The sequence below is a fragment of the Xenopus laevis genome, chromosome 2S (genome assembly GCF_017654675.1).
Source record: "Xenopus laevis strain J_2021 chromosome 2S, Xenopus_laevis_v10.1, whole genome shotgun sequence".
In the NCBI taxonomy this organism is placed as follows: domain Eukaryota; kingdom Metazoa; phylum Chordata; class Amphibia; order Anura; family Pipidae; genus Xenopus; species Xenopus laevis.
Window position 1 is genome coordinate 163,877,320 of NC_054374.1, and position 72,089 is coordinate 163,949,408.

General features: G+C 42.8%; 1 protein-coding gene across 5 annotated transcripts; it reads right to left on the bottom strand.

Annotated features, from left to right (window-relative positions):
• Positions 1-8,461: 8,461 nt before the first annotated feature.
• Positions 8,462-52,683, bottom strand: emsy.S (EMSY, BRCA2-interacting transcriptional repressor S homeolog). Of its 5 annotated transcripts, XM_018250401.2 has the most exons (20): positions 52,412-52,681; positions 52,148-52,246; positions 41,452-41,551; positions 41,291-41,365; positions 39,444-39,619; positions 39,206-39,358; positions 37,351-37,610; positions 36,997-37,261; positions 35,484-35,741; positions 28,035-28,184; positions 26,103-26,273; positions 25,879-26,015; positions 24,431-24,604; positions 22,394-22,580; positions 20,495-20,659; positions 19,375-19,527; positions 17,528-17,751; positions 12,538-13,062; positions 10,373-10,906; positions 8,462-9,520 (listed from the first exon to the last, which is right to left on the bottom strand). In XM_018250401.2, exons 2-20 carry the CDS (start codon positions 52,215-52,217, stop codon positions 9,341-9,343), a joined length of 3,957 nt encoding a protein of 1,318 aa, XP_018105890.1. In that variant the 5' UTR covers positions 52,218-52,246; positions 52,412-52,681; the 3' UTR covers positions 8,462-9,340. The 5 variants fall into 5 exon arrangements, with proteins under 5 accessions (XP_018105890.1, XP_018105891.1, XP_018105889.1 ...); XM_018250402.2 differs by having other exon boundaries at positions 12,538-13,038; positions 52,148-52,681; XM_018250400.2 differs by having other exon boundaries at positions 52,148-52,680.
• Between the last annotated feature and the right edge of the window lie 19,406 nt (positions 52,684-72,089).

Below are 72,089 nucleotides of genomic sequence, written 5' to 3' on the forward strand. Positions count from 1 at the left end.
TCCACCATCAGTTTCTGCTGCCCTCCTTCTTCATATTGCTGCAAAAGTAATTATAGGCACAAGTAGGAGAAAGAGACTGCTCTCATGTTCTTCTGCTTAGGAATAAAATTAGAAACCTTTCTCACATCTTTCCTAAGCAGAAGAACATCAGCCTCTTTCTTTCTCCTGACAACTTCCTTGACTACTTGCTGGTCAGACTGGTGGGAAACTGACCAGCAGGTGGCGCTGTTGTAACACAATTCATTCATATTAACACTACATGTATCCCTTAATATCTTGGAATAAAAAGAAGTTGGGGTATAGCAGGAGGAGGAGGGACTAGTTTCTTTGTATTTTATTGTGTCCTGCCTCCTAGTGGAGAAAGCTACACCCATTGTTCCTGTGTCCCCCAAATAAATAATGAATGTACATTGCAAAAGTGCTAAGAATAGCCCCCTCATCAATTTTACATTCACTTATTTTAAAGGTTTACTTATCCTTGAAGAGCACAACTGGGAGTTTTAGTTGTACAACAGCTGGAGGGATACAAGAGGGTCAGCTCATCTTACAGCTACATGTCTGTCTCTGGCCCTGGCATGAATAATGAATGAAGGAGATGAGATTCTTCACTATTACAATAGGTTTATACAAATAAATCACTTGCCCCAGAGTCCGATCTAAAGCACAGAACCACAATTTAGGCCAATAAATAAAGGTTAAATTAAATAGAAATGTAGCAACACGTAACTAATGGAAATAAAAAATCCTATACAGGGATAGAATTGATAGACTGCAAGCTCTGTGGGACAGGGACCTCCTTCGTCTCTCAAAGGAGAAGCTAACCAATATGATCTAAGTAATTTCCCCAGTATATATTAATACAAGATTTGCAATACTTACTGTATAGTTATATGTAACTAGAATTCCTGTTGAATGTCTGTCTGTCCCTTCACTTCCCATAATGCCTTGCATGTGATTAACAGACTCGCAAATAAGTGTACAAGACATTGAGGGGATTGAGAGCTGACAACGGATACATTCATTCAGTGGAACACGCAGTATGGACCAGCAGTGCAGAGAAGAGAATAGCAACGATCAAGACACATTACTTCCATCTAATTGGGCAGAGCTGAGTTCATTTGGAGCAAGGAGAGGTGCATAGGTGCAACCAGGCTGGGGGACCCATTATGTATTTGAAAAATATTTGGACTTTCTTTTATTGCGATGAAACAAGGATCTGTGCATGAAAGTGCAGTTTTTTTTGGATAAGATAGAGACAAAGCAATTCTGGGAGCAACAACAGCACCACCCAGTGGTGGGAAATGTAACTGCCGTTTGGGCGCATGGACCATGCGGCTGCAGATGAATTAAAGGATCAGCAAGATCAAAAAATAATTTTTTAGAATTCGTTAGTATACATCAGTGATCCCCAACCAGTATCTCGTGAGTAACATGTTGCTTTCCAACCCCTTGGATGTTGCTCCCAGTGACCTCAGAGCAGATGCTCATTTTTGAATTCCAGGCTTGGAGGCAAGTTTTGGCTGCATAAAAAAACAGGTTTATGGCCAGCAGAGTCTCCTGAAGGTTGCCAGTCCAGATAGGGGCTACCAAATAACCAATCACAGCACTTATTTGTCACCCAGAGACTTTTGTTTTATGCTTGTGTTGCTCACCAACTCTTTGTAGATCTGAATGTTGCTCACGGGTAAAAAAGGTTGGGGGCCCCTGGTATACATCAAAAATAAACACCAACACAAAAAAAAAACTTTAAAATTGCAAAGCCTTTATTAAGAAATAACTTACCAAAACTCCACTTAGGCTCCTGTTCAGAAAAGGCGACAGGGCGACCATCCATTGCGCGGCGCTGGATTCCTCCTCATTGGCTGTCGCTCATGTACTGACAGCAAGTGAAGCGGCTGCCGCATCAGGGCGCGCGATGTCCATGACTGCGGATTGCTGGCTCATTGGCGCTCCAAGGCCCCCTGATTGATAATTATCTCCTCCTTTACCAGATCGTTATAGGGGTCGCCCCGCTTGTAGGGTCTCCAAAAGCTTGTGTAGAAGGTAATGATCTCCTGCCTTTTACTGTATTACGGATCAGCCTTATTATTTGGGAACCCGGTCAGGGAGATTATTGGCTGCACCTGGGCCAGTTGAACTGTAGGATTATCCGGAAATTCAAGATTAAAATGATATTATTAATTTGCTCTAATGAAAAAAAAGTGTTTGGAAGGTGAATGACCCCTTTAAATCAAAGGCTTCTGCTGCATTGTTTCAACCACAGAAAGAGGTTCACGTTTAAGTTAATTTTTAGCATGTGGATAATTTTGAACATATTTTACATTGGCCATCATTTTTTAAATTTCTCGCAGTTTTCCTTCTTCGGACTCTTTCTAACTTGAAAATGGAGGTCACTGACCCCATCTAAAAAAAAAACCCAAATGCTCTGTAAGGCTATTGATTTTTCTATTCAGGCCTCTCCTATTCATATTCCAGTCTCTTATTCAAAACCAGCAACTGGAGGGTTGGAATTGCAAACGGGAGAGCTGCCGAATAAAAAGCTAAATAACTCAAAAACCAGAAATAAAAACCAATTACAAATTGAGAGAGAGAGTTCAGATATCAATTGCTCTGATCAGAATGTTGTCAGTAGGGGAAGGTGCTGCCTGTGAGTAGTTATTACTACTAGTAGTAGTAATACGAGGGTGGCTCTGCTACAGGGTTAATAAGTAAGTGCCAGAGCCCGGTGGTACAGACCAAAGCTTCTTTCATAGTGAAAGTAAAAACAAGAGATGACTGAACACAGGTGGCGGCTGTTACCAAGCATGAGATATTTCGGGAGGAGAGAACAGCCATAGAGCTAAGGTTAGAAATTAAACGATGACGTTAAACCACATTGAGAGAAGTTTAGAAATGGAAATTCCCTTCTGATCTCTTTTCCCCCCTCTGCTTTATCTTCACTCCCCCTTACTTTGCTCCATAGTATCATTTAAAGACACAGTGCATAATGTTTGACCCCTGAAAGGCTCAAGTGGTTGACTCCTTGCCCCTAACCCTGTAAGCGGCCATCATAGATTTCTGGTCCCACCCACTACACGAGTTTGTCTCCCTGACCCTCCCTCTGTAAGTTTCAATCAGTATTCTAGTCCCACCCACTGCTTGAATGGCTCAACTCCTATAAGCTGCCAGCAGTGCTCTTGTCCCACCCATTGCTTGAGTTACTGTCTCCTCCCCCTGGAAATGGGCAGAGTTTAGGTCAGATCAGGACCATGTTGGCCCCACTCCCAATGTTGGGAGGTCTCACAAGCCAAGTCAAATCCCAAGGACAACTCCAGGGGCACAATTTCTAGCCTGGAAATATTGTAGCAAACTCAGGTTTTTGGTTGTCATAGATTGTTTGGTAGTCATGGTGCCCAGTACAGTCAGTCCTTTCTGCTCAATTTTGGACAATTCCCCCCGTGTGAAATCAAATACATGTACCCAACTGGATCACAACGATATGGCAGTCCTAGGGTGTTTGTGGCCATTTTGGGGTGAAACTAAATAGAGTATATTGGAATACAATGATCATCCATGTAAAAGAATGACTACGACAAGGTGAGGTTCCGATACAAAAAGGTACAGGTGTATTGAGTGCCACCATCCCTCAACTTACCTTCTCTAGATTTGTCTTATATGGTCTCTACTCCCATCTTGTCTTGGCATCATACAGTATAATCTTGTGTCACATCAGCATCAGGTTAGTGTAGTTGTGGCTGAAGAACATGCACTGGTGGTGGTCCTCTTCTACTTCTCCTCCTGTTCATCCCACCATTTGCTTGCTTCTGCCCCCAGCCCATGTTCTGAGCTTCTAGTCATTAACCTCATCCTTAACTCCATCCAATGAATTTGGCTACAGATCTACTAGTGCTTGGTGCTCCTTCTCTTGTTTGGGTTTGACTCCCATAAAAAGCCTCTTCATCACTTAAGCGAAACCTAAGTGGGCAGATGTAGCCAGTGGGAACCTCTGCTCCCCAAGGACTTGGGTGGAATTCACCAATGAGAATGATGCTTAGCAGGGATTTAAAAGATGTAACCAATAAGAAAGACCAGTCAAAAATGACCCACCAGCACCCATTGTAACTGTATCTCAGCAGCCGCACAATAACCATCAATGAGCCTCCAACAGACAGAAAGGATCATTGTGCAGCGTAAGGGGTCGGTAATATAGCCAGTGTTCTGCTGGGCAGAGTCAGGGGCATGTTTTGGGCCAAGAACTGTTCATTTCTAGGTTTAAATGCCCTTTAATAAACATATATACTGTATAACATTTTCTCCTGGAGACAATGGCAATGGAACGCTTCTGCCCAGTTCAGATACCAGTTGCCAGAATGGGAGGCCAATAAAAACCATCTCAAGCAGGGTTGCTGTTTCCGACTTGGCGGAATGCTGTGGGAACGAGACATATCAATCCATAAAGCAGTGTTACCTTGTCACATCTCACTTGTGGACATGGGAAGCAGGGCACCGAGCCCAACACAAAAATAACATGAAATGACCACAACCTTCTAATTCTCAGAGGCGCTAGTAAACTGGACAATCCAAACCCGCAGTATCAAAAGCAGTGAATAAAAATACATATTCTAACTTATCTGCTGACCAAGTCAAAAACTAATGGAACCAGTATCTTTGGCCATGTGAGAGGATGGCCACAATAGATGGCATTAAGGCAAATCTCTGCTAACTGCCACCCTCTCAGGCAGCCCTGTAAATAGATGGCAGTTATACATTTACATGAGGGGTCATTGCTACAATGTTGAGGTCTGCTCCTTCTTCGTAGACATGACCGCCAGAATGTACCAGTGGGGACACCCAGATCAATCAAGTAGGACTTATTTGCATTGTTGTTTATATTTTATGGCCTACTCTTTGTTTCGGAGAGTTGGAGACATTATAGTGAGGTTAATTTATGAGTACCGAGCAAAGAGTAAGATGGAGACCAGCCCATAGGTTCAAGGTGTGTCTTACATTCTCCACCAGAACTTTTCAGTCAAATTTGTCTGAAACAAAGTGCCTGGCAACGTAATCCTTAAACTCACGTGACCCACATGCTGTTTCGACAGTCCCTATTCTGGCTGGCTCCTTCGCGAAGGTTTCGCCCCCCCCCGCTCCATCGCAAAGGTTTCGTGCCCCCCCCAAGCTCCATCGCAAAGGTTTGGCCCCCCGGCTCCATCACAAAGGTTCCATCCCCCACCCCCCCGCTCCATCGCAAAGGTTTCCCCCGGCTCCATCGCAAAGGTTTTGTGCCCCCGGCTCCATCGCAAAGGTTTCGCCCCTGGCTCCTTTGCAAACTGCTTCTTCGCTTCAACCACCGGCTCCTTCATATAACCCTTCACAAAGGTTTCGCCCCCGGCTGCTTCACAAAAAGATTCGCCTCCGGCTGCTTCGCAAAGCGCTACACCCCAGGCTGCTTCGCCACCTTCCCAAAACCCTTCGCCCCCGGCTCCATCGCAAAGGTTTCACCCCCGGCTCCTTCGCAAAATGCTTCGCCCCCCGGCTCCTTCGCAAAACGCTTCGGCCCTCGGCTACTTCGCAAAACAATTTGCCCCCGGCTGCTTCGTAAAACGCTTCACCCCGGCTGCTTCGCCCCCGGCTCCTTCCCAAAACGCTTCGCCCCCGGCTCCTTCCCAAAACGCTTCGCCCCGGCTCCTTCCCAAAGCCCTTCGCCCCCGGCTCCTTCCCAAAGCCCTTCGCCCCCGGCTCTTTCCCAAAACGCTTTGCCCCCGGCTCCATCGCAAAGGTTTCACCCTGGCTCCTTCGCAAAAAGCTTCGCCCTGGCTCCATCGCAAAACGATTTGCCCCCGGCTCCTTCGCAAACACGTCGCCCCCGGCTCCTTCGCAAACACGTCCCCCCCGGCTCCTTTCCAAACGATTCACCGCCGGCTACAAAAATAATGGATTTGGCGCATACCTGCATACAGCGGATGGAGAATATGTGTTCAGTTTCACATTCTACTGATTTCGCTCTGAGCAGGGAATGATGACGTCCAACGCTCTGAAATGACTGAGGCTGTTGGCGTTTCAAAACTGCCACAATTCCACCCATTGAATACACAAGACTTTTTTTTTTTTTTAATGGTTTTTATTAGGGCTACGCGTGTGGTTTAAAATGGAAATAAAAAAAAAGAAACAAAAAATATCTACATGTCGGAGCTTAAAGGTACAGAGCTGTTAATACTTTCCTATCAAGTGCCATTTGGGGAAACAAAAACAGTTCAACGCTATTTACAGCGCAGGTAGTAACGTCGCAGGTCTTACAGAGCAACACTACGGCTGAACAGGTAACGACAGGTAACACCACTGCCAAATGATCATGCAACAAACACGGTCATTGCACTTTAACTGAAAAAAAAAAAAAATCTTATTGAACAGCCTTAAAGGATAAGTAAACGTTTAAAATAAGTGAATGTAAAATTGATGAGGGGCCTATTCTAAGCACTTTTGTAATTTACATTCATTATTTATTTTGTTTTAATTCCAAGATATTAAGGGATACATGTACTGTTAATATGAATGAATTTTGTTCCAACAGCACCACCTGCTGGTCAGTTTCCCACCAGTCTAAGTTGTCAGGAGAAAGAAAGAGGCTGATGTTCTTCTGCTTAGGAATAAAATTAGAAACCTTTCTCACATCTTTCCTAAGCAGAAGAACATCAGCCTCTTTCTTTCTCCTGACAACTTCCTTGACTACTTGCTGGTCAGACTGGTGGGAAACTGACCAGCAGGTGGAGCTGTTGGAACAAAATTCATTCATATTAACAGTACATGTATCCCTTAATATCTTGGAATTAAAACAAAATAAATAATGAATGTATATTGCAAAAGTGTTATAAAAGCCCCCTCATCGGTTTTACGTTCTGTTATTTTAACTGTTTACTTATCCTTTAAATGGCAAGTTAGATATATACATGTTATGATGATGGCACATGGAGGGTTTAACCTCGGCTATAACCAGGCTGAATACACAGAACTGTTACTGCACCCTTTAATAATTGTAAGAAATGAGGTGCCTAAGGGGTAAAAGGCGCCACACGGGCTTTAGCCAAAACAAATGCTTAATGACTTCTATGGGAAGTGGTTACAGGCAGATTGTGGCCCTGCTGCTTTAATGCTATAATATATCCCTGTGCCTACAATTAGCTTCACTCAGTAGGGCAGCTGCCTATTAACAGAGTTAACATCAAAGCCCCCAGCTTTAGGGAGCAATATGGCAACGGTATGAAGAAGAAGCAGGGCCAACCGGCCTTTTTCTTCGGACTCTTTCCAGCTTTCAAATAGGGGTCACTGACCCCATCTAAAAAAACAAATGCTCTGTAAGGCTACAAACGTATTGTTATTGCTACTTTTTATTCCTCATCTTTCTATTCAGGCCTCTCCTATTCCAGTCTCTTATATTCAAATCCATGCATGGTTGCTATGATGATTTGGACCATAGCACCCAGATGGCCAAAATTGCAAACTGGAGAGCTGCTGAATAAAAACCTAAATAAGTCAAAAAACAGCAATAATAAAAAAAGAAAACCAATTGCAAATTGTCTCAGAATAGCACTCTCTACATCATACTAACAGTTCATTTAAAGGTGAACAACCCCTTTAAAAAGGTGCGAAAACACGAACAGTCAGAAAACCACAAAAATCCAACAATGTGAACTTGAAATGCGGGACTGACGGAGGGCTACTTACATTTATATACAGGCATCTGTGTTCTTCTTTAAACTACTATATATACAGGAACTGGTGTGACCCCCCTTCCCCGTATATCCGACCCATAGCTTTTCTTTCCCTTTAAATATCTTTTAAAAAAAAAAGACAATGATATAAAAGTAAAATAAATGCTGGAAGTGAGATCCAGATTAATGTGTAAAACAACAACGAATTCATTTTTAGGGATGCAACAAATCCAGGATTCAGCCTTTTACAGCAGGATTCAGATTCGGCCGAATCCTTCTGCCTGGCCGAACTGAATCCAAATTTACATATGCAAATTAGAGGGGGAGGGGGATCATAGACTTTTTGTCCCAAAACTAGGAAGTATTTTTTTGTTTGCACTTGTTTACTGTTAATATGAATGAATTTTGTTACAACAGCGCCACCTGCTGGTCAGTTTCCCACCAGTCTGACCAGCAAGTAGTCAAGGAAGTTGTCAGGAGAAAGAAAGAGGCTGATGTTCTTCTGCTTAGGAAAGATGTGAGAAAGGTTTCTAATTTTATTCCTAAGCAGAAGAACATCAGCCTCTTTCTTTCTCCTGACAACTTCCTTGACTACTTGCTGGTCAGACTGGTGGGAAACTGACCAGCAGGTGGCGCTGTTGTAACACAATTCATTCATATTAACAGTACATGAATCCTTTTATATCTTGGAATAAAAACAAAATAAATATTGAATGCACATTGCAAAAATGCTTAGAATAGCCCCCTCATCAATTTGACTTTCACTTATTTTAAAGGTTTTACTTATCCTTTAATGCTCCACCACATCCTGCACTGGATCCAGAGCAATTACAAGGATTGGTGACACACAAGGGCAGTTCTAAGGCTGCTTCATTCCAGATTTGAACATTAAAAATTAAAGTAACTCCTAAACAGATCTCCCAAAACTCACCTCCAGTAAAAAAAAAAATAAAGTCCAAGTCCACTTTTATGACCAATAGATGTAGACATTGCTACATTTTACAGGTTTTTATGGGCCTGTGGGGAAATAAAGACGGGCTTAATGGAATTAATCTAGGCTGAAGAAGGGCGAGTCCTTTTCTTATTAGGGAGGTGACAAACTGTTCCAAATTAAGGGGATTTTGTGGCAAATGAGCATTTAATATTTGTAAATTCATTGGAAATGTAAAAATTCTTCCACTTCAATGGTAGAAATTCAAGGCCAAGTTATTCAACACATTCAGAAGTATAAATGGTCTCTCATGATTTGCAGAATATCAGTGTGGCTTGAGTAAGAAGCAAAGACTATGTTATGTAAATTCCACTGATCAGATATGAACGTCCGCTCCACCCAGTGTGCTTCAAAATCTTACAAACAAATGGGAAATGTCCCTTTAAAATTGTAAAACATGTCAGCACCAGTGAAAGGACTGCACCAATAAGACGATCATCCTCCTCTTCGTGACCTCTGATTTCCCATTTAGGTCTGATAGGGTCACACCACCAGCTTCTCAAGCCCACAGAACATCTTCACTTGTTAAAAAGGGAACGAGGCGTCCATATTGTACAGGAGTCATGTGACGTAAGCGTAGGTCATGTGACACAAGCGTAGGAGGTCACGTGACAAAAGCGTTGGAGGTCACTCCAGCATACGTTTGTTCGTTGAGGTGCTGCTATACGTCCTCAATGTGGATAGGAGCTTGGGTTTTGCTGCTTTCTCCGTGGTGAAGCAACATGGCGTCCTCCTCTCTGAGCCTCTGGCTGGTGAAGTTACTCATCTCCACAAGTCCACTGGGTTCCACTACCACATTGGAGCTGGAGTGACAAGGGATGGGATGATACTGAGGGATGGTCTGAAATTTTGAAGGAAAACAAAGACTCTATGTACCCAGAATGGCATCACACAGCTTACATCACTAACATTCACCCAGCTCTACGGCTCTAGACTCGGTAAGTTCTAGGTTACCCAATGAAATGCCAAGCAATGCATAAAAGATAAAGGGATAGTCACTCTCTGTGTAACTTCTTCTACTCAGCCCTCAGTTACTAACCTGCGTCAGTGAGAAGTTACTCAGCTTCAATTCAGAGCTGACCTACAAGTGCCTCTGGCTATGGGGAAATAAGCTAAATATATAAGTATATATAAGTAAACCATGGGCCAGACTACTCGAATGTTGCTACAACCTCAATAGAAACATCACTTGCCAGACTGATCTCCTTGAAGCGGTGTACCTGGAACTGAAGGTGAACAGTCTCCCAATAAGGCTACACACAAACTTCCTTACCCCATCCCTTTGTATTATGTGTCTAAAAACAGCAGGAACAGTCCCCTAAGTTTGCTCATAGTCTGTACAGAGAGATCCCATAAAACTATGGCAGCATAGGTATTCCCTGTACTAAGCACAATTCAGCAGGAACAGTCCCTAAGTTTGCTCATAGTCTGTACAGAGAGATCCCATAAAACTATGGCAGCATAGGTATCCCCTGTACTAAGCACAATTCAGCAGGAACAGTCCCCTAAGTTTGCTCATAGTCTGTACAGAGAGATCCCATAAAAGTATGGCAGCATAGGTATTCCCTGTACTAAGCACAATTCAGCAGGGACAGTCTCCTAATTTGTAGGATCATAATAAAGAAATCCCAGGCACTTGAGTACAAGGTATCTGACTGGCACTTTGTGTGAGAGCTGCTATTGGCTGGCTTACCTGGATAATAATTTCAGAGGGAACTTCTTCAGGTTTCTTTTGTGGCACATTCTGTATCTGGATGATCTGACTGGCGACAGGAACATCAACTTTCCTGGTGAGAGGAGGAGGTGGTGGGAGAGGACCGGGAAGTGCAGTGGGAGGGGCAGATGTTAGAATTGGGGCTGGGAAACATTTTGGGGGTGGTGGGACAGAAGCAGTCACTGTGCTGGGAACAGAGAATCTTGGTACCTGGGTAACAATAGCTTCGGTAAGCATGGGCATGGGTTTAATAATGGGGGCAACTTTGGCGGGGGCATCGACAATCATGGGTTCTGTGTTCGTATCAATGTCTGCCTCCATCATAGACATCTTCAATATATCTCCTACAGACGCCTTGTCTGTGCTCTGGGAGGAAGGTAGGATGCTAGCAAGAGCCGGAGTCAGTTTGGGCAGGCAGTCACTAACCGTTGCCTTGGAAACAGTAGGAGGCTGGTGGCCCTCAAAGGTGATCTTTGTAACAGCGGATCCCGGGGACATGATTGGTTGTGTAACCTAGCAAATAAATAGATATATATATAAGATATACCATACACTCATAATATACAGCATTTGATACAATCAGGAGCACATAGAGATAGACTACTAACATTGGAGAGAAATAACTGGAGATGTTGCCCATAGCAACCAATCAGATCTTGGCTTTTGTTTTCTAAGTTATCGGTGGCTGTTTGAATCTAATTGCTGATTGGTTGCCATGGGCAACATCTCCAGAAATCTCTCCAGTTATTTATGTCCAATGTAAGTAAACTTGCCCCATAGAGATTTGACTTTAGTCAAAGTTCGGCTTTTCACTCTACTGCGCACGCGAAATTTGAAGAAAGAAGAAGCCGGTAGAGGATCACTCCGTGGTGTCACTGGTATAACACCGGGCCAGTGCAGTTTTCTGCTGATAGGAGCACCAGCCCGGGGTTTCAGGTAAATCAATACAATCACTTGGGGTGCCTGACATTTGCACCCCCAAGTGCTAAACGACTTTCCTTCTCCTTTAAAGGGGTGGTTCATCTTTAATCTAACTTTTAGTAAAATGGCTATTTATAAGCAACTTTTCAGCTGGCCTTCATTATTTATTTGTAATAGTTTATGAATTATTTATTAATGACTCTTTGCAGCTTTCAAATGGGGGTCACTGCTATTCTAAGCACTTTTGTAATGTACATTCATTATTTATTTATTTTTAATTCCAAGATATTAAAGGGGTGGTTCATCTTTCAGGTAATTCTTAGTATGTTATAGAATGTCCAATTTTTAGCAACTTTGCAATCGGTCTTCATTATTTATACTTTATAGTTTTTGAGTTATCTGCCTTGCTCTTTTGCATTGTTGTAGCTTTCAGATAGGGGTCACTGACCCCTTCTAAACAAATGCTCTGTAAGGCTACACATTTATTGTTATTGCTACTTTTTTATCACTCATCTTTCTAGTCAGGTCTCTCCGATTCATATTCCAGTCTCTTATTCAGATAAGTGCACGGTTTGTGGGGTAATTTGGCCCCTAGCAACCAGATTGTTGAAACTACAAACTGGAGAGCTGCTGAATAAAAAGCTAAATAACATCAATAATAACAAATAAAAACCAACTGCACATTGTCTCAGAATATCACTCTCTACATCACACTTAAAGTTAATTTAAAGGTGGACAACCCCTTTAAGGGATACATGTACTGTTAATATGAATGAATTTTGTTACAACAGCGCCACCTGCTGGTCAGTTTCCCACCAGTCTGACCAGCAAGTAGTCAAGGAAGTTGTCAGGAGAAAGAAAGAGGCTGATGTTCTTCTGCTTAGGAATAAAATAAGAAACCTTTCTCACATCTTTCCTAAGCAGAAGAACATCAGCCTCTTTCTTTCTCCTGACAACTTCCTTGACTACTTGCTGGTCGGACTGGTGGGAAACTGACCAGCAGGTGGCGCTGTTGTAACAAAATTCATTCATATTAACACTACATGTATCCCTTAATATCTTGGAATTAAAACAAAATAAATAATGAATGTAAATCATAAAATTGCTTAGAATAACCCCCTCATCAATTTTACATTCACTTATTTTAAAGGTTTACTTATCCTTTAACGTGTCAGCTATCACAAATAAAAATAAGTAAAGCTACGGGGTATATTTTCCCTTACCTGAGAAGCAAGCTGTTTCTCAGAGGAGACTGGCACTTGTATAGGGGTCTGCATGTAGATCTTCTGTTGACCTTGAACCTGCTGCAGTTTGGGCAGCTGCTGAGTGGTTTTAACTGCCAGAACTTGCACGACAGTCTGCTGGGGCTGAGACACGATGTTAGGGATGTGCCGCTCTTTCACCAGCAGGTGGCGCTCTTGCTGCATAGGAGTGATCTTCTGCTGCCTGATGGATAGCTGAGCCGTCTGTTGGAGTTTGTGCTGCATTTGATCCGGCTGGAGCTGAATGAGCTGCTTCTGTTTGGTCTGCAGAGACTGTAAGGTCCTCACTTGGAGCTGAGCTCCCTCCTGCTGAACATGGATCTGTTTCTGCTGCTTCTGGGCCATGGCAGCTCGGTACAAAATGCCAGTTTGGGGATCCAAAGTGTCCATTTCCTCCACTTCCCCCTCTTCGGCCACAGTCTCCTCACTTCTCTTGCTGAAGGCCGTGTGGCTGCTCAGTGCCTGTGAGACAAAGTTAGTAAAATGCTGCAAATAAATAAAAAAAAAAGGAAACAATCAATTTTCCCCAATGAAAGCAGTGAGAGCAAAGCAATAAGATGGACAAACATTGTCACGGTACTGTTATTCCTACGCTTGGGTGAGACTGCAACGTTCAACTGCATTTCCACATGGGTTTATAAATGGTCAGCTTAAAGGAACAGGAACACCAAAAAAAAATTGTGTTTTAAAGTTATGGAAATATCATGAACTGCACTGGTAAAACTGACCTGTTTGCTTCAGAAACACTACTATAATTTATATAAACAAGCTGCTGCGTATCCATGGGGGCAGCCATTCAAGCACAGGATACACAGTAGATAACAGATAAGTACTACTATAGTTTATATAAACAAGCTGCTGTGTAGCCATGGGGGCAGCCATTCAAGCACAGGATACACAGTAGATAACAGATAAGTACTACTATAGTTTATATAAACAAGCTGTTGTGTAGCCATGGGGGCAGCCATTCAAGCACAGGATACACAGTAGATAACAGATAAGTACTACTATAGTTTATATAAACAAGCTGCTGTGTAGCCATGGGGGCAGCCATTCAAGCACAGGATACACAGTAGATAACAGATAAGTACTACTATAATTTATATAAACAAGCTGCTGCTTATCCATGGGGGCAGCCATTCAAGCACAGGATACACAGTAGATAACAGATAAGTACTACTATAGTTTATATAAACAAGCTGCTGTGTAGCCATGGGGCAGCCATTCAAGCACAGGATACACAGTAGATAACAGATAAGTACTACTATAGTTTATATAAACAAGCTGCTGCGTATCCATGGGGGCAGCCATTCAAGCACAGGATACACAGTAGATAACAGATAAGTACTACTATAGTTTATATAAATAAGCTGCTGCGTAGCCATGGGGGCAGCCATTCAAGCACAGGATACACAGTAGATAACAGATAAGTACTACTATAGTTTATATAAACAAGCTGCTGTGTAGCCATGGGGGCAGCCATTCAAGCACAGGATACACAGTAGATAACAGATAAGTACTACTATAATTTATATAAACAAGCTGCTGTGTAGGCATGGGGACAGCCATTCAAGCACAGGATACACAGTAGATAACAGATAAGTACTACTATAGTTTATATAAACAAGCTGCTGTGTAGTCATGGGGGCAGCCATTCAAGCACAGGATACACAGTAGATAACAGATAAGTACTACTATAGTTTATATAAACAAGCTGCTGTGTAGCCATGGGGGCAGCCATTCAAGCACAGGATACACAGTAGATAACAGATAAGTACTACTATAATTTATATAAACAAGCTGCTGCTTATCCATGGGGGCAGCCATTCAAGCACAGGATACACAGTAGATAACAGATAAGTACTACTATAGTTTATATAAACAAGCTGCTGTGTAGCCATGGGGGCAGCCATTCAAGCACAGGATACACAGTAGATAACAGATAAGTACTACTATAGTTTATATAAACAAGCTGCTGCGTATCCATGGGGGCAGCCATTCAAGCACAGGATACACAGTAGATAACAGATAAGTACTACTATAGTTTATATAAATAAGCTGCTGCGTAGCCATGGGGGCAGCCATTCAAGCACAGGATACACAGTAGATAACAGATAAGTACTACTTTAGTTTATATAAACAAGCTGCTGTGTAGCCATGGGGGCAGCCATTCAAGCACAGGATACACAGTAGATAACAGATAAGTACTACTATAATTTATATAAACAAGCTGCTGCGTATCCATGGGGGCAGCCATTCAAGCACAGGATACACAGTAGATAACAGATAAGTACTACTATAGTTTATATAAACAAGCTGCTGTGTAGCCATGGGGCAGCCATTCAAGCACAGGATACACAGTAGATAACAGATAAGTACTACTATAGTTTATATAAACAAGCTGTTGTGTAGCCATGGGGGCAGCCATTCAAGCACAGGATACACAGTAGATAACAGATAAGTACTACTATAGTTTATATAAACAAGCTGCTGTGTAGCCATGGGGGCAGCCATTCAAGCACAGGATACACAGTAGATAACAGATAAGTACTACTATAATTTATATAAACAAGCTGCTGCTTATCCATGGGGGCAGCCATTCAAGCACAGGATACACAGTAGATAACAGATAAGTACTACTATAGTTTATATAAACAAGCTGCTGTGTAGCCATGGGGGCAGCCATTCAAGCACAGGATACACAGTAGATAACAGATAAGTACTACTATAGTTTATATAAACAAGCTGCTGCGTATCCATGGGGGCAGCCATTCAAGCACAGGATACACAGTAGATAACAGATAAGTACTACTATAGTTTATATAAATAAGCTGCTGCGTAGCCATGGGGGCAGCCATTCAAGCACAGGATACACAGTAGATAACAGATAAGTACTACTATAGTTTATATAAACAAGCTGCTGTGTAGCCATGGGGGCAGCCATTCAAGCACAGGATACACAGTAGATAACAGATAAGTACTACTATAATTTATATAAACAAGCTGCTGTGTAGGCATGGGGACAGCCATTCAAGCACAGGATACACAGTAGATAACAGATAAGTACTACTATAGTTTATATAAACAAGCTGCTGTGTAGTCATGGGGGCAGCCATTCAAGCACAGGATACACAGTAGATAACAGATAAGTACTACTATAGTTTATATAAACAAGCTGCTGTGTAGCCATGGGGGCAGCCATTCAAGCACAGGATACACAGTAGATAACAGATAAGTACTACTATAATTTATATAAACAAGCTGCTGCTTATCCATGGGGGCAGCCATTCAAGCACAGGATACACAGTAGATAACAGATAAGTACTACTATAGTTTATATAAACAAGCTGCTGTGTAGCCATGGGGGCAGCCATTCAAGCACAGGATACACAGTAGATAACAGATAAGTACTACTATAGTTTATATAAACAAGCTGCTGCGTATCCATGGGGGCAGCCATTCAAGCACAGGATACACAGTAGATAACAGATAAGTACTACTATAGTTTATATAAATAAGCTGCTGCGTAGCCATGGGGGCAGCCATTCAAGCACAGGATACACAGTAGATAACAGATAAGTACTACTTTAGTTTATATAAACAAGCTGCTGTGTAGCCATGGGGGCAGCCATTCAAGCACAGGATACACAGTAGATAACAGATAAGTACTACTATAATTTATATAAACAAGCTGCTGTGTAGGCATGGGGACAGCCATTCAAGCACAGGATACACAGTAGATAACAGATAAGTACTACTATAGTTTATATAAACAAGCTGCTGTGTAGCCATGGGGCAGACATTCAAGCACAGGATACACAGTAGATAACAGATAAGTACTACTATAGTTTATATAAACAAGCTGCTGTGTAGCCATGGGGGCAGACCATTCAAGCACAGGATACACAGTAGATAACAGATAAGTACTACTATAGTTTATATAAATAAGCTGCTGTGTAGCCGTGGGGGCAGCCATTCAAGCACAGGATACACAGTAGATAACCAGATTAGTAACTTTACTATAAGTTTTATATAAACAAGCTGCTGTTTTGGCGTAAGGCATGGGGGCCAGCCATTCAAGCACTAAGGATTACACAGTAGATAAACAGATAGTACTCTATAGTTTTATATAACAGGCTGCTTGTGTAGCCATGGGGGGCAGCCATTCAGCACAGGATACCACGTCGATAACAGATAAGTACTACTATAGTTTATATAAAGCAAGGCTGCATGTGTAGCCATGGGGGCAGCCCATTTCAAGCACAGGGATACACAGTAGATAACCGATAAGTACTAGCTCTGATTTATATCAAACAAGCTGCTGCTGTAGCCCATGGCGGCAGCCATTCAAGCACAGGATACACAGTAGTACCTAGATTAAGTACTACTCATAATTTCTATAAACAATGCATGCTGCTTTATGTCCCATGGGGGCAGCCATTCTAACGCAGCAGGATCCACAGTCGTATAACAGTAACTACTATATATTTTATAAACAAGCTGCTGTTAGCCATGGGGGCAGCCATTCAAGCACAGGATACACAGTAGATAACAGATAAGTACTACTATAGTTTATATAAAAAAGCCATTCAGCACAGGCAGAATAAGGGGGCAGCCATTCAAGCACAGGATACACAGTAGATAACAGATATACAAGCTGCTGTGTAGAGCACAGGATACACAGTAGATAACAGATAAGTACTACTATAGTTTATATAAACAAGCTGCTGTGTAGCCATGGGGCAGACATTCAAGCACACAGCATCTGAAGCAAACACACCAGTTGCACCAATGCAGATCAACGCTGCATTATATTTTTATTACATTAAAACATTCATTTTTTGACATTACTGTTCCTTTAACTGGCAATTAATTGGTCCTCTTGTGGCTTTAGGTCTGATTTTGGCAACTTCTGGTTCCTGGGAGGGGCAAAAGAGAGAAAGGAGCTTACCTGTTGCATGATATGAGTGATGGCTCCACTGGAGGAGGTAGGGATGGATTTCACCACTACAGATGCCTGTGCTGCAGTCTGGGACTGGCTAACGTGCTGCAATAGGGTGCGTGTGGGTTGCAGTTGCTGCAGCTGCTGAGTTGGATGGCTCACTTGTAGGAGGGAAGGAAGAGGCACATCCCCAGAGCTCACTGTGTTACTAGAAGTCACTTGTCTTGATTTGCCTGTGGGTAAGAGACAATTGGGATTAGTTAGCAGGTTACCTCTACTGCAGGGCATGAATATCAACACATACACATGCAAAGCAACAATCTGCAGTGGATAAATCAGCCGTATCCTGACAAAGGTCATCGGTGAGAACTCATCCACTGCATTCCAATTCATCCAGTCTACAGACAGAGAAGCAGAAAATAGAAACTGTACAATCCAACGTTTATGGTTCAATTACAAACAGGAAAAGCTCCAAGACCTGACTATGTACAGCTCAGAAGAGAAGCAACACGACGGGAATATTTTATAATATGAAGGGAATTTAGAGAAAGCGTTCAGGTGGAGGGCAAGTCCTGGCACAAGTAAACGGCTAGTAACAGGGAAACATAAAGCAAACACTTTTGATTGGACTGAAAGGATGAAAGAGACAATTTAAAGGACGTTATTTATTAAAGGGGAAGGAAAGGCTAAAATTAAGTAAACGTTATCAGAAAGTTCTATAAATACACCAGTAAACCCTCAAAGTAATGCTGCTCCGAGTCCTCTGTCAAAAGAAACAGCACATTTCTTTCCTTCTATTGTGTACTCATGGGCTTCTGTATCAGACTAACTGTTTTCATCTTAAACCTCCAGGGCTAGGGCTTGAGCATGCTCAGTTTGCTCCTCTTCCTCCCCCCTTCTCTGCTATTATTGGGCCCAGAGCTATAAGTGAGCAGGGAGAGTCTCAGGCAGGAAGTGATGTCACACCAAGCTAATATGGCAGCTGCTATCCTAAACAAACATCTTCTAGAGAGGTTTACTCAGGTATGGTAAAGCATTCTGCAGAATACATATAGTGTTATAGCTTGCACTATTGTGGTTAATCTATTGGCAATAAATTGCTTCGGGTAGCTTTCCTTCTCCTTTAAAGGGCATGTAAAGGCAAAAAAAATAAAATCCCATTTTTACTTTCTTTAATGATAAAGAAACCTATCTCCAATATACTTTAATTAAATAATGTGTACCGTTTCTATAAGAAGCCTGACTGTATGCAGTGAAATACTCCCTTCATTTACTGCTGTGGATAGAAAGATATCCTGATCTGCGCTGGGTTTCATGCAATAATGTGAAAATTTCATGTTTTTCGGGTAATAACGCGAGTTTTCAGACGATAAATGCAAAAAAAATCCGCACTATTCAAATTTAGTCACGATTTTGAGATTTTTCAGGAAAATGTATTGCTGAATAAGAGGAAAAAATCAGTGCGGATTTTTTTTCCATAGGACCTTTAAAATAAGTGAATATAAAATTGATGAGGGGACTATTCTAAGCACTTTTGTAATTTACATTCATTATTTATTTTCTTTTAATTCCAAGATATTAAGGGATACATGTGCTGTTAATATGAATGAATTGTGTTACAACAGCGCCACCTGCTGGTCAGTTTCCCACCAGTCTGACCAGCAAGTAGTCAAGGAAGTTGTCAGGAGAAAGAAAGAGGCTGCTCTGATGTTCTTCTGCTTAGGAAAGATGTGAGAAAGGTTTCTAATTTTATTCCTAAGCAGAAGAACATCAGCCTCTTTCTTTCTCCTGATAAAACCCAAACTTTATATAGCAATATGGAGACACGAGTTACTTACAAGGGTTTTTTCCCTTACCTGTACTTAGGTATTCTGCCACCAGCTCTGACTCCACCACAGCAATAGAGCCACCTTCAGCGTGACGTTTATCTGCAGCCATCTGAATGGGAACAGCCATCTGACTAAGATCAATGGTCGGCTGCCGTGGTTTATTTTCCACTCTCTCTTTCACTGCATGACAAGCAGAAGAGCAAGCGGGGGAAGTTTAATTGTGGGGAAGAGATTGACTATGCTTTTAAAAAATATATACTAAAAGCTGTACCATTTGCAGAGCAAAAAAAAAAAAGCTTTAAAGGGATACTGTCATGGGAAAACAATTGTTTTCATCAGTTAATAGTGCTGCTCCAGCAGAATTCTGCACTGAAATCCATTTCTCAAAAGAGAAAACTGATTTTTTTATATTCAATTTTGAAATCTGACATGGGGCTAGACATTTTGTCAGTTTCCCAGCTGCCCCCAGTCATGTGGCTCTGATAAACTTCAGTCACTCTTTACTGCAAGTTAGATTGATATCACCCCCTCCCTTCCCCCCCCCCAGCAGCCTAACAACAGAACAATTGGAAGGTAACCAGATAACAGCTCCCTAACACAAGATAACAGCTGCCTGGTAGATCTAAGAACAACACTCAATAGTAAAATCCAGGTCCCACTGAGACACATTCAGTTACATTGAGTAGGAGAAACAACAGCCTGCCAGAAAGCAGTTCCATCCTAAAGTGCTGGCTCTTTCTGAAAGTACATGACCAGGCAAAATGACCTGAGATGCACCTACACACCAATATTTCAATTTAAAAAAATACACTTGTTGGATCAGGAATTAAATTTTATATTGTAGAGTGAATTATTTCCAGTGTAAACAGTGTCATTTGGAAATAAAAACTACATCATAAAAACCATGACAGAATAACTGTTATTTATTGACTCCAGGGACAGAGGGGCCTGATCCAGCTGCAGAGCTGCAGTTTAGAGGGAGTGGATGGAAACATCGTCAGAGCAATCAACACTGCTCACAGTATAAACAAATATGAAAATAAAGCTACTTGCAAGAAAGAATTGGGTGCACCAAGCTCCTTGTGGCAGGGCTTCTTCTATACAAAAAAAAGCCCTGCCATGGATTTCTTCACCAGTCTTCACTCACCTGCAGTCTGCTGGAGCTCCATAAGGGCCTTAATGGTGGATGTAGCAGACTGGGATTCCCCAGCAATGTCCTGGTAGATGATGGTAGGAGTGGTATCCATGGCTATTTCATGTTCTGCCCAATCCTGGCTTCGAGAAGCAATAACATGAACAACAGGCTGGAAATCTAAGAAAAAGAGCACATCGTCATTTCATGATGCCCCTTTAAACAATCCGTATCATAAGCTTTACATTTAAGGGCAACTACATCTGCTCTGGCTTCTTAGAAGAGTTTACTTGCAATATAAATAGCAAGACAAGTCCCCAAAGTTTATAGTACAGTAAACTATAGGCCAGTTAGTCTGATGTCAGTGGTAGGAAAGCTTTTTGAAGGGTTAATAAAGGATAAGATACTGAACTTTATAGCAAATCATAATACTATGAGTGTGTGCCAGCATGGTTTTATGTGTAATAGATCTTGCCAGACTAACTTAATTTCTTTTTATGAGAAGGTAAGTAGAGACCTCGATTCTGGGATGGCAGTGGATGTGATTTACTTAGACTTTGCTAAAGCATTTGATACAGTGCCACACAAAAGGTTACTGGTTAAATGAAGGAATGTTGGCCTGGGACATATTATTTGTACCTGGATAGAGAACTGGCTAAAAGATAGACTACAAAGAGTGGTGGTAAATGGAACATTTTCTAATTGGACCAGTGTTGTTAGTGGAGTACCGCAGGGCTCTGTACTAGGTCCCTTGCTTTTCAACTTGTTTATTAATGACCTGGAGGTGGGCATTGAAAGTACTGTTTCTATTTGTGCAGATGAGATTAAATTGTGCAGAACTATAGGTTCCATGCAGGATGCTGCCACTTTGCACAGTGATTTGTCTAAACTGGAAAACTGGGCAGCAAACTGGAAAATGAGGTTCAATGTTGATAAATGCAGGTTATGCACTTTGGCAAAAATAATATAAATGCAAGTTATACACTAAATGGCAGTGTGTTGGGAGTTTCCTTAAATGAGAAGGATCTTGGGGTCTTTGTAGATAACAAGTTGTGTAATTCTGGGCAGTGTCATTCTGTGGCTACTAAAGCAAATAAAGTTCTTGTATAAAAAAGGGCATTAACTCAAGGGATGAAACATAATTATGTCTCTTTATAGGTCCCTGGTGAGGCCTCATCTGGAGTATGGGGGCAGTTTTGGACTCCAGTCCTTAAGAGGGATATAAATGAGCTGGAGAGAGTGCAGAGACTAAGTGCAACTAAACTGGTTAGAGGGAGGGAAGAGTTAAATTATGAGGGGAGACTGACAAGTTTGGGGTTGTTTTCTGTGGAAAAAAGGCGCTTGTGAGGGGACATGATTAGACTTTACAAGTACATTAGAGGACATTATAGACAAATAGCAGGGGACCTTTTTACCCATAAAGAGAATCACGTACCAGAGGCCTCCCCTTCAGACTAGAGGAAAAGAAGTTTCATTTAAAGGAACAGAGTAGGGGGTTCATCACAGTGAGGACAGTGAGGTTGGGGAATGCACTGCCGGGTGATGATTCAGTTAATGACTATAAGAGGGACTTGGATGATTTCTTGGACAGACATAATACAAAGGCTATTGTGATACTAAACTCTATAGTTAGTATAGATATGGGTATATATCATTTATGTGACAGTAGGGAGGGGTGTGTGTATGGGGCTGGGTTTTCATTTGGAGGGGTTGGACTTGATGGACTTTGTCTTTTTTTTCAACCCGATGTAACTATGTAAGTATATAGTAGCTCAATTTATGCGCATATTGCATATATTTTATAGTCCCAGACTAATGCACTATATTTCACACTGATCTGGCTCCCTTAGAGTTTACTGTGTCATTATAGAGATGTAAATAATGTGCCCAACAGAAAAAAATAGACAGTGGTACCTTGAGAGCTCTGGGAGGACTCTGTGGAAGAGGAGCTGCTCTCTGTATCTTCTTTGACTTCATGAATGGTAGCACTTGTGGTCTCCACCACGCGGGAGGCTTGCTGCAGGGTTTCTGTTACCAGCTGCCTGGTCTGTTCACTCATCACAGTGGCCTGGAATGTTACAGGCTTGGGCTTTATGAGAACCTAGACAAAGAACAGGCATTGATCAGTGTTTTAATTTGATCAGAATGTTTGCTATAAGCAGCACTTTTATAACGGGAACTTAAAGGAATTCTTTCAAGATTTTATGGTTTACTTTTTATTTCTAAATGACACTGTTTACATTGCGAATAGCTCACTCTACCATTTAAAATGTTATTCTTTAACCAACAATCAATTTTTTTTAGCTGTAATATTGGTGTGGAGGGGAGACAGTCAATGAAGATGCATTGTGCCTGATTCTGTGCTTTGAGAAGGAGCCAGCACTTCCGGACGAACAGCTTTGAGACAACTATTGTTTCTCCATGACCTAGATTGTGCTCTCTAAGCAGTTTCTTTCCTGTTCATGTGCTTTTCTCATATCTACCACTAGGTGGTAGCACCTTTAGCAATGCAAACAAATCAACAGAGGTGTCAGGTAGCTGCTATCTGGTTAGTTTTCCATTGTTCTGTTGCTGGGCAGGCCCATGTGGAAAGGCCACCAAGGCCCAGGCCTTGGGCAGCAGAAATTTAGGGGGTGGCTTGCTGCCCAACCACACCTATATTAGATCAGAAACACTAGGGATGAACAAGAGATAAAATATATTTTTTTTAAATTTCCTGTGCGCCAATCCCTATTGCTGTGGTCCAGATGATGAACATTTGCACAAATAAAAGGGAAAGGACGGGGACAACGAACGTCAGCGGGCCTAGGGGTGCCCCCTATGTAAATCCTGCCCTGCTGCTGGGAGGAAAGAAAGGGGGGGGGGGGTGATATCACACATTTACTTACAATGTAAAGTGAATGAAATTTATCAGAGCACAAGTCACATGACCTGAGGGCACCTGGGAAACTGACAATATGTCTAGCCCCAGGCCAAATTTCAAAATTAAGTATTAAAAAAATCTGTTCGAGCTTTTAATTTCAGTGCAGAATTCAGCTGGAGCTGGGGTTGCCACCTGACTGGTGGATCCCAATGTTATTAATAGAGGATTAAAAGATAAATCTATAGGAATGCCGGTATTTTTTTTTCCAGAAAAGGTGGCAATAGTAGCTGGAGCAGCACTGTTAATTGATGCGTTTTGAAAAAACATGTTTTCCACGCGGCAGTATCCCTTTAAAGGAGAAGAAAAGCTACAGAAGCAGTTTATTGCCAACAGATTAGCCACAATAGTGCAAGCTATACCGCTATATTTATTCTGCAGAATGCTTTACCATACCTGAGTAAACAGCTATAGAAGCTGTTTGTTTATCATAGCAGCTGCCATATTAGCTTCCTGCCTGAGTCTCTCCCTGCTCACTCATAGCTCTGGGCTCAGATTACAGCAGGGAGGGGAGTAGTAAACGGAGCATGCTCAAGCCCTAGCCCTGGAGGTTAAACCTGAAAACAGGAAGTCTGATACAGAAGCCAATGAGTACACAATAGACGGAAAGAAATGTGCTGTTTCTTTTGACAGAGGACTCAGAGCAGCATTACTTTGAGGGATTACTGGTGTATTTATATAGACCTTTCTGATAAAGTTTACTTAGTTTTAGCCTTTAAGATGGGCACACAAGGTTTGATTTCAATTGCCGACTACCCAATCTGATATCTGGAACAGGATTAGTCAGATTAACTATTGTGCAAATGGTTTGTTTTTCTTATAAAATGCATTTGGAGAGGACTGGATTAGACTATTGATGTGCACCCCTCCCCTGCACATGCTTCTGTTATGATTCAATCATTGGCCATGGGGGCCAAGCAACAGGATCAACTTGATTTGGCCTAAAATGTGGATGACTATGTGGAATGTATAAAAGCAAAATACATAACAGGCGTTATTCTGCTAAATCAGGAATGGCACATGATGCATACCTGGGTCTTCCCTTGTTGCCCGTACACTATTTTGGTAGGGATCATTTTGGTTGTTGGCTGAAGAGTCGATCCCATTCCCTTGGGCTGTGTCACGATCATCTTGGTGATTGGACGAGTTGCAGTGATTATTGTCGGCTTTGTTCCTGCTGGCATTGCTTGTAAGGTTTTATCCCCCTAAGCAAAATAAAACTCTTGATTACATTACAGGTATGGGACCTGTTAACCAGAATACTCGGGATTTTCCCGATAACGGGCCTTTGTAATTTGGATCTTCATACCTTAAGTCTACTAGAAAATCATATAAACATGACATAAACATGAAATAAACATAATAGGATGGTTTTGTTTCCAATAAGGATTAATTACAGTATATCTTAGTTGGGATCGGTTTTATTATTTCAGGGAAAAAGGAAATTATTTTTGAAAATTTGGATTATCTGGATAAAATGGAGTCTATGGGAGACTGCCTTTCCATAATTCAGAGCTTTCTGGATAAGGGGTTTCCTGATAATGGATCCTATACCTGTATATAGATGTGGATAGTAAAGAACATCCAGGCAAGTTCAGTTAAACGAATCCCTGGCTGCACAATGAGCACTTAAACTAACAAAACAATGGTTGATGAAAACAAAAAACAAAATAAAAGCGCAGATTCTGAACACATATTTTTCGTCTGTCTACACAAATGAGGAACCAGTTAATGAAGGTTTCCTTTTTGATAGTCCCAATTCTAGTAATACAACCAATGATGCATGGTTCACACATGAGGAAATACAAAAGAGACTAGAACATGTTAAGATAAACAAAGGTCTGGGGCCAGATAGTATTCATCCCAGGGTACTTAGCGAGCTTAGCTCTGTCATTGCCAAACCTCTTTACTTCATTTTTCAGGATTCGAAGGTCTGGTATAGTGCCGAGAGACTGGTGAATTGCTATTCAAAAAGGGATCTCGTTTTCAGCCTCATAACTATAGGCCAGTTAGTCTGATGTCAGTAGTAGGAAAGCTTTTCGAAGGGTTAATAAAGGATAAGATACTGGACTTCGTAGAAAATCATAATACTATGAGTGTCATAGTAGTGAGGACAGTGAGGTTGGGGAATGCACTGCCAGGTGATGTGGTTATGCTGATTCAGTTAATGACTATACGAGGGAAGATTTCTTGCACGGACATCATATCAAAGGCTATTGTGATACTAAACTCTATAGTTAGTATAGATATGGGTATATAGAATTTAATTAAAAGTAGGGAGGGGTGTGTATGGATGCTGGGTTTTCATTTGGAGGGGTTGAACTTGATGGACTTTGTCTTTTTTCAACCCGATTTAACTATGTAACTATATATGTAACATAACTATAACCATGGCAGACAGCCTTTTGCAATTAACATGCACTAAAATACTCATCCCCTTGTAGCTGGTAAATATTCAGATAAGGTTTTAATGATTTACCCCCGCATTCAGTAATGTGGTCACTACGTTCTTCCCCGGGAGGCCCTGTATTGTTGTGCCTTTGCCTGTAGTTTTCTGTACCACAATCACATTAGGCTTAGAGGTCATGGGAATAGTGGTGATCTTTGTTGTTGTACCTGTGATTAAATAAACAAAAAGGTAAGGTTGTCTACTTCTCTATGGTGAGTGGATAACTATGCGATACCTTTATCTTGTACACTCACCTGTCACTATATTACTGCTTATGATTTTTCCTCCGAGTGTTGCCAGTGATTTTGGTACCACGGTGATTATGCTCCCACTTGTGGTTTTTACATAGGTAGCCCCGGGTGTAGCAGCCATACGGGCTCCCAATGCAGAGCTGACAGCTGGGCGTGTGTATGTGGCTTGTGTCCCTATGAGTAAAAGGGAGTTTAATAAGGACATGGAAATCACAAAATGCAATCTGTCATCATAAGATCCACTGTGTAAAATCTCTGTTGCTTATACCCACTTAAGAAACTTGGTTGAATTTATCTTAAAGGGGTTGTTCACCTTTGAGATAATTTTAGTATGATGCAGAGTGTAATATTCTGAGACAATTTGCAATTGGTTTTAATTATTTATTATTTAACGATTTTGAGTTATTTAGCAGCTCTTCAATTTGTGTTTTAAGCAATCTGGTAGCTAGGGTCCAAATTACCCTAGCAACCGTGCATTGATTTGAATAAAAGACTGTACTATGTATAGGAGAGACCTGGATAGAAAGAGGAGTACTAAAAAGTAACAATAACAATACATTTGTGGCCTTACAGAGCATTTGTTTTTTTTAGATGAGGTCAGCGACGCCCATTTCAAAGCTGGAAAGAGTCAGAAGAATAAGGAAAATAATTTATTTTTACTATAAAAAATAATGAATATCAATTGAAAAGTTGTTTAGAATTGGCCATTCTATAACATACTAAAAGTTACCTTAGAGGGCATGTAAAGATAATAAAAAAAAATAAAATCCCATTTTTACTTTCTTTAATAAAAAAGAAACCTATCTCCAATATACTTTAATTTAAAAAATGTGTACCGTTTTTATAAGAAACCTGACTGTATGCAGTGAAATTCTCCCTTCATTTACTGCTGTGGATAGGAATTGTCAGACAGTCCCTAACTGCTCTGCAGGGAAACAATTATACTTATGAACAGCAGGGGGAGCCCCATCTTACTTCCCAGCCATGCAGAACTCAAGCAGCTTTGTTTGTTTCCCTGTAGAGCAGTCGGCGACTGTGTAGAGATTTGTATTGGATTTTATTTTTGCCTTTACTGTTTCCAACTCCAGCTGCAGGGACAAAGATCATGGAGCCAGATTTAAACAGGTAAACTGGGATTATAATTAGAGGATTATTTTGCTGCAGCCACTGGTTCTGCAGAGTTGGAGAAAGTTTGTATTAAACAATACAATAACTATAAAATCCACATTAGATTATATGACAACACAGGACCCAGTGCAGTCTGTATATTGTGATTATTAATCAGTCTTGCTGTATCGGCTTCTGGCAGATATTATTTGACTTGTGCTGTTTTGATAATTTAGGACGATCCCTAAGCAGCCCAGACCTCACTGAGCATGTGCACAGTCTTGGTCTTGCAAAGATTTTTAACAAAGTTACAAGATGGTGACCCCCTGTGGCCAACAAGCATAAATCACTTGTTTGTCACTAATTAACCAGCATAAAATGAGGTTGGTCTGTAATATAAGCTGATGCTACACGGCTGATTATTAAATTCTGATGCTAATTGCACTGGTTTCTGTGCTGCCATGTAGTAATTATGTGTATTAATTACTAATCAGCCTTATATTGTGACATTTCCATTCTATGTGTACTGTATATTGTGAGTGAATCAGCAGAAAAGATGGGGAGCTACTGGGGCATCTTTGGGGACACAGATCTTTACTGCTAATGGGTTGTGGTTGCCTTGGGCTGATACAGAAGCACAAAACATCATGTACAACATTTCTACCTACTTCTTTAGTTAGGCTTTAGTTATCCTGTAAACACTTTGCAATCAGCTTCATTTATTTTATATAACAATCATTCATAGCTTTAGTTTTATCCATTTATTCATATAATTCAAGATAATGTAGGCTACCCAGCTAACCGCTATCCCGCAGTACCAATACTTACCACTAGGGGTGGTGACCAGTTTTGTGGTCATGATTGCCCCATTGCTGCTCACCACCATAATGGGAGCGTTGCTGCTATTTGGCAGGGATGCAGAGACTGGTTTGGGCAAAATCTTACTGGGCTGCATTTGCTGAGTGATGATCTTAACACCTAATGTATAAAAAATATATAAGGTTATACAAAAATATAGCAAGATGTATCACATAGCTAAGATGGGCTATCTGGGGTAAATATTGCAAATCCTTTTCTCTTGTCCTACATTGGGGGACACAGGCACCATGGGGATGAAGATTCTGTTGCTTGGAGAAAGGACACTAAAAGGTTAAAGTGGCTCCTCCTCCTCCTGCTCTGGGCTTCATCCCCGCCTACCTCTTCTATCCTCAGTTTTATGACCGAAGAAGAGATGACGAGCCCTACCAATTGCCCATGTGAAGAGAAGGAGCACCTCCCCAATGCAAGCTAAGCATGGTATGAACCACCTGCTGTTTGAACTTGTTGGTATCTGAACAATAACAATTATATATGATATTAACTGATCAACGTTAACTTGAACTAATACAGGGAGGGAAGATCTGTGTCCCCCAATGTAGGACAAGCGAAAAGGATTTAACGGTAAGTACAAAAATCTATTTTTCTCTTGCCTAGATTGGGGGACACAGGCACCATGGGGACGTCCCAAAGCTACCCATGAGGGCGGGACTTTTTATCCCTAGTGTTCAGGGAATAACCGCCTGCAACATTTTCCTCTTGAAGCTCGCTTCAGCTGAGGCGAATGTATGCACCTTGTCGAATTTGGAAAAAGGTGTGTGTGGATGACCACACTGCAGTCCTACAGGCCTGTTTTGCTGAAGCCTCGTGGCGAACCACCCAAGAAGTGCTGAGCGAACGAGTAGAATAAGCTGAACCCAGAAGGGTGTGGCCTTACCTCGAACCTGTGGAAGGAAAAGTCTTGCAGGCCCTAGATGGCCCCTCGCATTCCTAAGCCCCCCTCCAAGGTAGACTGAGCAGTTTCAAAGTGCCCATGGGGCCCTTCTATGAACTGTTTCAAGACTACCCAGGAGACAGTGTGCGATCTGAGAAGGTCCTTATCAGTAGCATGTTATGTTATCCTTTTGCTTCTAGCAGGTGCCCTGGCCTTGAAGCTCTCCCACTATGTTACTCCCTTCTCGTTCACATAGCTAGCTAACACTAGATAATTGTACACTGAGACACTATGATAGATACTTGGCAATACTCCCTTTTCTCCCTAGAGAGGCCTTTTCCCATTGAAGTTCCTCTCCTGAAGGGTATATAATGTGTGGTCAATCTTTTGTTTCTCGGTTCTGACCTACTTGTGTATCAGAACCCACGGAGCTTGTGTATGTTTATTATATAAATAATAAACTTGGATTATTCCTTTTACCTCGGTGATCTCCGGTCTTTGGATTATTCCCTAACAAACCTCATAGGCCTTCAAGATTGCTGGTTAGAGGAGGACAAGGTGCTCCAGAATTAGTTGTAAGGTAACTCAACAAACAGTGAAAGTGGTCCGGGTGCACCAGCCCATGACTAAGCACCCTCAAGGGTGTGAAACACGTAGGATGGATGGAGATGAAGCTACATTTTTAACTTTTCTACCAATAAATGTATTTTTTAACTGAATATCTCTGGTCTTGTGGATCCGTTCGAGTGCCGGTCAGCCCTGCTTCCTTATCTTCTTCAAGATTGCTGACCTAATCCATCTTAGCAATGGTGGCCTTAGATGCCTTAAAGCTTTTCAGTGGTCCTTCTGGTAGGACAAAGAGGTCGTCCACCTTCCTTATGCTCTTGGTAGCCTTGGTGTATGTTCTGAGAGAACAAACCACATCTAAGTTGTGTAACTTCTGTTCCAATTTTGTCTTTGGTTCAGGACAAAATGAAGGAACCACCAGGACCTGGTTAAGATGAAATTCTGACACCACCGGGTAGGTCTCAACACCACCTTGTCCTTGTGAAAAATCAAAAATGGTGGACGACAGGATAGAGCTTTTGAAACTCGTCTAGCCGAAGTGATGGCCGATAGAAAAACTACCTTAAGAGTCAGCAGAGGTGATGGAATTAAATCCAATGGCTCAAGCGGTTGCTCCTGCAATATGGAAATTATGGAGATCCCAGGGAGGGATTGGATGACGGTATGGAGGTATCATCCTCAATGTTCCCTGGAGGAAGGTCTTGATGTTGGGCAGCATTGCAAGCTGCTGCTGAAAAGGGATGGATAAGGCTGATACCTGAACCTTCAGTGAGGTGAGCGCCAGCCCTTTGTCTAAACCCTTGTGAAGGAATAACAATTGGCTACCTTCGTCCCAAGACTGGGGGTCTTTGGCTTTAGATTCACACTAAGATATGAATGTCCTCCATACCCTGTGGTAGATGTGTGCCGAGATAGGCTTTCTGGCACTTAGTAAGGTCGGTATAGCCTTTTTTTTTTTGAACTCCTGATCTGGCTAGGATTAGGGCATTGAATGCCATGCCGTTAAAGCCAGCCGTGGTGAACTCGGTGGAGGATCGGTCCCGGAGATAACCGATCCCTTCTGTCAGGAAGGTGGAATGGTGCGTCCACTGATAACTTATGAGCTCTGAGAACCAAGTGCGGTGTGGCCAGTAGGGTGCCACTAAAAGTGTTTCTACCCTTTCTTGTCTTATTTTCTGGATTACCCTTGGCAGAAGTGCTAGTGGTGGAAAGACATTTGCTAGGTGAAACTGCCACGGAACCACCAGTGTGTCCACTGCTAGGCCAGCGGGTCATTGCTTCTTGCGATGAACCTCAGAAGCTTGTTGTTGTAGCTGGATGCCATTAAGTCTACTTCCGGAGTGCCCCACCTTGCCAGAATCAAACCTCTGGGTGTGGGCTCCACTCGCCCTGATCTAAGGTCTCTCGGCTGAGAAAATCTGCTATCCAATTGTCCACTTCTGGGATATGAACTGCGGAGATAGCTGGTACGGTGTTTTCCGCCCACAGAAGAATTTGCTGTGCCTCTGCGAGGGCCGCTTGACTCCTTGGTGGCTGATGTAAGCCACCGCTGTTACATTGTCCGATTGTATTCTTACAGGTAGATCTGTATTCTTACTGGTAGATCGAAGTCTGTCTGACCAGTGGAGCAATGAGAGGTGGATTGCTCTTAATTTTAGGATGTTGATGGGGAGTAGTTGTTTTCTGTGACCAACGTCCCTGCACTGTAAGGTCTCCCAATACTCCTCTGGTGTTGGAGTATCAGTCTCTGTAAGGCTCTGGTGTTGAGCTGCATGTATGGAATCACAGGAGGACACCATAGTACCCAGCACTCTCATGGCAAATCGTAAATGTATCTGATCCGCTTTCTGCAGAACTGACAGGAGCCCCTGCATTGAGGTGATCTTGAATTGGGGAAGGAAGGCTCTTCTCACTGAAGAATTTAGGACAAGCCCTAAATATTCTGTTCTCTGAGAAGGTATGAGTCGAGATTTTTGGAAGTTTATCTGCCAGCCTAACAGCGTTAGTATCTGCATCACTGTCTGGAGATAAGTTGCGGCCAGTGCCATGAAACGGCCTTTACCAGTAGGTCGTCCAGGTATGGTATGACACTCACTCCCTGCACTCGCAGGTCCTCTAGTGTTGCAGCCATGACCTTTGTGACTACCCTTGGCGCGGAGGATAGTCCGAAGGGTAGCGCCACGAATTGCCAATTTTCTCCTGCCACTGAATAGCAAAGGAACCGGTGGTGGTTGGGATGTATGGGGACATGCAGGTGTGCATCTTTAATGTCGATCAACGCCATGAAATCCTCTAAGTCCAGGTACATTAGGACTAACTGGATGGATTCCATATTAAAGTGGTGCTTCTTTAAATGGTCGTTTTGTGCCTTTAGGTCTAGCACTGGGCGAAAAGATCCGTCTTTTTTGGGTAGAAACCGAAGCCCTTTTACCTTTGGGGTACTAGCCCAGAGGCGGTCAGGGCGTGCAGAACCCTTTGGAACGCTGAGTGCCTTGGTTCTCCGGTATGAGAGAATTCTATGACATAGTCCTGGGATATGATCTGTAGGACCCAGGGGTCCAGTACTCTCAGCCATCACACCTCCCGAAAGTGACTTAAGTGTCCACCTAAGGGTAAGCTTTCAGGGGTGGGCACCTCCTCATGTGGAGGCTGTTTGTCCTGTGTGGGCTAAGGTGCAGCTCTGCTTGCGGACCAAGAAGTGGTCTCCCTTGACTGGAATCTGGGGCGGGTTGGAGCTTGTTGTTTTTCATGTTGGGACCTTTGCAAAAGGGAAGAAAAAATGGTGGCCTTTTGAAGGTAATCCTCTTGGGTCTCTTTTGCAGAAGTAAAGTGTTCTTGCCTCCTGTAGCTTGAGAAATTATGTTCTCTAGTTCAGTGCCGAAAAGTTGTTTTCCTAGAAATGTGAGACCAACCAGAGACCACTTCGAGGTAAGATATGCTGACCAGTTCTTCAGCCAAAGGAAACGTCTGGCTGCAATGGATTGTGCCGAAGCCCTTGTGTCGAGCTTAGCCGTGTCCAGGGCCGCTTCGCAAATATATGTGTTTGCGTCCGCTACCAGAGCTAGAAGGAGGTCTGTGGAGGGGCCTTCTGAGCCAATGAGTTGGGCCACCTGTTCCACCCAAACCTCCATTGCCCTTGATACCCATGCGGTGGCAAAAATAGGTCAGAGAGCTCCGGCTACTGCTGTTAAATCGCCTTGCAGAAACTCTCAAGACGTTTGTCGATAGGATCCTTAAAGGAAGCCGCATTGGCTACTGGAATGGTGGTGGTCTTTGACAGTCTCGAGACCGGTGGGTCCACTGCTGGGAGTGAAGACCAAGGGTCTGTACTGTCCTCAGTAAAATGATAAGTTTGAGTAAAGCGCTTGGAAAATTGGACTCTATGGTCTGGAGTTTTCCATTGTGCTTTAATGATGTCCCCCAGCTGTTTATAGGCTAGAAAGACACAAGAAGGCTTCTTTTGCCTCTTGAAAATGTTTTTGGTTGGCTCTGCTGAAGGCGGGGTGTCTACTAGACATAGTGCCTGTAATACTACCTGAATCAGGCTCTCAACCTCTTTGTGATCTAGGGGCATCCTCATCCGATTCATCTCCGGATAATATCTGTCCCTCTTCCCCTGATGCCTCTACCTCTTCATCAGGCAATACAGGTGGGGAAAGGGGAGATCGCTTTGTGTGCAGAGCTGACATGCAGCAAGTAATGGGGGGAGGGAATTGACTTAGCTCCTCGTGCCAGCTAGGAATGCGCAATAAAAGGTGTACCCTCCGTTGTGGCTATTGGTGCAGCCTCCGGGAGCGGGAACCAGTTGCCCAGGGTAGTGAGGGGGGGGGGAGCTCCCAGCCTGCAGCCTCCGTAGAGCGGGAAGGCTATAGAGCATCTTCAGATCAGAAGTCCTGGCTGGAGGGGTTCTGGAAGAGAAACACTGACCCCAGTAGTGGCAGGATACTGAAAACTGTACCATTGCTCCCAGCCACTAAGTGTCCGTCCTCCTTCTGAGGACACTAAAAGAAAACGGAGGATTGAGGAGGTAGGCGGGGATGAAGCCCAGAGCAGGAGGAGGAGGAGCCACTTTTTAGTGTCCTTTCTCCAAGCAACAGAATCTTCATCCCCATGGTGCCTGTGCCCCCCAATCTAGGCTAGAGAAAAGGGATCAGCTACACAGGTGCAACACACACTAGGGTCAACCGTATTTTAATCCTGCCTACACAATCTTTTAAAGGAATATGCTGACAACTGGTTCATCAAGAATTAAACACAAGGAACAGTAACACCAAAAAAGTGTTTTAAAGTAACAAAAATATCATGTACTGTCACTGGTAAAACTGACCTGTTTGCTTCAGAAACACTACTATAGTTTATATAAACAAGCTGCTGTGTAGCCATGGGGACAGCCATTCAAGCACAGGATACACAGTAGATAACAGATAAGTACTACTATAGTTTATATAAACAAGCTGCTGTGTAGCCATGGGGGCAGCCATTCAAGCACAGGATACACAGTAGATAACAGATAAGTACTACTATAGTTTATATAAACAAGCTGCTGTGTAGCCATGGGGGCAGCCATTCAAGCACAGGATACACAGTAGATAACAGATAAGTACTACTATAGTTTATATAAACAAGCTGAAGTGTAGCCATGGGGGCAGCCATTCGAGCACAGGATACACAGTAGATAACTGATAAGTACTACTATAGTTTATATAAACAAGCTGCTGTGTAGCCATGGGGGCAGCCATTCAAGCACAGGATACACAGTAGATAACAGATAAGTACTACTATAGTTTATATAAACAAGCTGCTGTGTAGCCATGGGGGCAGCCATTCAAGCACAAGATACACAGTAGATAACAGATAAGTACTACTATAGTTTATATAAACAAGCTGCTGTGTAGCCATGGGGCAGCCATTCAAGCACAGGATACACAGTAGATAACAGATAAGTACTACTATAGTTGATATGAACAACCTGCTGTGTAGCCATGGAGGCAGCCATTCAAGCACAGGATACACAGTAGATAACATAAGTACTACATTTATGTGATCTACTGTGTATCCTGTGCTTGAATGGCTGCCCCCATGGCTACACAGCAGCTTGTTTATATAAACTATAGTAGTACTTATCTATTATCTACTGTGTATTCTGTGCTTGAATGGCTGCCCCCATGGCTACACAGCAGCTTGTTTATATAAACTATAGTAGTGTTTCTGAAGCAAACAGGTCAGTTTTACCAGTGCAGCACAACAGTACATGTTATTTTTGTTACTTTAAAACACTTTTTTGGTGTTACTGTTGCTTTAAGAGCTGAGGTATGAAAGCACTCCCATCTCTCCATATGGTGTACACCTTCACCTTCTCCTACTACAAAACAATTCACTTCTACACCAAGCACAGGCAGTGAGATAACAGAGTGTTTAGAGGGATCGGGTTGAGTGAGAGACTGCATTACCGACGAGAGACTGCATTACCGACGAGAGACTGCATTACCGACGAGAGACTGCATTACCGACGAGAGACTGCATTACCGACGAGAGACTGCAATACCGACGAGAGACTGCAATACCGACGAGAGACTGCAATACCGACGAGAGACTGCATTACCGACGAGAGACTGCAATACCGACGAGAAACTGCATTACCGACGAGAGACTGCAGTACCGACGAGAGACTGCAGTACCGACGAGAGACTGCAATACCGACGAGAGACTGCAATACCGACGAGAGACTGCAATACCGACGTCACAACCAGAGACCACAGGAAGGAACCATTAGCGATAAGATGGATTAGCCACATAACTTGCAAGATTCGTTTTAAAATGATTTACAAAATCTGCTGCTCTTCACTGCACTGCTTTGAACCAAAGAAGCACCTGGTCAGACAGGCACCATAACAACAACTTGTCTGTAGATAAAATGACATGTTGTTTTAAGGTAATCAAACGGTAGGAGACCTACTCACCGGATTCCTGCTTGATCTGTATGGTTGGTTTCATGGCAGCAGGCTGCGCAGTGGGTGGGTGAGTCATTGTAGCTGGATGTGCAATTGCTGTGGCCTGGGTCAGATGCTGCGTCTGTGGGGATATCTGATGTAACTGATGCTTGGGGGGCTGCTGGTATTGTTTTGGTAACTGGGCCAAGATCTGACTGGGGGAAGTAACCAGACTTTTGGGGGATGGTAATCTATTGGTTGCTGCCTTGACTGCAGATGATGAAGTACCTGAAATAGAGGGAGAGCAGATAAAGTATTAGTTGGGTGGGAAAGTATAGGAATGCAAAGCCAACATAGGGCTCATTTACAAACACAGTGCAATGGGAAATATTCACATACAAAATGTTGTATTTTAACCACAATGCAGCATTTTTTAAAGGGGAACAATCACGAAAATGAAAATGTAATATAAGCTTCCTCATACTGAAATAAGAAACTTTCTAAATCCAATTAAAAATTCTGCATTGTTTCTGAAATAATCAAGTTTATCTTCACTATCCCTCTCTCAGCATCTGTTTCTCTTCATTCTCTCTTCATGCAGCAGTTGGGTGTCAGATATTCACTGACAGTTAGATCCAATATATCTTATAGGGGGGCTCCTTTTGCCTAGAAGATGTATTAGAGCTCACTCTATTAAACTCACCAGACATCATGTCTCTCTATATGCAGGATTTGTGCCAAAGGCAGTTATTTTGTTTGTACTGGAATCAGTTATTTGAGTATGTTCTAATACATTTTAATAGAGTGAGCTCTAATACATCTTCGAGGCAAAAGGAACCCCCCTATAAGATATATTGGATCTAACTGTCAGTGAATATCTGACACCCAACTGCTGCATGAAGACAGAATGAAGAGAAACAGATGCTGAATGAGGAATAGTTAAGATAAACTTGATTATTTCAGAAACAATGCAGAATATTTAATTGATCGTATTTAGTTTCTTATTTCAGTGTGCTGAAGCTTATATTACATTTTCATTTTTGCGATAGTTCCCCTTTAAGTTATTGTTCACAGTAGGCAGAATAGGTCTGTGACCCCTTCACATATGAAAAGTCTTTCATCACACTTTCAAACTGTTAACTCACAAATTTTGGATTCGGCCGAACCTCAGAATCCTTCGTGAAAGGTTTCGTCGAATATCAAACCAAATCCTAATTTGCATATGCAAATTAGGGGTGGGAAGGGGGGGAAAACATTTTTTACTTCCCTGTTTTGTGACAAAAAGTCACGCGATTTTCCTTCCCGCCCCTAATTTGCATATGCAAATTTGAATTTGGTTCGGCAGAGAAGAAGGATTCGACCGAATCCTAATCCTGCTGAAAAAGGCTGAATCCTGCCCGAATCCCGAACCGAATCCTGGATTCAGTGCATCGCTACTTAGAACAATAAAAGTGCCCCCCCTTCCGGAACCCTAGCCTCAGAGAAGCCCCCAGGGAAACCACAAAATTGTGAGAACCAATAATCAGAGAAACACTGTACTCACCTTGTGCTACTGTTGACATGAGCAGAGATGGAGTAGAGGATACCACTGAAGTAACAGCAATACTAGCGGAGCTCAGTGGTGGAGAAGATGAACTGCTGCTTGCGACTACAGAGGACTGAGAGGCAGTGACTACAAGCGGCTGCTTTTGTGTTGCCGAGGTGATGACAGAAGTGGGGACCAGTTTTGTGACAGCAGCATAATTGTGGGACTTGGATAATATGTTGGGAACGAATGTTGAACTCGGAGAGGTGGTAACTATTATTACCTGGGATAAAAACAAACACCAACCTCATCAGTATAGAGGGAAAAAAAAAAAAAGATCAGAGCAGATAATTTCAAGATGGACACACTGACCTTTTGTGTGGAAGTGTTTGTGGTCTGGGTTGAAGGCTTGGAGAATGTGATCTTCACAGGAGACATGTGGGGGGGTAAGGAGTTGGCAATGCTCTGCATGATGTTGCTCATCTTGGGGCTGCCAGTCACAGGCACCGTGATTGTTTTGGAGACTGGCGTGGTGGGTTTGGGCACTTCCTTTAGTATCACTGGAGAAGAGCTGTTGGAATTTGTGCGCCTCCTTTTACGTGGCTTCTCGTCGTCATCTGAGCAGTTGACACCTGCAAAAGAAATTCAATAAAGGGGGGTTAAAGTATGATGCGGTGCATAGTAACGACTTCTGACTGGTTCCTATGGATTACAGCAAAGCAATGCTTAAGGCTCCACTATTTTAAGCTGTTTGCCCAGAAACATCTTTAAAGGGATACGGTCATGGGAAAACATACTTTTTTTCAAAACGCCTCAGTTAATAGCGCTGCTCCAGCAGACTTCTGCACTGAAATCCATTTCTCAAAAGAGCAATTTTTAATTTTGAAATCTGACATGGAGCTAGACATATTGTCAGTTTCCCAGGTGCCCCCAGTCATTTGACTCGTGTTGTGATAAACTTCAGTCACTCTTTACTGCAGTACTGCAATTTGGAGTGATATCACCCCCTCCCTTTCCCCCCCAGCAGCCTAACAACAGAACAATGGGAAGGTAACCAGATAGCAGCTCCCTAACACAAGATAACAGCTGCCTGGTTGATCTAAGAACAACTCTCAATAGTAAAATCCAGGTCCCACTGAGACACATTCAGTTACATTGAGTAGGAGAAACAACAGCCTGCCAGAAAGCAGTTCCATCCTAAAGTGCTGGCTCTTTCTGAAATCACATGACCAGGCAAAATGACCTGAGATGCACCTACACACCAATATTACAACTAAATACACTTGTTGGTTCAGGAATGAAATTTTACATGGTACAGTGAATTATTTGCAGTGTAAACTGTAATTTAGGAATAAAAACGACACCATAAAAATCATGATTTCCAGATATCGAGGTTTTATTAACCCCCCATAATCCAAACTTTTTACATCTTCCTCCGGACTTCCTCTGTGACTTCTTGTAGTTCCAAAAGTAGAGTGCTTTTATAAAGGCCACAGTTCTCCTCAATGACTTTAAATATTAAAAAAATAAATATATATATATATATATATATATATATATATATATATATATATAAATAAATAAATATAATACACAAAAGCCATGAATATCCTGTAAATTATATCCTTATAAACGGTGAGTAGTGATGTCATCAGTTATAAACGGTGAGTTCTGATGTCATTTTTGTCACATGACTCATTGAAATGTGTGTATTATAATAAATAAAGTACCCCCACTTGCAAAATATGAGGATATTAGAAGTTACCTCGGAGTTCCATGACCTGTATAAAAACACTCGGCCTTTGGCCTCGTACTTTTTCCTTGATAAGTTATAATATCCTTATATTTTACAAGAGGGGGTACATTATTCACTATATATATATATATATATATATATATATATATATATATATATATATATATATATATATATATATATATATATATATATATATATATATATATATACATATATACATACACATATACATATACAAGTATGGGACCTGTTATCCAGAATGCTCAGGACCTGGGTTTTTGCAGATAACGGATCTTTCTGTAATTCGGATACCGTTAGTCTTTAAAATCATGTAAATATTAAAGCCAATAGGCTGGTTTTGCTGCCAATAAGGATTAATTATATCTTAGTTGGGATCAAGTACAAGCCACTGTTTTATTATTACACAGAAAATGGAAATCATTTTTAATATATCTACAGGTTACTTACTTTTGACATAGACGGTGCTGCCGCTTGGAAGGACAACGACATTGGACGCAGGACTGGCAGGGCGAGGGGACTTCACAGTAGCTACACTTCCACTAGGAATTGGGGTGGAAGTCGGTGTTGATGTAGTACTCGTATAGGAGTAACAAACCACCACTGGGGGAGACAAACACTTGTTATGATTAATCATGTTCTGTATTCTTGGAAGCGTATCTTATGTGATCTCGCTAGATGCACTTACCTTCTTTGTTGCCAGTCTCTGCAGGATCAGGAAGGGAGGCATTGTGATGCCCTGCAGCATTAGCCACTGCGTTGGCCGTAGCTGTAAAAGCTGTTTGAGGGACTAAGCGCGGCATCAGGGGTACCAAGCGTCGTCCCTCTATTGACCACTCAGAAGAGCTATTTGGACCAGACATACTAAAAAGGGAAAACGTCAAAATGATTAAACCATTCTGAGCTTGACTGCAGCTTCCAGCATGCTTATACCCATAATAATATGTTAAAGAATGCTGGATATTGTAGTCTAGCAACCCGAATTTAAAGGGGTAGTTCACGTTTAAAGGAGACACCAAATACTGAGCAAAAGTAAGTGAATACCGGTTCACTTACTTTTGCCACACACACGTTATTGGATAGTTTTTTTTTCTCAATAAATACATGACCAAATATAATAATTTGTGTTTCATTTGTTTATCTGGGTTTTCTTCATCGCCTCTTAGTACTTGTCTGAAAATCAGATGATGTTTTAGGTCACACACACACACACACACAAATATATATTAAAACTTCTTTAAAGGAGAACTAAACCTTAAAAATAAATATGGTTAAAAATGGCATATTTTATATAGTGAACTTATTGCACGATTCTAAAGTTTGAGCTTGTCAATAGCAGCAATGATCCAGGACTTCAAACTTGTCACAGGGGGTCACCATCTTGGAAAGTGTCTGTGACACTCACATGCTCAGTGGGCTCTGATTGGCTGATGAGAAGCTAAGCTTAGGGCTCGTCACTAATTATCCAGCAGAAAATGAGCTTCCCTGGCTGTAATATAAGCTGATGCTACAGGTTTGCTGATTATTAAATTCTGATGCTAATTGCACTGGTTTCTGTGCTGCCATGTAGTAATTATGTGTATTAATTACTAATCAGCCTTATATTGTTACATTTCTATTCTATGTGTACTGTATATTGTGAGTGGCTCCCTAAGCTCAGTAAGTGACAGCAGCACAGAGCATGTGCAGTGAATCAGCAGAAAAGAAGATGGGGAGCTACTGGGGCATCTTTTGGAGACACAGATCTTTACTGCTAAAGGGCTGTGGTTGCCTTGGGCTGGTACAGAAGCACACAACGTCATGTACAACATTTCTACCTAATTCTTTAGTTACACTTTAGTTCTCCTTTAAAGGAAAACTATACCCCCCAAACAATGTAGATCTAGAAAGATACTGCATAAAACAGCTCATATGTAAAATCCTGCTTCATGTAAATAAACCATTTCCATAATAATATACTTTTCTAGTAGTATGTGCCATTGGGTAATCCTAAATAGAAAACTGCCATTTTAAAAAATAAGGGCTGACCCCTGGGATCGTAGGATTCACTGTGCACGCAAACAAACCAAACATGTAAGGTCACATGAGCCAATTAAACACTTTTGCTTCCACACTTCTTCCTGTTACAGTAAGAGCTGCAGTATTTCTGGTCAGGTGATCTCTGAGGCTGCACAATGACCACCACTAAATGGTGGCTCAGATGTAAAAGGGGTTTGGTAAGATTCTTTAAATATGCCACTTAATTTGATATAAACCATCTGTTGCTTAAATAATCATTTTAGGGATAAAGTTTTCCTTTAAGCCTATATAATAAAAGGCACCGAGTTTGCGAAGTAGCAGTAACCCATAGCAACCAATCAAATGTTTTGCTTTTAATCAAGTGACCAGTAAATCCTATGTGCTGACTGGTTGCTATGGGTTACTACTCTTGGGCAAACTTAGTGTCTTTTATTACAAAACCCCCTTAATGATTATCTTTTTGCCCATCAGGAAAGCCTACAGTTTCTAATATATACACTATAATTCAGAACCCACTTGTGGGCAATAGTTGTAAGACGCTCATCGTTGACGGCTCTTCGGACCTCAGCGCGGTGTCGCTCTGTTGAAATGCTGCCATGAAAAAAAAATAACGTAAGTCACCAAATAAAGGGAGTGAAAGTGTGAAATTTAAAGCAAAGTAGTCAGGAGATCCAGACCTTAATACTTTGGAAAGTTCTCCTAGAAGCTCCTTCTTCTCCTTGCTGAGGTCTCCCTGTGCCCTAAGAGCACTAATAACGCCCGCATACGCCTCCAGTTCTGCAAGAAAATAAGAAAAAAACAAGAATAAATGAGGCTGAACATAAAAGGGTTTATCTGCTGTCAGCACATGGGATCATACCATCATTTTATAGGATAAGCTTAGCAAATTTTCCCTTTAATAGCCATGTCAGACTATGTCCAATTCAAGTCTAGTTGTCAAGGCCTTGATTGAGGGGGTGACGATCAATTAGAAATGTACAGTGTAGTATTTATATAACATAGCGGGGCTCATTTATAAACACTGGGCAAATTTGCTCCTGGGCAGTAACCCATGGAAACCAATTGGATGATTGCTTTCAGCGCTCAACCTGCAGCGGACTGAAAAAAAAGCTAATCGCTGATTGGTTGCTATGGGTTACTGCCCAGGTGCAGGTGTTTATAAATGACCCCCAGTGTATTGATATATCATACAGTACATAAATATAGGTAAGGGATCCCTTATCAAAAAAACAGTTATCCAGAAAAATCTAAATTAGGGATGCACCGAATCAACTATTTTGGATTCGGGTGAACCCCGAATCCTTCGCAAAAGATTTGGCTGAATACCGAATCGAATCCTAATTGCATATGCCAATTAGGGATGGGAAGGGGAGAAAAAAAATAAAATCTCCTTGGTTTTTTGACAAAAAGGCATGCAATTTCCCTCCCCATCCCAAATTTGCATATGCATGAAATGGAATGTTTACATTAGGGATGCACCAAATACACTATTTTGGATTCGGGCAAACCATCGAATCCTTCGCGGAAGATTCAGTTGAATGCCAAACCGAATCTTAATTTGCATATGCAAATTAGGAGTAGGAAGGGGAAAACATATTTTACTTCCTTGTCACGTGATTTCCCTCCAAACCCTAATTTGCATGTGCAAATTAGAATTCGGATTTGGTCCGGCAGGGCAGAAGGATTTGTCCGAATCCTGCTGAAAAAGGCCAAATCCTGTCCGAATCCCAAACCGAATCCTGGATTCGCTGCATCCCTAATCTAAATTATGGGAAAGTCACCTCCCCATGTCAACATTTAAATCAAAGAATTCAATATTTGAAACATATTTCTTTAAACAATATAACGGTACTTTATACTTAATCCTAAAATATCGTAATTAGATAATTAATCCTTATTGGAAGAAAAGCAATCATATTTTGTTTATTTAAAAAAACACCCCCAGAGCCTGAGCATTCTGGATAACAGGTCCCATACCTGTACTACAATATATACATTGCTAGTCTCCTGCAAGCCTTCCTGAGCAACATGTATTTATAAAGCAACAACATAAGCCACAGTGCTGTACAATAAATAAGCTTCTACAGTGAATATACAGAATAACACACATAGCGATTTTCAAATTTAGTAGGACACCCTCTTGCCTCATACGTCAGTTTTATATTTAACAATGACTTTCCTATTAACAACAACTATTGTTGTACAGTGGGAGGTTGGGGAACCATCTATTTTAGATCCAAAGTCTTTTTAGCATAGAATAGCACCGTTTTAATAAGAATTCTGGTCTTGACTAGAGGAAGTTAGCCTTCCACAATCCCTAGTAGACAGACTTCTGGTGTACAAGCCCCGGGGAATGCCAATTGTTCTCATAAGTGGCTTATTACTAGGGATGCACCGAATCCACTTTTTTGGATTCGGCCGAACCCCCGAATCCTTTGTGAAAGATTCGGCCGAATACCGAACCGAATCCGAACCCTAATTTGCATATGCAAATTAGGGGTGGTAAGGGGAAAACATTTTTTACTTCCTTGTTTTCTGACAAAAAGTCATGCAATTTCCCTCCCGTCCCTAATTTGCATATGCAAATTAGGATTTGGATTCTGTTCGGCTGGGCAGAAGGATTCGTCCGAATCCTGCTGAAAAAGGCCGAATCCTGGCCAAATCCCGAACCGAATCCTGGATTCGGTGCATCCCTACTTATTACGTCTGTCCAGTATTTGGAAATTAGTGGATAGTCTCATACTAAAGGTGGCCATACACGGACCGATAAAAGCTGCCGACAGACTGTGTCGGCAGCTTATTGGCCCGTGTATGGGGGCCCCCGACGGGCTTCCCCGATCGAGATCTGGCCGAAAGTCGGCCAGATCTCGATCGGATGGGGTTAAAAATCCCGTCGGATCGCGGCCGCATCTGTTCGTTGATGCGGTACCGCGATCCGACCGCCCGTTTGCGAGCGCTAGGATCCGATCGTTGGGCCCTAGGGCCCACGATCGGATCAGCCCGATATTGCCCACCTCAAGGTGGGCATATCGGAGGGAGATCCGCTCGTTTGGCGACATCGCCAAACGAGCGGATCTATCCGTGTATGGCCACCTTTAGTGATCAAATGGGGCTTCTGGTAAACTACATTTGGGACATCGCGCTTCATTGGCACTGGTGTGAGATATAAATGATGGATTAGTTCAAACTGGATAAGACGGTCCCTAATAGAGATTAAAAACCCATAAAGGTCATCTGTGGCCTCGTCCCAATCATCTGGATCTAGTGAGGGGATCATGTGCTGCCACTTCTGCTGATCTTTAGCGAATGGGGCTGGGAGGCATGTGATTAGTGATCTGTATAGTCTAGACTAGAGACCAGTTTGTCAGCCCTGGGGTCCCACAAGATCTCTTCAAATTTCGGGATAACGCAAGTGACCTGGAGTATAGAGAACTGCACACGAAAGGCCTCCCTGAGTTGCATATATCTAAACCACTGAATTGTTGGTTGAGCAGTTACTTGTTTAATTTGGTCCAAGGTGGGAAACTTGGAGTCTATCAGGAGATCACAGAGATTGAATGTGTCTCTGGGGCCAGTAAAAGAAGTCCTGCAGTTCTTGCAGGTGAGGAAGATTTGTGTTTCTCCATAAGGGTAAGTGCGGAGAAATAAGGGGGGTAGATACTTTTGAAATTTTGCAAGCCGATAGCCATGCTAGGGTAGGGAGTGGAGATTGTAGTGGGGAGTGATCGTAGTCCCCAGCCCTCCTATATTGAACATTACGAATCGCTTCTAGTGAACCCACTAGAGTTCCCAGCAATGAGCTACTTGGGTTGTCCTCGTTAGGATGAAACCATGTGTGTATCATAGAACTGCCCTGCCAAATAATAGAAGAGGAGGTGTGGGAGAACGAGGCCTTCCCTATCTGTAGGGGCAGTTAAAGGGATATTGTCATGGGAAAACATGTTTTTTTCAAAACACATCAGTTAATAGTGCTGCTCCAGCAGAATTCTGCACTGAAATCCATTTCTCAAAAGAGCAAACAGATTTTTTTTATATTCAATTTTGAAATCTGACATGGGGCTAGACATTTTGTCAATTTCCCAGCTGCCCCTGGTCATGTGACTTGTGCCTGCACTTTAGGAAGAGAAATGCTTTCTGGCAGGCTGCTGTTTTTTCCTGCTCAATGTAACTGACTGTGTCTCAGTGAGACATGGTTTTTACTATTGAGTGCTGTTCTTAGATCTACCAGGCAGCTGTTATCTTGTGTTAGGGAGCTGCTAGGATTCTGTTCGGCTGGGCAGAAGGATTCGTCCGAATCCTGCTGAAAAAGGCCGAATCCTGGCCAAATCCCGAACCGAATCCTGGATTCGGTGCATCCCTACTTATTACGTCTGTCCAGTATTTGGAAATTAGTGGATAGTCTCATACTAAAAGGTGGCCATACACGGACCGATAAAAGCTGCCGACAGACTGTGTCGGCAGCTTATGGCCCGTGTATGGGGGCCCCCGACGGGCTTCCCCGATCGAGATCTGGCCGAAAGTCGGCCAGATCTCGATCGGATGGGGTTAAAAATCCCGTCGGATCGCGGCCGCATCTGTTCGTTTGATGCGGTACCGCGATCCGACCGCCCGTTTGCGAGCGCTAGGATCCGATCGTTGGGCCCTAGGGCCCACGATCGGATCAGCCCGATATTGCCCACCTCAAGGTGGGCATATCGGAGGGAGATCCGCTCGTTTGGCGACATCGCCAAACGAGCGGATCTATCCGTGTATGGCCACCTTTAGTGATCAAATGGGGCTTCTGGTAAACTACATTTGGGACATCGCGCTTCATTGGCACTGGTGTGAGATATAAATGATGGATTAGTTCAAACTGGATAAGACGGTCCCTAATAGAGATTAAAAACCCATAAAGGTCATCTGTGGCCTCGTCCCAATCATCTGGATCTAGTGAGGGGATCATGTGCTGCCACTTCTGCTGATCTTTAGCGAATGGGGCTGGAGGCATGTGATTAGTGATCTGTATAGTCTAGACTAGAGACCAGTTTGTCAGCCCTGGGGTCCCACAAGATCTCTTCAAATTTCGGGATAACGCAAGTGACCTGGAGTATAGAGAACTGCACACGAAAGGCCTCCCTGAGTTGCATATATCTAAACCACTGAATTGTTGGTTGAGCAGTTACTTGTTTAATTTGGTCCAAGGTGGGAAACTTGGAGTCTATCAGGAGATCACAGAGATTGAATGTGTCTCTGGGGCCAGTAAAAGAAGTCCTGCAGTTCTTGCAGGTGAGGAAGATTTGTGTTTCTCCATAAGGGTAAGTGCGGAGAAATAAGGGGGGTAGATACTTTTGAAATTTTGCAAGCCGATAGCCATGCTAGGGTAGGGAGTGGAGATTGTAGTGGGGAGTGATCGTAGTCCCCAGCCCTCCTATATTGAACATTACGAATCGCTTCTAGTGAACCCACTAGAGTTCCCAGCAATGAGCTACTTGGGTTGTCCTCGTTAGGATGAAACCATGTGTGTATCATAGAACTGCCCTGCCAAATAATAGAAGAGGAGGTGTGGGAGAACGAGGCCTTCCCTATCTGTAGGGGCAGTTAAAGGGATATTGTCATGGGAAAACATGTTTTTTTTCAAAACACATCAGTTAATAGTGCTGCTCCAGCAGAATTCTGCACTGAAATCCATTCTCAAAAGAGCAAACAGATTTTTTTATATTCAATTTTGAAATCTGACATGGGGCTAGACATTTTGTCAATTTCCCAGCTGCCCCTGGTCATGTGACTTGTGCCTGCACTTTAGGAGAGAAATGCTTTCTGGCAGGCTGCTGTTTTTCCTGCTCAATGTAACTGACTGTGTCTCAGTGAGACATGGTTTTTACTATTGAGTGCTGTTCTTAGATCTACCAGGCAGCTGTTATCTTGTGTTAGGGAGCTGCTATCTGGTTACCTTCCCATTGTTCTGTTGTTTGGCTGCTGGGGGGGGGGAAGGGAGGGGGGTGATAGCACTCCAACTTGCAGTACAGCAGTAACGAGTGATTGAAGTTTATCAGAGCACAAGTCACATGACTTGGGCAGCTGGGAAATTGACAATATGTCTAGCCCATGTCAGATTTCAAAATTGAATATAAAAAAATCTGTTTGCTCTTTTGAGAAATGGATTTCAGTGCAGAATTCTGCTGGAGCATCATTATTAACTGATTAATTTTAAAAAAAATTTTTTACCTCTCAAGGGGGTCTAGTGGCATAATCACAGATTTTATGGCTAGCCCAGAGTACACCTGAAAATCATCCAAAATATGAAGGACCTCTTCTAGCGATCGATTAGAATCTCCCAGGAATAGTAGCAAGTCGTCAGTGTATAGGACCAATTTTTCCTAGCCGAAAGCCTTGTACTGTTGGTGTTTGACGAATTCTTAAATTAAATATAGCTATTGCAAATAGAAGAGGGGATAGAGGTCACCCCTGCCGCGTGCCTCGGGATATGGGGAATGTTTGAGAATTTACATAGTTTACTCTTATCTGAGCTGAGGGGGTTTTGTATAGTAATTGGACCCACTTGATGAAATTAGGACCAAATCCAAACTGCATTATTGCCATAAGTATTGCCACTCTACTGAATCTAAGGCTTTAGCAGAGTCAATGGATACCACCACCCTAGATCTTTTGTTATTGTGATTGATTTGGAGATGTTTGTGCAACCTCCTGAGGTTTATAGCAGTGGACTTTGGGGGCATGATTGATCAGGGTGGTTTATAGATGTAATCACTTTTGCTAATATGGTAGCCAGAATTTTTGCAATTATTTTCATATCTGTGCTGATGAGGGAAATGGGACGGTAGGAGTCCCATCTCTTTGGGTCTTTCCCCTCCTTTAATATAAGTATTATTAAAGCAGAGTAGAAAGAACATCTATCACTATTGCATCTGCTAGTGTGTTGCACAAATGTTTGAGCAATACATCTCCCTGAGCTTTATACCACGAAGAGGGAAGTCCATCTGGGCCAGGTGTATTTCCAGAGGGAAGTACCATTATGGCCTCCTGGACCTCTTGTTGTGTAATGGAGCCGTCTAAGTAGGCTGCCTCTTGAGGTGACAGGGTGGGAAAGTCAGTCAATGAGAGATATGCAAAGTCCAAAGCACTGCGGCACACGGACAAGATGAATGTGTTTATATTCGTGATGTTTATTGGCTCCAAGTAGACAAAAGGCCCTTTGTGTACTTGAATTGGAGCCAATAAACATCACGAATATAAACACATTCATCTTGTCCGTGTGCCGCAGTGCTTTGGACTTTGCATGTGTATTCCCTAACCCATGTCAGGTGGGGTATTTTACTGCTGAGCACCTGATTTTGAAAGAAAGTATACAGAGGTAGAGCACTTCAATATTGTGTGAGTCAATGAGAGATATTGATCTAGTTGTTGAGGGGTGGAGTTATTTCGAGAGGTGTATAGGCTTGAATAGTATACAGAGGTAGAGCACTTCAATATTGTGTGAGTCAAGGAGAGATATTGATCTATTTGTTGAGGGTGGAGTTATTTCGAGAGGTGTATAGGCTTGAATATTATACAGAGGTAGAGCACTTCAATATTGTGTGAGTCAATGAGAGATACTGATCTAGTTGTTGAGGGGTGGAGTTATTTCGAGAGGTGTATAGGCTGGAGTAGTAATCCCCCATAGCATTTACAATGTCAACTGGATCAGTTATGATTCCCCCTGTAGGACCTTGTATTCTAGGTATTGTTGTGGGAGATTGATGTGGATGGAACAGATAGACTAGTTGTTTACCTGCCTTATCAGCTCGCTCAAATATTTTTTGAGTGGAGTAAAGTAAATTCTTTTGGGTTAGGCTGGTTTGTATCAATTCTAGAGCCTGTTGGCTCTGCGTAAATGTGTTATAGTTATGATCTGTTGGATCAGTTGCATATGCAGCTTCAGCTTGGGAAAATGTTTCTGCTACTTCTTCTACCTCTTTTTTAGCATTGTTTCTTGCGGGGGATATAATTCTTATCAAACTACCCAGAGCAAGCGCTTTAGAGGCATCCAGAGAGTAATCACGGGGCCGATCCAGTATTGGTTTCCCAATAATTAGTATACTCTTGTTGACTCAGTTCTAACACCTTTGGATTTGAGAGAAATAGTGGACTAAGGCGCCAGCACCTATGTGTCTTCCCCATTCCCTCTTGAAGAGTGAGTGCGAGGGGTGAGTGATCCGAGAAGGCCCTTTGCAAGTATTCTATCTTCTGAACATATTGCGTAAAATCAGGACTGCCGAACGCCATATCTATGCGGGAAAGCGTTTTATGAGCGGCCAAGTGACAGGAGTATTGCAGAGCATTGGGGTGTTTCCACCTCCATATTTCCAGTAAGCCCATGTTTTCTACCCAGTCACAAAATACAGTAGAGTGGTCAGAAGAGAACCCCAGTGTATCCTTGCGAGCAACTGAGGTAGCAAAGTCTACCAGTAAGCACATAGGTACCGATGAAAACTTAGTTAAGTCGCAAATATATGTTCCATCAGCAATATGGAGAATGGGAGTGGCACATATACATTCAACAATAGCATTTTTTACAATGCAGAATTATGTATCTACCATAGTGATTTGTCTGAATGGACAGTTGTTCAAATGGGAGGTTTTTCCGGATTAATATAGACACACCTCTAGAGTAGCACGAATACCTGGCATGATAGGCGTGTTTTTTGAGGGCTGATATTTTTTGCCCTATTAAATGTGTTTCTTGGAGGAATAAAACTGAGGGGTTAAATAGCTTAACGTAGACAAAAAGCAAATATGTAGGTTTAGTTACCCTTTAAACCTGTCAAATAGAACTTTGATGTAAATATTCCACATTTAAGTGTTGCTATGAACTCTGGTATATATGTAACCCAAACACAGTGCCTATAAGGTAGTAATAGTTACTACTTGATGCAGAGACAGCCCATGAAACAACAGTAACAGAACCAAAACAGCAACCGTAATACAGTCTCCTCTGACACCATCATCTGATCCAAAAATGATTTACATATAAAGGCCACAAGTCTTAGGATTCTTGTTTTAACTGAAAGCTCTAATGTACCCCAGTACCCCCTGATAAACCAGTGCCTTCACTTACTCCATAAATACTCACCCCAAATCACTCCCTAACGGACCTTCAGGCTGGGCCCCCTAAGCTCATAACAAGGTTACAGATATATAGAAACATTGGGGTGTCACCCTGCTATAGTTCCAGGGGTACCCAGGGTACAAATAAACACTCACCCCAAATCTCCCCCCTAACTGACCTTCAGACTGGGCCCCCTTAGCTCATAACAAGGTTACAGATATATAGAAACATTGGGGTAACAGTCACCCTGCTATAGATCCAGGGGTACCCAGGGTACAAACACTCACCCCAAATCTCCCACTAACTGACCTTCAGACTGGGCCCCCTTAGCTCATAACATGGTTACAGATATATAGAAACATTGGGGTGTCACCCTGCTATAGATCCAGGGGTACCCAGGGTACAAATAAACACTCACCCCAAATCTCCCACTAACTGACCTTCAGACTGGGCCCCCTTAGCTCATAACATGGTTACAGATATATAGAAACATTGGGGTGTCACCCTGCTATAGTTCCAGGGGTACCCAGGGTACAAATAAGCACTCACCCCAAATCTTCCCCTAACTGACCTTCAGACTGGGCCCCCTTAGCTCATAATAAGGTTACAGATATATAGAAACATTGGGGTGTCACCCTGCTATAGTTCCAGGGGTACCCAGGGTACAAATAAGCACTCACCCCAAATCTCCCCCTAACTGACCTTCAGACTGGGCCCCCTAAGCTCATAACAAGGTTACAGATATATAGAAACATTGGGGTGTCACCCTGCTATAGTTCCAGGGGTACCCAGGGTACAAATAAGCACTCACCCCAAATCTCCCCCTAACTGACCTTCAGGCTGGGCCCCCTTAGTTCATAACAAGGTTACAGATATATAGAAACATTGGGGTAACAGTCACCCTGCTATAGTTCCAGGGGTACCCAGGGTACAAATAAGCACTCACCCCAAATCTCCCCCTAACTGACCTTCAGACTGGGCCCCCTTAGCTCATAACAAGGTTACAGATATATAGAAACATTGGGGTAACAGTCACCCTGCTATAGTTCCAGGGGTACCCAGGGTACAAATAAGCACTCACCCCAAATCTCCCCCTAACTGGCCTTCAGACTGGGCCCCCTTAGCTCATAACAAGGTTACAGATATATAGAAACATTGGGGTGTCACCCTGCTATAGTTCCAGGGGTACCCAGGGAACAAATAAACACTCACCCCAAATTTCCCCCTAACTTCCTTCAGACAGGGCCCCCTTAGCTCATAACAAGGTTACAGATATATAGAGACATTGGGGTGTCACCCTGCTATAGTTCCAGGGGTACCCAGGGTACAAATAAGCACTCACCCCAAATCTCCCCCTAACTGGCCTTCAGACTGGGCCCCCTTAGCTCATAACAAGGTTACAGATATATAGAAACATTGGGGTAACAGTCACCCTGCTATAGTTCCAGGGGTACCCAGGGCACAAATAATCACTCACCCCAAATCTCCCCCTAACTGGCCTTCAGACTGGGCCCCCTTAGCTCATAACAAGGTTACAGATATATAGAAACATTGGGGTAACAGTCACCCTGCTATAGTTCCAGGGGTACCCAGGGCACAAATAATCACTCACCCCAAATCTCCCCCTAACTGACCTTCAGACTGGGCCCCCTTAGCTCATAACAAGGTTACAGATATATAGACACATTGGGGTACAGATCCCATTTCATTATCATAAAAAAAGGAAAGCAATAAGTTCAGTACATGGGGAGCAGCGCAGCAGCAGAAGGCAAATAATTCAAAAACTATAAAGAAAAAATGAAGACCAAAAAAGTTGCTTAGAATTAGTCTATAACATACTAAAAGTGACATTCAAGGTGAATCACTCCTTTAAAACTAAACCTGTAAAAGATGAGACTTCTGGCAACACAGAATGGCTGGTTCCATCATATTGAGGGGGTGCCCCCAGCTGTTGCACTAATAAAAAAAACACAAAAAAAACTGCTCAGTTGCAACTACTAAATACGTCACACTCTTACACAACACACTGCCCAAAGGACCTTTCAGTCCCACCATTTTGGACCTGGGAAAATTCATTTGTTGGCCTCCCCTAATTCTAGCCCTGAGACTTGGTACCGGCCAGTCTATTAAACACTGGGGATCCAGGAAAGCAGCTCCCACAGCCTTGTGGGTAAAGTTGTTATCAGTAAGAGCAAAAAGCATGATTGCGCATGCGCTCGCATAAAAGTGGGTTGTTCCATCACAGAGAAGAGGGAGGGGGGACGATAAGAAATGACCGGACGCCTTACCCAACTTGCGAAGAATTCTCTTGCATTCATCCCTGCTAAAGTCCAGGAGCGTGGGCCACACAACTGGCATTCTGGCTTCTCCTCCACAGGGCGCCCTCCCTGCACAAGGAAAGCCAGAGGTGAGATTAGATGGAATCTTCCCTTTGTTTTGATTCTGTGAGGGGAGAAATCACTCCTTCCATCTCCACGGACACAATTGGAACTCTGTGTGGATCGCCCACTTGTGCCTCGCCCGGCAGCAGGACTCAGCGTTTCACCACTCACCTCCCGTCGAAGGTCCGATCAAGGAACCATCCGACAGGAAAGGCTCCGCTCAGTTTGATTGCGACTCCCGCTGTCAAGATGGCGCGCCGGTAACATTGCGCATGCGTACAGAGTCACCCTGGGAAATGTAGTCCTCAACACCGATAGGTCGGACCTGAGATCTCGAACGAGGGGAGGAGTCTTTTTCAAGCTGGGAAGGATGCGCACGGAAGCCCTTTAGGGTCAAAAAGGAAAACACAGTGTAGTGCCCACTACGACTCACTTTTGTACATTTCTGTATCGTTGACTTTAATAAAGTTCGTTTTTTTCCCAGGACAATATCCCTTATAATACATGAGTGATACTCAGAGTTCCCTGTATAACTCAGCCTGCAGCCTTGTGCCTTTATATGGTCACAGAACAACCCCTCAGTGACTTCTAATATCCTTATCATTTACAGTAGGGGGTACATTATCCCTTATAATACATGAGTGATACTCAGAGTTCCCTGTATAACTCAGCCTGCAGCCTTGTGCCTTTATATGTTCACAGAACAACCCCTCAGTGACTTCTAATATCCTTATCATTTACAGTAGGGGGTACATTATCCCTTATAATACATGAGTGATACTCAGAGTTCCCTGTATAACTCAGCCTGCAGCCTTGTGCCTTTATATGGTCACAGAACAACCCCTCAGTGACTTCTAATATCCTTATCATTTACAGTAGGGGGTACATTATCCCTTATAATACATGAGTGATACTCAGAGTTCCCTGTATAACTCAGCCTGCAGCCTTGTGCCTTTATATGTTCACAGAACAACCCCTCAGTGACTTCTAATATCCTTATCATTTACAGTAGGGGGTACATTATCCCTTATAATACATGAGTGATACTCAGAGTTCCCTGTATAACTCAGCCTGCAGCCTTGTGCCTTTATATGGTCACAGAACAACCCCTCAGTGACTTCTAATATCCTTATCATTTACAGTAGGGGGTATATTATCCTTTATGATACACGAGTGTTAAACTTTGTACTGTAACCATTCTATCCTATACTTAATATGCTATCAGTGCATTCTAACCACTCTAATATATAGTAAATCCTTAGAATACAAAACATTCTATGCCATTCTAAATATTATAACCTGAGTTTCGGTAAGTTATTTCTTAATAAAGACTTTGCGATTTTAAAGTTTCATTTGTCTTGGTGTTTTTTTTCAATGTATACTAACTAATTTTTTTAAAAATATTTTTGATGTTACTGGTTCTTTAATGTTTGAATTATGTTTTAGTAGACTTAAAGGGATACTGTCATGGGAAATTTTTTTTTTTCAAAATGAATCAGTTAATAGTGCTGCTCCAGCAGAATTTTGCACTGAAATCCATTTTTCAAAAGAGCAAACAGATTGTGTTATATTCAATTTTGAAATCTGACATGGGGCTAGACATATTGTCAATTTCCCAGCTGCCCCAAGTCATGTGACTTGTGCTCTGATAAACTTCAATCACTCTTTACTGCTGTACTGCAAGTTGGAGTGATATCACCCCTCCCTTTTCCCCCCCAGCAGCCAAACAAAAGAACAACGGGAAGGTAACCAGATAGCAGCTCCCTAACACAAGATAACAGCTGTCTAGTAGATCTAAGAACAACACTCAACAGTAAAAACCCATGTCCCACTGAGACACTTTCAGTTACATTTAGAAGGAAAAACAGCAGCCTGCCAGAAAGCATTTCTCTGCTAAAGTGCAGGCACAAGTCACATGACCAGGGGCAGCTGGGAAATTGACAAAATTTCTAGCCCCATGTCAGATTTCAAAATTGAATATAAAAAAATCTGTTTGCTCTTTTGAGAAATGGATTTCAGTGCAGAATTCTGCTGGAGTAGCACTATTAACTGATGCGTTTTCAAAAAAAACATGTTTTCCGATGACAGGATCCCTTTAAAGGACCAGTGACATAAAAATAATGTTTTAAAAAATTTGTACTTAAAGGGATACTGTCATGGGAAAAAATTTTTTTTTCAAAATTAATCAGTTAATAGTGCTGCTACAGCAGAATTCTGCACTGAAATCCATTTCTCAAAAGAGCAAACAGATTTTTTTATATTCAATTTTGAAATCTGACATGGGGATAGACATTTTGTCAATTTCCCAGCTGCCCCATGTCATGTGACTTGTGCTCTGATAAACTTCAATCACTCTTTACTGCTGTACTGCAAGTTGGAGTGATATCACCCCCTCCCTTTTCCCCCCAGCAGCCAAACAACAGAACAATGGGAAGGTAACCAGATAGCAGCTCCCTAACACAAGATAACAGCTGCCTGGTAGATCTAAGAACAACATTCAATAGTAAAAACCCATGTCCCACTGAGACACATTCAGTTACATTGAGAAGGAAAAACAGCAGCCTGCCAGAAAGCATTTCTCTCCTGAAGTGCAGGCACAAGTCACATGACCAGGGGTAGCTGGGAAACTCACAATATGTCTAGCCCCGTGTCAGATTTCAAAATTGAATATAAAAAAACCTGTTTGCTCTTTTGAGAAATGGATTTCAGTGCAGAATTCTGCTGGAGTAGCACTATTAACTGATGCGTTTTCAAAAAAACATGTTTTCCAATGACCGGATCCCTTTAAAGGACCAGTGACATAAAAATAATGTTTTAAAAAATTTGTACTTCAGGAAAAAAAAAACTTTAAATTTGCAAAGTCTTTATTAAGAAATAACTGACTGATTCTCCGCTTGCGCTCCTCTTCAGAAACAGCGACAGGGCGACATCCATTGTGCGATGCTCGATTTCTCCTCTCTGGCTATCTTCTATAGAATACAGGGAGGAGAAATCAAGCGCCGCGCGATGGACCGTCGCCCTGTCGCTGTTTCTGAAGAGGAGCGCGAGCGGAGAATCAGTCAGTTATTTCTTAATAAAGACTTTGCACATTTAAAGTTAAATGTGTCTTGGTGGGTTTTTTTTTCGTTATGTAGAAACAGATTTTAAGTTATGGAGATCCAAATTATGGCAAGATCCCTTATCTGGACACCCCTAGGTGTCTAGCATTCTGGATAGCAGTACATACATTTTACTCTTTATTGGATTCTCTAAGGGGTATATTTATATAGAGTGAAGTTAATGGTGAAGTTCCGCCACTAGAGTGAAATTCCGCCACTCTCCATTCATTTCTATGGGATTTTTATAGGCGTATTTATCAAACGGTGAACTTTCACTTTGACCCATTGATAAATACGCCTTTCAAAATCCCATAGAAATGAATTGAGAGCTGCGGAATTTCACTCTAGTGGCGGAACTTCACTCTTTGATAAATTTACCCCTAAATCCACAGGACTTTTGTAGAATTTCCCAAATTCATTATTCTTGATGTCATGCAGTTGTATTATCAATTCTTTTTGTACAACTGATCTGCGTGTTGTGCCTTTCTACCCCCATAGGTCTCCCTCTGGGGCAAATTCACTAAGATTCGTAGTTGCGCCAGGCGTAACTTCACCGCACTTCGCCAGGCGTAGTTTCGCCACCGCTCTGCAAATTCACTAAAATCCGAAGTTGCGCACAGGGGTAGCGTAAGGTTGCGAAGTTGCGCTAGCGTTGATTCGCTAAGCGAAGTGAAGTTACGCTAGCGATGGTTAATTTGCATACGGCGCCAAATTCAAATTTCAATGGAGGAATACGTACAATCACTACAAATGCCTGGGAAACCTTCAAAACATCAAATAAAATTTTTTTTGCCCTACACATGTGCCCACTGTCTAGTTAAGTTGCCATGAGTTAGGAAATGTAGGGGGGAAGGAGGGAAGCCCCAAAAATTTTTTCGATCTTTTTCAGCCTATCACCCATAATATAGAAAAAATGACAGCATTTTTTGGGACTTAGAAAAAATGTGAACTTTTTTTGAAGCAATCCCTATCTACTCTTTTTTTGCGCTTCGCCTGGTCTGAGGTGGCGAAGGAAGTCTGGCGTAAAAGGTAGCGTTCAGTACACTGCGCGTGTTAGTGAATTTGCGTAGTTACGTCCGTAGCGAAAATTCGCCAGGCGTAAGGGTGCGAAGTAACACTAGCGAATTTATGCCAGCGTTCGTTAGTGAATTTGCGAAGTAACGAAAATGCCCAACGCTAGCGTATTGACACTAGCGTAAGGCGATTCGCCGCTTAGTGAATTTGCCCCTCTGTGTTTCATTAGAATTGTAACTGCTCCTGTCCCCAGTATAAAGTTTGCTAATGGTGTAGAGACCGTACAAAACGCGGTTAAATCAAAGCTTCAAAACCCCAAGGAACGGTTTATATTGTTCATTCTTTTTGTTTTATTGGAGGCATCTGTTGAGAATTATCTGACAATGTATAAAAAGAATACCTAAAGCACTATCAGCCCCTCTCATTTCCCAAAACCCTTTATTTTACGTTGTTGAACACCTGCTGAGCTAAAGAAGATGTGGCTTTGATCACTGTCACCAACGATGAAGACTCTCAACGAGACGTTATTTCCTTATTCAGGAAACCTTTCTGCATTGATTTATGACTTCTCAGCCGTAGGTGCTGGAGTTGCTCATGGACAAACATTTTAGCTCCATGAAATCATGGTCTTCACCATGTGCGAGAGCCTCGAGCCCAGATGAGCTCTATGAGACACGCAAATGGATTTCTCAGGGTCGCTATTCCGTGACCGCAAACCATCGTCGGATCTGGATATTTTATGCCAGACACTTACGTTTCCGAGAACAGTAATAAGACGAGGGGTCTCTAGAGACACTTATTGCTTCGAAAAAACAGGCAACGCAGCTTCTCGATATTGGACAGTGTGGGGCCAAAGGTGAAAGTCTGGAGATGATGCATTTTATTCATTTTCCAATACTCCATAAATCCGAAGCACAACACAACAGATGAAAATGATACAATGAACCTGATAGTCTATTTAGAACATTACCCTAAGGGGATTAATTTTCTGAAAACGACTCCGACCAAATCCGCACAAGTTTTCCCCCTTACTTGTTAATCCATTTTCCCAGAAAATTTCTTGTTTGGGAAAAAACTCGATAAAATCGTGAAAAAATGGGGGCAGCCATTCAATGCTGAAAAAGGCACGGGATACACAGCAGATAACAGAAACTCTGTAATGTCTTTGTTATACTACTCTATGTTGGAAGGGAAATATACAGATTTTTATACTGCTCATGCATACAGCCCAATTCCATGTACAGGTATGGGATCTATTATCTAGAAATTTGTTATCCAGAAAGCTCTGAATTATGGAAAGGCCGCCTCCCATTGACTCCATTTTTTCCAAATAATGCAAAATTATTTCCCTTTTCTCTGTAATAATTAAACAGTACCTTGTACTTGATCCCAAGATTAATAATTAATCCTTCTTGGAAGCAAAACCAGCCAATTGGGTTAATTTAATGTTTATATGAAGTTATGAAGATCCAAACTACGGAAAGATCCCTTATCCAGAAAACCCCAGGTCCCAAGCATTCTGGATAACAGGTCAGATACCTGTACTAATATGGATTAATAGGCCTTCATAATTAAGGAGGGGTGTACCAGCTGGGGCACAAGGTTAGCAGTTTGGCTCCCTGGGTGCTGCCCAATAAATTACCACCCACAATAATTCCATCTTACATTGATTGGATTGGATTTTGCAAATCATTTAGCAAATAAAGAGTCGAGAAAGAGACACAAACAGAAGAACAGAGTTGAATTGAAGGTGATGCAGAACATCTTGCCAAGACGTGTCAGGGGTTGGGGAATTTCTTTTAAGAAACAGCCCTGGGGCCACACTGTTAAATAAAAAGCCGTCCATCGATAATTCATGGAGGACGTGACTCAGGCAAATAGTATTCGCTGTCCGCTCACATTTTTATTCTTCCCTCAACTATCACTTCTTTTCCATAAATGAAAATTAAAAAGAAAATCCCACAGAGGAAAAGTTGTCTGGTCATCAGCCTTTGCCATCTCCGAAGGCGAGATCCAAATGAGTATCTTTTTTTTTCCTGAACTCCAGAAATAATAATATTTGAGCAGCTTCCCCACGACAGAATATCGTAAATCTGGGCCAACACTGTTCAGCTTGTCTGCAGGTAACGGAAGAGTATTCCAGCTGTTTCTGACATTCCCTGCAAACCTGCCAAAAAATGGGATTGGGTTGTGTACAAGCTGTATACATATATATATACTGTATATATATATATATACATATTTACAGTATATCATGTAGGTCGATGGGTCATATACCAACAGCAGTAGATTCAGGAGAAGGAAATGGACTCTTTATGGGGCACGTGAAAGGCAGCCTGTGTGCACAGGGTTTCTGTTAAAGAAGTTGTTCACCTTTGAGTAAACTTTGAGTATAATGTAGAGAAATGAATGAACCCAATATACAGTCATATGAAAAAGTTTGGGAGCCCCTCTTGATTCTTTGGAGTTTTGTTTATCATTGGCTGAGCTCTCAAAGCGGCAACTTCCTTTTACTATATAACTTGCCTTATGGAAACAGTAGTATTTCAGCAGTGACATAAAGTTTATTGGATTAACAGAAAATATACAATATGCATCATAACAAAATTAGACAGGTGCATAAATTTGGGCACCCAACAGAGATATTCCATCAATACTTAGTTACAAATTGTCACGGCCGGCACCCAACACCAGAACAAGTGCTCGAATCCTGGTTCTGAGCTAAGCTTCACCAGTGGTGTGACCACCTTTGAGCTTCGGGAGGAGCCCTCAGCCTAATCGGGTGCCACCTGGTCTTACGAGAGGTTCAAGCAAGTGTTCTGGCAGGCAATGGGGCACGGCTGGTAGCTAGAGTCTTTGGGACCGAGGATCACGGTAACAGACAAGGATAAGGCAGAAGGATCGTCAGACAGGCTGGGTCGTGGCAGGCAGAAAGCAAGGGTCGTCAGGCAGGCAAGGATCAAAACCGGGTATCAAGCAGGAAGGGTACAAGCAGAAGAGTAGTCGGATATCAGGCACAGGTCAGGATACAGAATTCAGGATGGTCAAGGTACAGGCTGGGTCAAACACGGATAATCAGATTCAAACAGGCAAAATAGCACAAGGCTTCAGAACAGAGCACCAGAAACAAGTTCTATCACGGGCAGTTTGCTGGGAGTGGAAGTGGCCTATTTATACCCTGTTTGGACGCCAAGGTTTTCGCGCCAAAATCGACGCACACGCGTCAGGATCGACGCGCGCGTCCGCGTCAAAATAAAGGAAACGAGACGCGGGCGCGCGCGTCCTAAGGAGGCAAGATGGTGGAACCACGAGGCGGGCGTCCCCGCGGCCGGCGTGGCGGGCGTCCCCGCGGCCGACTTACAGCACCCCCAATCCCAGGTAAAACAGATTTCCTTACATTACCCCCCTCTCTAGGGGGGACACCGGACCCCCAGGCTTCCCAGGAAACTTTAAATGGAACTGCTTCCTAAGACGATCAGCCTTGATGTCATCAACTGAGACCCAGGAGTTCTCCTCAGGACCGAATCCTTTCCACCTAGTGAGGTACTGGAGTTTGTTACGTACCATTCGGGAATCAAGGAACTCCTGGATCTCAAATTCAGGCTGACCGTCAACTTGCACTGGAGGGGGAACAGAAGTAAGGCGAGTATTAGCGGCAGGTTTAAGTAAAGAAACATGAAAAGAATCAGAAATCTTGAAATTAACAGGCAATTTAAGGCGAACAGACGAAGGGTTGATAACAGTAGTGATGGGGTAAGGACCAATGAAACGGGGACCCAGCTTAAGGGAAGGAACCTTTAGCTTGATGTTTTTGGTAGAGAGCCACACCAAGTCTCCCACTTTATACTGGGGTGCTTCTCTACGTCTTTTATCAGCAGCCCTTTTCTGAGCAGAAGTAGCAGTAGACAAGGAATCATGTACCTGGGACCAAATCAAGGAAAATTGTTCGACAGAGGAATTAGCGGAAGGGACAGAAGAACCAGAATTAGAGAAGGAAAAGGCTTTTGGGTGTAACCCATTAACAACAAAAAATGGAGACTCCCCAGTGGAGGAGTGGGTAGCGTTATTGTAGGCAAATTCTGCCCAGGGGTAACAGTTCTGCCCAGGAAGATTGATTTTCGGACACAAAACATCTTAAAAATTGCTCTAAAGACTGGTTCACTCTTTCGGTTTGCCCATTGGTTTGTGGGTGATAGGCGGTTGAAAAAGAAAGATCGATCCCCACTAACGAGCAAAATGCGCGCCAGAACTTAGAGATAAATTGAACACCTCTGTCTGAAACAATATTACTGGGAAACCCATGCAACTTAAATATATGTTGAATAAAAAGTTCGGACAAAGTTTTGGCAGATGGGAGGTGGGGAAGAGCAATAAAATGACCCATCTTACTGAATCTATCCACCACCACCCAAATTACTGTTTTCCCCTGGGACACAGGCAACTCCACAATAAAATCCATAGAAAGATGGGTCCATGGTCTTTCAGGAATAGGGAGGGGAATCAGTAACCCTTGGGACAAATTTCTAGAAGTCTTGGAGCGTTGGCAGACAGGACAAGAATCCACAAAAGATTTAACATCTTGTTTACAGGTCGGCCACCAAGCACTTCGAGTAAGTAATGAAATAGTTTTACTTACACCAGGATGTCCTGCCATCTTGGAATCATGAACCTCTCTTAGAACCTGTTCTCTAAGATCTTCAGGAACAAAAAATCTCCCAACAGGAGTGTTAGAGGGAGCGTCTGTCTGAACAGGGGATAACAAAGAAGAGAGGTCAGATTCCAAAGTAGCCACAATGACTTCACCCGGAATAATTGTACTACAGTCATCAGTTTCAGAATATATTGAGTCAAAGCTTCTGGAAAGAGCATCTGCCTTGACGTTCTTTGTACCAGGCCTAAACGTCAAGGTAAAGTTAAACCTAGAAAAGAACAAAGCCCACCTTGCCTGTCTGGGATTTAGACGCTTTGCTGACTCAATATACAACAGATTTTTATGGTCAGTGTAGACCGTAACCTGGTGTTTAGCCCCTTCTAATAGATGCCGCCATTCTTCAAAGGCCCACTTGACAGCTAATAGTTCTCTATTCCCTATGTCATAATTTGCCTCTGCAGGAAGAAATTTTCTAGAGAAAAATGCACAGGGATGTAACCTATTAGTAGTCGGGTGCCTTTGAGAGAGAATTGCCCCTGCTCCCACCTCAGAAGCATCTACCTCAACTATAAAAGGTAGTGTTGTATCGGGATGGCGGAGGATTGGGGCAGAACTAAACTCCCTTTTGAGGAACTCGAAAGCTTGGATAGCTTCCGGAGGCCACATACTGGGGTCAGCACCTTTTTTAGTAAGATTTGTGATAGGAGCCACAATAAGTGAAAAATTTTTAATGAATTGCCTATAATAGTTGGCAAAACCTAGGAACCTTTGGGTTGCACGTAAAGAATATGGTTGGGTCCACTCCAGGACAGCTCTTACTTTGTCTGGATCCATTTCGAGACCCTTGGAAGAAATATTAAATCCCAAGAACTGTACGGAAGCAACCTCAAAAATACATTTTTCCAATTTTGCATACAGGTTATTAGCTCTAAGCCTACGCAATACCTCACAAACATGAAGACGATGATCAGACAGATTGGCAGAGAAGATGAGGATGTCATCTAGGTAGACCACTACGTATATCCCCAGCAGGTCCCGAAAGATGTCATTGACAAACTCCTGAAACACTGCTGGGGCGTTACATAGACCAAACGGCATAACAAGGTACTCGTAGTGGCCATCCCTAGTATTAAAAGCCGTTTTCCACTCATCCCCCTCCCTGATCCGAATGAGGTTATAGGCACCCCTCAAGTCAAGCTTGGAGAAGATCTTAGCATCCTTGACCTGGTCAAATAGTTCGGAGATTAATGGTAAGGGGTAGCGATTTTTTACAGTGATTTTGTTAAGCCCCCTGTAATCAATACAGGGGCGTAAACCACCGTCTTTCTTACCCACAAAAAAGAACCCTGCCCCCGCAGGGGAACAGGAGGGCCTAATGAAGCCCCTGTCAAGATTTTCTTGTATATACTCTTTCATTGCCTGGGCTTCGGGCAATGAAAGAGGGTAGGTTCTACCACGTGGAGGAATTGACCCAGGAACTAAATCAATAGGACAGTCATACTGCCGATGCGGAGGTAAGGTCTCAGCTGCTTTTTTGGAGAAAACATCAGAAAAAACAGAATATGCTGTGGGTAACCCCTCAAAAGAAGTAGTGGCTACTACAGAGGGAAAACAAACCCCACTACATCCTGTACCCCATTGAGTCACCCCCTTAGAAACCCAGTCTATCAGAGGGTTATGCCTCTGGAGCCATGGTAAACCAAGAATAAGAGGAGAGGAAGCTCCCTCAATGAGGTATAGAGCTATCTCCTCACAGTGTAGATCATTTGCACACATGGAAAGATTTGTGGTCTTTTGGGAAACCACCCCTGATCCCAAGGGTCTTTTATCGACAGCCAGAATTCTCAAAGGAGGATTGAGGGCAACCAAAGGAATTTTATTTTTAGCAGCGAATGCTGCGTCCAAGAAATTACCCTCCGCCCCAGAATCAATGAAGGCTGACAATTTAACAGTGCCCGTAGGCCAGGTTAATTTAACAGATAATAGGACCTTGGAGGCAGATTGGGGAGAGGAAACGCCTGCACCCAAATGGAGCTCCCCTTCTCCATTTAGGCTAGAGCGTTTCCCGGCCTCTTGGAACATTGATTGAGGAAGTGACCCTTCTCCCCACAATACAAACACAACCCAAGAGACCGCCTCCGTGCCTTTTCCTCAGGAGAGAGGTGAAAGATGCCCAGCTGCATAGGCTCCTCCTGAGGTTGAGACACAGAGGGGTTTGACAACTTAGCACTAAAATTATGCTTATACAAAGAAGAAGTACCCTGTTCCTCCCGATTTTCCCTCTGTCTCCTATCTACCTGGATAACCAGAGACATAAGGTCATCCAGACTGGTAGATAGGGGGTAATTGACCAGGCTGTCTTTGACAGATTTGGCTAGACCGATGCGAAACTGGCTCCTTAGAGCTGCATCGTTCCAGCCAGTCTCCACCGCCCACCTACGAAACTCTGTGCAGTAAATTTCCACCTCCCGTTTACCCTGGCGTAGTTTGCGAATAGCGGAATCGGCCGAAGAGGCGCGATCCGGGTCATCGTAAAGAATGGCCATAGAGCGGAAGAAAATATCTAAAGAGAAACGGGCAGGGTCGGTGGCTGGCAATCTAAGTGCCCAGACTTGGGGGTCACCCACTAATAGGGTCATTACGAACCTGACCTTTTCCTCGTCAGAGGGAAATGAGTGGGGGAAAAAGCTGAGGTACAGCTTACAGGCTTCTTGAAAAACAAAAAACTGGGTTCTGTCCCCACCAAACTTGGCCGGAAATGCAATCTTGGGTTCCTGAGGTCTGAATACAGCACCCCTATCAGGCAGGGAACCCACTGAAGGAGTAGGAACAGAACTGGCTGGCTGCTGCGAGGGTTCCAGCTGGCGTGTTAGGTTATGAAACCCCTGGAGTAGATAGTTCTGCTTTTGCTCCTGCTCCTCCATGCGTTCCAGCAGCGTAGTTAGCAACAGCTCGGAAGAAGATGGAAGTGGAGCAGCGGCAGCAGCTTCGGTGTGATCGTCGTCCTCCATGGCCCGTGATAATGTCACGGCCGGCACCCAACACCAGAACAAGTGCTCGAATCCTGGTTCTGAGCTAAGCTTCACCAGTGGTGTGACCACCTTTGAGCTTCGGGAGGAGCCCTCAGCCTAATCGGGTGCCACCTGGTCTTACGAGAGGTTCAAGCAAGTGTTCTGGCAGGCAATGGGGCACGGCTGGTAGCTAGAGTCTTTGGGACCGAGGATCACGGTAACAGACAAGGATAAGGCAGAAGGATCGTCAGACAGGCTGGGTCGTGGCAGGCAGAAAGCAAGGGTCGTCAGGCAGGCAAGGATCAAAACCGGGTATCAAGCAGGAAGGGTACAAGCAGAAGAGTAGTCGGATATCAGGCACAGGTCAGGATACAGAATTCAGGATGGTCAAGGTACAGGCTGGGTCAAACACGGATAATCAGATTCAAACAGGCAAAATAGCACAAGGCTTCAGAACAGAGCACCAGAAACAAGTTCTATCACGGGCAGTTTGCTGGGAGTGGAAGTGGCCTATTTATACCCTGTTTGGACGCCAAGGTTTTCGCGCCAAAATCGACGCACACGCGTCAGGATCGACGCGCGCGTCCGCGTCAAAATAAAGGAAACGAGACGCGGGCGCGCGCGTCCTAAGGAGGCAAGATGGTGGAACCACGAGGCGGGCGTCCCCGCGGCCGGCGTGGCGGGCGTCCCCGCGGCCGACTTACAGCACCCCCAATCCCAGGTAAAACAGATTTCCTTACACAAATGTAACAGCCTCTAGACGCCTCCTATAGCCTTTGATGAGTGTCTGGATTCTGGATGTGGATATTTTTGACCATTCGTCCAAACAAAATCTCTCCAGTTCAGTTCAATTTGATGGCTGCCGAGCATGGACAGTCTGCTTCAGATCATCCCATAGATTTTCCATGATATTCAAGTCGGGGGACTCCAGAATATTGTACTTGTCCCTCTGCATAAATGTCTTTGTAGATTTCCAAGTGTGTTTAGGGTCATTGTCTTGTTGGAATATCCAACCCCTGCAGCGTAACTTCAACTTTGTGACTGATGCTTGAACATTATCCTGAAGAGTTTGTTGATATTGGGTTGAATTCATCCGACCCTCGACTTCAACAAGGGCCCCAGTAGTCCCTGAACTAGCCACACAGCCCCACAGCATGATGGGACCTCCACCAAATGTGACAGTCGGTAGCAGGTGTTTTTCTTGGAATGCCGTGTTCTTCTTCCGCCATGCAAAGTGCTTTTTGTTATGACTAGGGATGCACCGAATCCACTTTTTTGGATTCTGCCGAACCCCCGAATCCTTCACAAAGGATTCGGCCGAATACCGAACCGAATCTGAACCCTAATTTGCATATGCAAATTAGGGGTGGGAAGGGGAAAACATTTTTTACTTCCTTGTTTTCTGACAAAAAGTCACGCAATTTCCCTCCCTGCCCCTAATTTGCATATGCAAATTAGGATTCGGATCGGCCGGGCAGAAGGATTCGGACGAATCCGAATCCTGCTGAAAAAGGCCGAATCCTGGCCGAATCCCGAACCGAATCCTGGATTCGATGCATCCCTAGTTATGACCAAATATGACCAAAGTGTGCCCATTTGTCAGCATGGTTTCTTATGAGGCGCCGGTTATGGGGAACAATGGGCAGAAAAAGATTAACGTTCTCTATGAAAAGCCACACGCCAACGCGCGTTTCACCGTCCTAGGCTTCGTCAGAAACCACAGATGATTACAACCGGCGCTTAAGAGAGACTGCCTGAAGCTGACGCAGACCCCAGTGATTGCGGCTTGGAGGAGCACTGTCGGTGGGCATGCGGACGCTTCGCAGGATGGACGGAGAGTGAGATGCGTTGCGTGGTGTTCGCGATTTGAGGCGGTCTACAGCAGCATCCACACGGCGCGGCTTGTGGCGCTGACCACTGGGTGAAATTAACTGCAGTACTAAAAACGCGGTAATGTATACCGGCACCAGCCTTTGCGCTAGTTCACTAGAAATAGGGCTTCCGAAGTCAATATAGGATACCTTTTCAGCAACAGTAATCACTGCCACACATTGTTAAGAGCTGACTGTTTCTTTAACTTTCTTGCAGTAAGGGGATTAAATTGTTCAATTCTAGCCACATTGTGGCAAAAGCAAGGATTATATCAATTTAACGTTCTCTCAGTAAATCTTTTTAACAGGAAAATTGGAAATTTTGATGAACTCTTTTTCGTTTTTTTTGGGGACATTTACTAACCAAATTAATCAAGGAATTAACATGTTCATAACCACTGATTTACAATCTTTGAAACTAACATCAATTGATTATGAATTCTAAATAATACTGATTAACAGTGCTAACAATTTAATCTAACATGAATTAATGCACTTTATTAACACTGATCAATTTTTAAAGTTTAAGATTTATGTTTTTCCATTAATATATGTTTTTTGCATATATGTAAATTAAAGATAATTAATTTGTATTGTTGTATGTGGTTTAAATTTTGAATCAGGTGCCTTGAGAATAATTAAAGTATTATTTGACAAATTATAGACTCAATACCGAGTGCAAATTTGGAGAAACTTTTCAACATTTATTATAGTTTCAAAATGTTTTCATCTCTTGCACCACCTTAATATTTGAGGTTGAGTAAGTCTAGTTAATTAGAGAGTGCTGTACCAAACAATATATATTTCAAATCACTAACTGCAAATGGTCTCAGAATCTATGTCATACTAACAGTTAATTTCAATGTGAACAACCCCTTTAAGCAATAAATTATTTGAAAGAAAGGTGAGCATGTAATTTCCGCCCCACCCCTAATTTGCATATGCAAGTTAGGATTCAGATTCGGTCGGCTGGGTAGAAAGATTTGCCCAAATCAGAATCCTGCTGAAAAAGGCCGAATCCTGATCCGAATCCTGGATTCGGTGCATACCTAATAACAGAACACTACTTCCTGCTTTTCAGCTCTCTAACTCTGAGTTAGTCAGTGACTATAAGGGGGGCCACATGGGACATAACTGTTCAGTGAGTTTACAATTGATCCTCAGCATTCAGCTCAGATTCAAAAGCAAACAGTTATGGCCCATGTGCCCTCCCTCAAGTCACTGATTGGTTACAGCCTGATAACCAATCAGTGGAAACCAGAAAGTAATGAAAGCAGGAAGTAATGTTCTGTTTTGTAAGACATCCAGTCACTCCAGCATTTATACATTACATTTTTGCCTAACTAACTATATTAGAATAGATTTTTATTTTGCACATCCTATCTATTTAGTCAGTTTTTATTTTTATACTGAACTGTTCCTTTAAAGGAGAATTCAACCCATAATTAAAAAAAACCCTCCCTCCTACCCTGGGTAGACCCCCCTGTCCCTAATTTTTTATTCACCCCTCATTCACGGCAGCCATCTTCTTCTTCTTCTACAGTAATCTTCATGTCTTGGCAGCATTTTTGGTGCATGCGCAGTTGGAGTTAATTTCCGGTCCTGAACAAATGTGCATGCGCCCGAATTTTCGTGATTTTCAGCGCATGCGCAATGGTTCGGGACCGGAAATTTACTCCAACTGTGCATTTGCCGAAACTTACGAAAAAGACAGAAGAAAGAATGGCACTTGTGAACTCTGAGGCCAGAATCTGCACGCAGGCCCGGATTTGGGGCAAGGCCGCATAGGCCCGGGCCTAGGGCGGCAAAAAAATAGGGGCGGCGTCCCCATTCAATTACAGCAGCTGCGCCGGCGTTTTTTCGCCGGCGCGCTGGGAAGGGGAGGTGAGGTGGGCGCTAGGACCGCGCGGCCGCCTGGTTGGACCGCGCGGCCTAGGGGCGCCCCACATTGAAATCCGGCGCTGTCTGCACGGAGGGGTTAGTAAAAAATTAGGGGCATTTGCCTGGGGGGCAGGTAGGCTGGGGGGAAGAGGGAGGAGGGTCTACTCAGGGTAGGGGGAGAGTTTTTTTTCATTACCAGTTGAATTCTCCTTTAAAGTGAGAGGACGAGGGAGAGAGTTCTGGGCAGGCAAGGGAACCAAACGTTAGCAGGAAGAATTGGGAACAGGGGCATGGTCATATAACAGGTCGGGTCAATACCAATTGGGCAGAGCGATACCAAATCAGGAGGCAAGAGAGTAGTCAAGGTCACAGGTCGGGTCAAACAAACAAGTAGAGCAGTACAGAACTGACATCCAAGAGAGTGGTCAGAACAGGCAAGAGTCAGGACAGGCAGAAAACTAGACAAGGTCACAAACAGGTTAATCACACTTAGAATCGCATCCAGGAACTATTGGAAATAAACCTACGTTGGGCAGTGTTTTACCAGGCGTGGGCCCTTTAAATATTTGAATTTTTGCACTGATGCGTAATGACGTCAGACACAGCGATACATCAAATCCATAAGTGGCGCGAGCGTGCGTCATTTGGATATCGGAGCAGAGGGAAGAAGACACTACGGGCGACCCCACCGTGAGTGCCGCCCCACCCCTACTGGTCCACCAGGTATTGTCACAGAATTAGACCAAATCTGGGAGAACTCGGTAAGGTTACCCTCTGCTATATAACTTCCTAGAACACCACCTGCCCAGTACTGGAACTTTAGGGCCGATCCCCAAACCTTCGGGTACTCTGCCCTCCTATTTGGGCCTGAACGTTATCCACCCACTTAGAAGGTAAGCTCTGCGGGGCAGGGGCTCCTTCCTGCTGTGATGACAATCTCTGTACATTTATGATTGTAAAATTGTACAGCACTGCAGTAGAACTTCATAAAGAAACGTATACATACATATCAATACTGAGTTCCTCTGCCGCTGCTTATAGCTTGAGCTAAATTTTGGTAGGGCAAGACGGAGGCAGTAGGGCGAAATGGAGACAGTAGGACATTATGGAGACAGAAGGACAAGATGGAGACAGTAGGGCAAGACGGAGACAGTAGGGCAAGACGAAGGCAGTAAAGCAAGACGGAGACAGTAGGGCAAGACGGAGGAAGTAGGGCAAGATGGAGACAGTAGGACAAGAGATGGAGACAGTAGGACATGATGGAGACAGTAGGGCAAGATGAAGACAGTAAGGCAAGGCAGAGGCAGTAGGGCAAGACGGAGGCAGTAGGGCAAGACGGAGACAGTAGGACATGATGGAGACAGTAGGGCAAGATGGGGACAGTAGGACATGATGGAGTCAGTAGAGCAAGAGGGAGACCGTAGGACAAGAAGGAGACGGTAGGGTAAGACGGAGACAGTAGGGCAAGACGGAGACAGTAATAAAAGATAGAGACAATAGGGCAAGACAGAGGCAGTAAGAAAAGATGAAGACAGTAGGGCAAGTTGGAGACAGTAGGGCAAGATGGAGACAGTAGGGCAAGACAGAGGCAGTAAGAAAAGATGGAGTCAGTAAGGCAATTTGGGGACAGTAAGACAAGATGGAGAGAGAAGAGCAAGTTGGAGACAGTGGGGGAAGATGGAGACAGTAGGCCAAGATGAAGACTGTAAGGCAAGATGGAGACAGTAGGGCAAGTTGGAGACAGTGGGGCAAGAGGGAGACAGTAGTGCCAGAAAACATTACATTTCAATGTAAATGTATGTACTATAGATGTTCTTTTTTTTTAATACGGTATCTGGTGCCTTTACATGTAATTACATGCACTTTTTTATTTAATATGCAACAGAGTGTGTGTTCAGATAATTCTATAACAGGAACCTGGAAGAGCTGATTATGTCTGTATTGCAACTGAATCTCTTATGTGACCATCCCACATGCAGATGATTTATCTATACTCAGACAACAGCCATAAAACAACACCACCATGTAGTGCTGGAGTAACTAACTGTCAGGAAGACAGTGACTGTTTTATTAACAAGTGAGGCCACAGGAGTTGGACGGCAGAAGAAGAATAATTGCTATTGTGGGGATGCGCCAGTTAGATGCCACAGCAAGTGCCATCATTTAATCTAATGCTTTCTGGCCCAGACAGCAGGGTCAGAACTAGGGGTCGGCAGAGTAGGCATCTGCCTAGGGCGCAATCATGGATGGGGGGCACACTTTTACGGGGATTTTTTTTTAAACCCTGGTTTGCTTGGCCTTTAATAGTTTTCCAATTTTATAAACCGCCAGTTCAAACCGTCTCTTGTACGAGATTCGTAGTGTGGGTAGAAGCACTCCTCCCCTTCCTCTTCGCTGCTGCTGCACAGGTAAACAAATGATTAGAGGTATTATGATGGATTTGTGGCTGCTGCTGGCTCAGGTATATGGGGCAATATGGTGTCTGCTGGCACAGGTACACACGTTTGGGGCAATATGATGGATTTGGCTCCTGCTGACACAAATACAAATTAAGGGCAACATGATGGATTTTTTTGGCTGCCGTTGGCATAGGTACGGATTGGGGGTAACGATAAAATGGATGTATCGGCTGATGCAGGCACAGGTACAGATTGGGGGCAATCTGTAGGATTGACTGCTGTTGGCAATATGATAGGTGCTTGCACAGGTACAGGGGGCAATATGATGGCTGCCACCTTTTCTGCCCGTGGAGACCGGGCAAGGGGCGAGCTGTGATGTCAGGGGCCAAAACCAGACAGGTGTCAACCCTACTGCTGGCACAGGGGGCAATATGAATGGGAAGGTGCACAAAAGGTAATGCAGGACCGTGTGGGCACTGATTAAAGTACTTGCCTAGGTTGCCAAAATACCTTGGCCCGGCCCTGCTGGACAGGTTCACTCATAATGTGCTTAACAGATCACCTGGGAACACTGTCTGTACTTCTAGAAACAGAGTGCACTTAGGGTTGAAACCTTTTCTGGAAACAAATACCTGCCTTCCTATATATTTATCTTTATTCTCTATTAATAACATTGGGATCACTGGCCTTCCTATATATTTATCTTTATTCCCTATTAATAACATTGGGATCACTGACCTTCCTATATATTTATCTTTATTCCCTATTAATAACATTGGGATCACTGACCTTCCTATATATTTATCTTTATTCCCTATTAATACCATTGGGATCACTGACCTTCCTATATATTTATCTTTATTCCCTATTAATAACATTGGGATCACTGACCTTCCTATATGTTTATCTTTATTCCCTATTAATAACATTGGGATCACTGGCCTTCCTATATATTTATCTTTATTCCCTATTAATACCATTGGGATCACTGACCTTCCTATATATTTATCTTTATTCCCTATTAATAACATTGGGATCACTGACCTTCCTATATATTTATCTTTATTCCCTATTAATAACATTGGGATCACTGACCTTCCTATATATTTATCTTTATTCCATATTAATAACATTGGATCACTGACCTTCCTATATATTTATCTTTATTCCCTATTAATAACATTGGGATCACTGACCTTCCTATATATTTATCTTATTCCCTATTAATAACATGGGATCACTGACCTTCCTATATATTTATCTTTATTTCCCTATTAATAAACATTGGATCACTGACCTTCCTATATATTTATCTTTATTCCCTATTAATAACATTGGGATCACTGGCCTTCCTATATATTTATCTTTATTCCCTATTAATAACATTGGGATCACTGACCTTCCTATATATTTATCTTTATTCCCTATTAATAACATTGGATCACTGACTTCCTATATATTTATCTTTATTCCCTATTAATAACATTGGGATCACTGGCCTTCCTATATATTTATCTTTATTCCCTATTAATAACATTGGGATCACTGACCTTCCTATATATTTATCTTTATTCCCTATTAATAACATTGAGATCACTGGCCTTCCTATATATTTATCTTTATTCCCTATTAATAACCATCATTTTTATCAGCCAGGTGGAAACCCTAAGTGCAGTGTGTGTATAAATAACGCTGCCCTTATTTATAGGGAAGAAAGCTTAAAATATATTTTTTTCTCACCACAAAAGGATGCAACCAGAGGCCGCCTAAAATACCTGCCCAAGACTAATAAGTAAGGCTCTGGCAACTGCAGAAATGACATGATTTTCAATGTCCCTTTAAGTGGAGAGGGAGTTGCCATAACGCACGTCAGCTGAAAAAATATAGAAAATGCCACATACACAGTTCAAGGCAATGCAATTGT

Coding starts and splice junctions, on each gene's coding strand:
- emsy.S (XM_018250401.2), bottom strand. CDS start 52,217: ATGCCAGTTGTGTGGCCCACGCTCCTGGACTTTAGCAGGGATGAATGC. Junction 37,611..39,205: donor CAGCACCGTCTATGTCAAAA/GTAAGTAACCTG, acceptor TTTCTTTTGCAG/GTGTCAACTGCTCAGATGAC. Junction 22,581..24,430: donor GGCAACAAGGGAAGACCCAG/GTATGCATCATG, acceptor TTCTTTGTCTAG/GTTCTCATAAAGCCCAAGCC.